At 34.6% G+C, this 72,089-nt stretch overlaps 3 protein-coding genes across 11 annotated transcripts in view; 1 reads left to right on the top strand and 2 right to left on the bottom strand.

Annotated features, from left to right (window-relative positions):
- Positions 1–5,086: 5,086 nt before the first annotated feature.
- Positions 5,087–5,744, bottom strand: LOC110656718 (uncharacterized). Its single transcript, XM_021813628.2, has 2 exons — positions 5,638–5,744; positions 5,087–5,489 (listed from the first exon to the last, which is right to left on the bottom strand). Exons 1-2 carry the CDS (start codon positions 5,742–5,744, stop codon positions 5,087–5,089), a joined length of 510 nt encoding a protein of 169 aa, XP_021669320.2.
- A 25,796-nt stretch (positions 5,745–31,540) lies between these two features.
- On the bottom strand, positions 31,541–48,609 carry LOC110669952 (uncharacterized). 9 transcript variants are annotated; one of them, XM_021831855.2, is made up of 9 exons: positions 47,572–48,609; positions 47,295–47,477; positions 45,860–46,400; positions 33,376–33,512; positions 33,135–33,270; positions 32,919–33,045; positions 32,304–32,597; positions 32,134–32,238; positions 31,541–32,027 (listed from the first exon to the last, which is right to left on the bottom strand). In XM_021831855.2, the coding sequence occupies exons 1-9, from the start codon at positions 48,233–48,235 to the stop codon at positions 31,845–31,847; spliced, it is 2,370 nt and encodes a 789-aa protein (XP_021687547.2). In that variant the 5' UTR covers positions 48,236–48,609; the 3' UTR covers positions 31,541–31,844. The 9 variants fall into 9 exon arrangements, with proteins under 9 accessions (XP_021687547.2, XP_021687569.2, XP_021687563.2 ...); XM_021831877.2 differs by having other exon boundaries at positions 33,135–33,512; positions 45,860–46,175; positions 47,572–48,608; XM_021831871.2 differs by having other exon boundaries at positions 33,135–33,512; positions 45,860–46,178; positions 47,572–48,608.
- Positions 48,610–63,994: 15,385 nt separating this feature from the next.
- The window catches only part of LOC110669947 (uncharacterized), a 9,651-nt gene continuing 1,556 nt past the window's right edge, over positions 63,995–72,089 (top strand). Inside the window, exons 1-4 of the mRNA XM_021831828.2 lie at positions 63,995–65,275; positions 65,379–65,444; positions 71,433–71,577; positions 71,664–71,882. Of these exons, the coding sequence (XP_021687520.2) occupies positions 64,119–65,275; positions 65,379–65,444; positions 71,433–71,577; positions 71,664–71,882 (1,587 nt within the window). The 5' untranslated portion in view covers positions 63,995–64,118. The remainder of the gene's footprint in view (positions 65,276–65,378; positions 65,445–71,432; positions 71,578–71,663; positions 71,883–72,089) is intronic.

Here is a 72,089-nt window from a genome sequence, read left to right on the forward strand (position 1 = left end):
AACATCTCATGCTTAACAATTATTTTTAAAAAAAATCTCTTAAATTAAATGTATCACATGCAAGTATTTAAAATTTCTTAAAATAATTGCCTCAATGGAGGGCCCATGATATAATTATTTTAATTATACCATTTCTAACTTAATCATTTGTTTAGAAGATTTAGTGGTCGACTTAATTACGATTATGGCCTCACTTTGCACATTATCCATTTGGTATGCATATATCATATGCTAGCATACATTCTCATACATCCCATGCATATATGGATAAAAAAATAATATGGTATGATCATGGACATTCTAAGGGATTCAATTCTGAGCCACCAAGAATTGAATCAGGACATTCCTAGGTGTATTTCATTCATTCATTTTATAAGAGTTGCTGAAGGAGTACATAACTAACACTTGATCTTGATTTCCTCCCACTGGTCCCACCAATGCTCTTGACCTCCTTGATCTTCTTGCAATCCAATTACATTGTAATCCTTGGCATACCAAGGCGAATTTACAAGAATATGGACTTTAAAGTCCTCAAATAAATGAAATTACAACCCAAATTATTACAACATTTATAATACATGCCACCAAAATAAAATTAATTATTTTACAACCCAAAGAAAAATAAAAGAAATAAATCCAATCACATTGGTCTTTTATTGTCCATAATCATCCATCATACATATTAAAATTTAACAATTAAATAAATATACATACTAAAAAATTAAATTGAATATCACATATTCAACAAAAAAAATTCAGATTTGAATCTCATTCGAACAAATTTTAGAAACTCTTTCCAAATTTAATACCCCAAAAACAATTTTCAAAAATTAATTGTGTGATTTAAAATTCCTAATTAAATAATTTAATTAGGTATGGGCCTAAGTATGGGCCTTAAAGTATATAACAATTGTACAATTAGGCCCAAAACCATGCGCCCCATCTTCACTCTCTTGATACCGCCACCATGGTGCACTCCAACATGTATACCGCCACACATATGGCACCCAAACATCTTTAGATCAATTCAAATTTAATCCAATCACACAATTAAAACTTACATTCAATCCTAATGGAAAATATAGTAGCTCTGATACCAATCGAAGGAGCGGAAGCATGGTTATTAGTTCATTGGAGTATTGAATTTAAAAATTTTCTTCTAGGGTTACATGCATCATGCCACATCTCTTATGTGCCTAATTAATTTCAATGCTCAATTACATATTAAAACACTTTTAATATGTATTAGGATCTATGTTTGCCATTTAAGATTATGAATTAACAAATTAATTTAACTAAACCTTAGTTTAAAATAGGAGTTTGAGCACTAACCTCTTTGATGCACTATAGATGCAATTGGCACCTTTAGAAAGTTTCTAGGACCCCAAGTGTTATCCCTCTAGCTTGTCCACACCAAGATCACCAATGGACAGCCCCCAAATCAGGTTCTCAAGTCTTGCCAACCAATTATAATTTGGGTTTTTGCCTTTGGAGAGGTTGTATGTGTGTATTGGACACTAGAAACAATTTCTAGCAATTTTAATTCAAACTTTGAATTGATGAGGAAAAATGAAGAGGAGAGGGGAGAGAGGTGTGCCGCCACCTTTAGATAAGAGAGCGTTATATTTTATTCTTCTTTCTTTTCCCTTTTATAATTAGGTCATTAAGTCACTTAAACCCTTTGCTACATGTCACCACTATATTGCATCTTATTTTTAATTGACTTAATCACATTAAGCCAAGTGTCAAAGCTAGACTTAATCTTGATTTTGATCACCTTGCATGATAGGAAGACAAATGGCAAACTTATATAATGCCATGTGTCACCATCTCATGGTGCCACATGTCACCATGTGAAATGATCAAATTACCCTTATGTTGTAATTTTGAGTTCTTAACCCAAAATCATTATTTCTCCTCTTCTAATCAATTTATATCAAATATAAATTAATTAATCTCTATTAATTAATTTCTCACAATTAAATTCATATTTAAACTCTTTAAATATAAATTTAACTTATACTATACATCTAATAACCTAGATTTGGTTTCAAGCTATGCTAGGGACTTTGCAATCTTATTGCAAACCAAACCTATTTAATTAATTAATTAAACTCTTTAATTAATCAATTAAATCACATTTTACTTGGTGATTATCTTGTGTATGTGTGTGACTCACTAGGCTCATCACTAATTGGCAATGAGATATGATATTAACTCTTAATATCATCAGAACTCTTTCTTACCATAAATGATTTCTCTAAATCATTTTAGGCATCTCATAAACCATGGTTGATAACTAGCATAGCGTGCCATAGCCACCCAATCAGTAACAAGGAATACATTAAATGAACTTATAATCATATGTTACCATGCACTAGAATCTCTTTGTTGCAAAATTCTAATTCAAGCTGAAGTCATGGTTAATGTCAAACCCCATTTGCTATGAACATTATATTCTCTTTTAATTCTAGTTCTTGATTAATTAGATTTTCTTGTCAGAAACTCTTTTCTGACTAAATCTGTTTGTCCTAGCCAGGAACTTGAAACATCAAGAATAATTAAATGAACATAGGATTTTATCCCTATTTACTTGGGGTAACAGATTTTATCTTGATCAACACCTATCTCCATATATAACTAGTAGGAGCCAACACATGCCCATATACCCATACACAGTACAAGCATGAAAGCAGTATCAAACTTAAACCATCTATATATAAGATAACTGTGTTATCTCGGGCCTAAAGATTATGTGCACTGATATGATATATGACAATGCATTGACAAGAGTAAACTCCATGTGCTTGTCATATGCGTCACTGGTTCGGCCTATTTATCATGTATAAGTGCCTATCATGTTTGTTAAATGGCATGAGACTCACAATTCCTTCTTATTTATATCTCATATAAATACCTTGGGAATAGACATGATTGCAATCTTTCTGGATAAGTCATGTCCTGTGTGAAGTATCCTTGATTGTGAACTAATTTATGATACTTTGTGCTAGAAATACTGTCACTCATATTCTTAACAACTTAAGAATAGAATTTCTAATAAAATATCAATGGACCTTTCTATTACACATAAATATATTATATAAACGGAAAAGTAAAATTACTTTTTATTAATAAAATATGTACAAGATACATACAAAATGATATGCTCTAGGATATACTACTAACACCAGAATATTCCATCTATGATAGAAATTCTGACGTAAGGAAATGGTGGGTGTTACATGTACTACTTACCATTATCAAACCTTAGAAATTGAATCTTGTAGCCACTTTGATTCTCCACCTTTGCTTTGAATCTCCAAAACACACTAGCTACTTTTGATTTAAATTTTAGAAAGAAAATCCAACACATTCTTGTTAGATCATCAATAAAGTAATGTAGTAAAAAGTACCATTTAAAGGAGTTCTTTATGGTCCAAATAGGTCTGTGTGAACCAATTGCAGTTTCTAAAATGCTCTCCAAGTGACTTTAGGAAATGTCAGCCAAGTTTGCTTGCCACATTGATAAGCTTGACAATTCTATAGCCGATCTCCAAGTGACGCTAGATCTTGTTCCAAATCCTTTCTCTACATGTATAACACTCCCTGATGATGAAAATGGCCAAGTCTCTTATGCCATACTTCTACAGTATTATCAATAATAGGAAAGGAAACTTACTTCTCCTCCATTGGATCTAAAAAGAAACATTTTCCCCTCATTCTAACTCCCAATAGATCTTACCCAGCTACATCCTTGATCAAACAAATTTTGTTTTCAAACAAGACTTTGTAGCCTTTCTCAATCAGCTGTCTAACACTAAGTAAATTTCGATCAATTTCAGGTACATAAAGCACATCAGTTATGATTTTTATACCTAAAAAGATATAAATAGCTATTGTGCCTTTTCCCTTGACAGTAATGTGATTTCCATTTCCAATTATGACCTTTTGATCTCATAATTCTCCAGTTCCTTGAAGAGCTCCCTATCATAAGTCATATGGTTTGTACATCCACTGTCAAGTAGCCAGGAATCTCTTGTGTTATTGGTAGCAAATTAGGATGCTACAAAAAGCTGCTCTTCATCCTTTAATTCTTTAGTTTGTGCCTCTGTTACTTGTTATTGAGTTTTCCCTTGCAAATCACAACTTCATGCCCCATTTGGTTGCATTTTTAGCACTTTGCATCTGGTATTCTCTAGCATTTTGAGTGATGATGAGAATGTTGACATGGAGGAAACTTACCTTTCTTATTGCCACCACTGTTGCTATTATTGTTTGCAATAGCTTCACCATTTGTAGCCATATTCTTTTTGCTCTTCTTTTTCTTATTTTTGCCAACATCCTAATGTTTAGCTTGTAAGGCCCCTTCAACAGCTCCTTCCTGTCTCATCAGCCTTCTTTGCTTAGCAGCTTGCAAAGCATTGAGCAATTTTGCTAAGGTAATCCTTGACAGGTCCTTAAAATTCTCGAAGGAAGATATTGAGGCTTTAAATCTTTCAGGGATAGAAACAAGAATTTTCTTAACTAATCTAGAATCAAAAAATTTAGTATCTAACAATCTTACTTTGTTCACAATGCTTAGAAGTTTGTCCACATACACTTTGTACCTAAAAAGCTTTAAATAGCTATTGTGCATTTTCCCTTGACAGTAATGTGATTTCCATTTCCAATTCTGACCTTTTGATCTCATAATTCTCCAGTTCCTTGAAAAGGCCCCTATCATAAGTCAAATGGTTTGTACATCCACTGTCAAGCAGCCAAGAATCTCTTGTGTTATTGGTAGCAAAGTAGGATGGTACAAAAAGCTATTTTTCACCCTCTAATTCTTCAGTTTGTGCCTCTGTTACTTACTATTGAGTTTTGCCCTTGCAAATCACAACTTCATGCCCCATTTGGTTGCATTTTGAGAGTTTTGCATCTGGTCTTCTATAGCATTTTGAGTGATGATGAGTTTTTCCTCATAATGTTGACATGGAGGAAACTTGCCTTTCTTACTGCTACCACTATTATTGTTATTTTTTGCAACAGCTTCACCATTTGTAGCCATATTCTTTTTGCTCTTCTTTTTCTTATTTTTTCCAAGATTCTAATGTTTAGCTTGTAAGGCCCCTTCAACAGCTCCTTCCTGTTTCATCAGCCATCTTTGCTTAGCAACTTGCAAAGCATTGAGCAATTCTGCTAAGGTAATCCTTGACAGGTCCTTAGAATTCTCTAAGGAAGATATTAAGGCTTTAAATCTTTCAGGGATAGAAACAAGAATTTTCTTAACTAATCTGGAATCAGAAAATTTAGTTCCTAACAATCTTACTTTGTTCACAATGCTCAGAAGTTTGTCCACATACTCTTTGATTGTTTCTGACTCCTTCATCCTTTGCATTTTAAACTCCCTTATTGAATTCAGCACTTGCATACCTCTGATCCTTTCATCTCCTTGGTATTCTTCTTTGAGATAGTCCCAAATTGCCTTTGTTGAACCTAAAGACATGATTCTGGTGAAGATTGTTGGTAAGATAGTTGCAAATAGACAAGCTTTTGCCTTTGATTTTCTTATCTTCCTGTCCTTGTAATTTTTAATTAGCCATTATAGGATTGTTGGGAAGAGCTGGCACTTCATAGTCTTCCTCCACAGCCTCTCACGGGTCCAAGGCATCCAAGTAAGTGTCCATTCTCATTGCCCAAAGCTGATCACTCTCCCCATTGAAGATTTGTGGAGCAACTACAAAAAAACTAGCATTAGCTTCCATTGCTTGATGGCTTTCTGTGAAAGGTTTAGGAAGTGTTTCGGTGCCTCTCGAATGATCTCACAAGTGCACATATAGGTCCCTTATGAAGGTTGTTATGATACCAATTGTAGCGATGAAAGCTGTTTTGATAATTTATAGGAATCAAAACAACTTGAAAAACAAAGGAAGATAGACTGCAAAAATTTGCAATTTTTTTTAATTGAAAGTGTTTAAATACAACTCAAACATAATTGAAATACATAGAAATATCTTGAAAATAAGATAAACATGATCATGAATAATAGAAACAGAAATTCACTCCTAATGACTAGTAACAGACTTCCTGAAAAATAGGAAAATAAGAACATTTCTTCAACAACACTTATAGCCTTCATAGAGCACTTCTAATCCTTTAAATGCATCACATTTAACAACTTAACAACTGAACAAGAGTTGTAGCCTCAATCCTTGCAATTAAGGCCACATCAGCAAACTTAATCAGCATCTTAAAATGCATTAGCAACCAATTTTGATGCACTTGATGCACACTACTAATAATTTCTTACATTATTCACTAATAAACCTATCAATTCAAGGGTTTCCAACCTTAAAATGGACCATATATAGTGAACACTTATTAGACATTCCACACATTGTGATCTATGAAAAAAAAAAATTATTCAAATTTAAGCACTCCCATTATTATAAAAATCAATCATAATAAAATTTTATTATAAATTATTTATTTATTTATAATAACAAAAGTTTATTATTATAAATAAAATTATTTAATAATATAAATAGTTAAAAAACTTTTATCAATATCCTAAAAATACTTATTAAGAAATTAAAAATCGAAATACTATGTGGTTAATAAACAAAATCCCATAAATTAATAATCCTCCACCATTGCAATGCTGTTTAGGGCTGGGCTCCACCACTACCTCTTGTGATCTGGTGTACTGCCATCCCACTGTCTAAAACCCTCTGTGTGTGGATGCACAACATGAAATGTTAATATAAAGTCATCTATAGCTTACGATAAAAGCTTCACTATTTAACTTTTCATGGACAAAAATATAACAATTCTTATCAACATTATAATTGTATTCCTTAATTCTATTTTCTAATCCTTTGAAATGACACCTCATTTTACTAGCAGGATTAACAAAATCTCAACGATGTAATATGCTTATCTACGAGGAATGGCAATAGATTGAGTATTTGCGAGTATTCGAGTCAATCAAAACTTAATAGAATGAATTTAGATAATATATATTTAGGTTTGAGATGAATTTGAGTTTGTGAAATATTACCTGAGACGAGATCAGATTTGAGGAATAATACTCGTGATGGGTTCGAATTTTACATGTTGGGTATTCATTATCTAAATCTATTTATATAAATAATTAGTTAAATATAAAATATAAATTTTAATATATTATATTTTATAAAATAAACAGAATTTAAATATTTTATAAAATTATTAAAATTTTAAAATATAAGTTGTTAAAAAATATTTTTTTAGATTATTAATTAAAATATATAAAATTAAATAGTTTGAGTATTTTTCGAGTAATAATAATTGGGTTTGCAATGAATTGAGTAGTTGACTACAAATTTTAATCGACAAATTTGAATATTGAGAAAATTAAATAGGTTCAAGTTTAAATAAGGTAATTTTCGCGGGTACCTACTTATTGTCATTTCTATTATCTATAATAAACCTATCAGCTAAGGGTTTAACCTATATTGTGTATGGAAAAAAAAAAACACTAAGGTAGACATCGTTACGATTCAATGTTAGACATAGGGCCTTGAGGATCGGAACAGAACTGAATTGAACCGAACCAGAACTGAAAAAGAACCATTGTTGTAGGAATTGAACCAAACAAAACTAAAGTTGTTTTACTGTTTTGGTTCGATTTTGGTTTTTCATCAAGAACCGAACCGAACCGAAGAATCAATTTTATACATATATATTTTTTATAAATTTTAGATATATTATATAATTTCAATAAAATTATATATATTATATTCAATTAAAATTGATATATATATAATTTAATTTGTTATTAATTATAAGTGTATATATGTAACCTAATGTTAAGTTTTATTATTTTTAATTATAAATATATTAAACTACTTTATAGTCATTAATTATCTTATAAAATCACCTTTTAATCATATAGTATACTTTCTTGTTAAAAATTATATAATTGAAAATATGTATGAGATAGTAAAATATATTTATTAAGATATACGTTATAAAGTGACTTAATTTACATATATATATATTGTTTTATAGAATTGAATTATAATCCATTTAGAATGTCAATGGTGCGATCCAAATAAAATATTTTTGTGAGATCTATGATGATAGTAGAGAGCATGTGCCAAAACAATATTTAAGAATCAGTATTAATAATTAAATTCACTGAGTATTACATTAGCTATTTTATTTTTAAATTGAAAAAGTTTTAATTATAATCTACAAAATTTTTATAAATATCTACTATATTAAAATTAAATTTATTTTTAATACTTATTATTGTGAATCAAAATGTAAATTAGTAAAAATTATACATTGTTTAACAAAATTTTAACTTTAAAGAGTTGAATAAAATATAATAAAGAATTTCTCTAAAGCCAAAAATTGCATAGTTTTGTGCTCTTGACTTAGGCTATATTAATCTTAACTCATATTATACTAATTGATTTGCTATTATTTTATAATTTGGAAGAAATATTATATAACTTATTATGTGTCGGATTGAGAGCTTACTGCCATACCAAAAATTTAAATTTTACCAGAGGTGCAACTTTAATCCCTTATAGCATAAGGATCCAAGCACCATGGATCGAAGGAATCTAGACAGAATACTGGCTTACTAAGCTATTCTTACTCAGTGTCAACAATCTACCCCCAACACCTAGCAGAGATTCAAACTCATGACATTGGCTCTAATACCAATTGTAGGATTGAGCGGTTACCACCGTGCAAAAAATTTAAGCTTTTAGCTGAGACATAACTCTAACCCCCTTATAGCATAATAACTCATAGCGAGATTTGAGCAGAATGTTGACCCATTGAGTTATCTCCATTGAATGCCAAAATTATAGATATTTGGTGTTATCTTGTATATTTATGTGAGAATTGTTAGTTTGATTTTGGTATTTTTCTTGAGTAAGTTATTATTATTCGATATTTTATTTTGATATTGGTATTATTATTTTAATATTAGTACTATTATTTTTATTGATATTTTGATGTTTAAAATATATAATTGTTTTTGTTTTTTTATAAGGAATATAATAATACTACAATTTTAAGTGTAGGAACCAAAAATAAAATCGAATTAGTGTCACACCTTACCCTTTTGTAAGGCATAACATAATCCCGTAGAATACCTAATGAACTACCGAACTTTTCCTACCGATAACTCATTAAGTATCCTACAAGGGATTTTAAAACAATTTTCTTACTTTAAACAAGTGATGGGCATTTACAAATAAGTATTTAAAATATATAATTAAGTTGAAAGCTAGTTGGAAAATTTAGCTCATTTTATTTTTCCGTAAATTTTATAAAAATTTTGACAGAATTTTGTCTGTATTTTGAGAAACCAGTTCTTCAAATACCTGTAAAAAACACTTCTAAAAAAATATTTTCTCAACAACTACTTCACTTTCACAATCAAACTCAATCAATTTCAACAATTCCACAATCATTTCAATCAATTTCTCAAGTTTAAAATCTAATAATCCTCAGAATACTAGCAATACATTTCATTTAAATTAAATAAAATAGTTCCACTCATATTTCATTAGAGATAAAACAATTTATATACATTCTTACAAAATTTACATCAAAAGAAATACAAACTAAACTTTATTACAAACTTCATACAAATTTTTGTACAAGCTGCTCAAGACCCATTTACATGTCCATACATTTATATGCAATACATACATTAAAAGAAATATTTACAATTAGGGTATAAATTATACCCGATAACTTCAAGCAGAATGATCTTTAATCCTTAGCAGCTCAGTCTGCTACTCTTCTAGTCTCTGTATCTGTGACAGCAATAAAAGCTATCGCTGAGTACTAGGACTCAGTGGTGCACAACATACTAAAACAATCTTTATGCAAAACTTAAATCACATTTATTCAAAATTTAAATTGAGAATGCGAGTTAAACACAAAACATAATTTATGAGGTTTTAATCCCAAACAATTTCATTTTGAAGTATCAAATCACATTTCATAAAACCCACAGTTAGATCATGCCATTCGAAACAAATAGAATCTCAATAGCCAAAGGCTAAAGAGAAATCACATCACAAGGCTAGCTAGCTCAAATATATGAATATCCATTCACATCCTCTTCTACTGGCACACCTCAATACTTCTACAGAGAAGGAATCAAAATTCGAAACTAATTACCCCCACTAGTCGTGCTAGTGAGGTGTTCAAATATATGGTCATGACACTGTGGTTTCAAAACTTATCTTAACAATTTGTTAAACATTGTCATTTCAAATATATACAATAACTTTCACAATTTAAATCAAACATCATAAGAATGCCATAATTCAATATTTCACATTATTCAGAACAGTATGCAGAAGATAATTATAAAAAGTATACGTTGTGCACAAACCTCAAACGAGTCGCCTCTTGGCCTCGACTCGGTTCCTCGGGTTCTTTCCCAGTATCATTTCCAACTGAAACACACAATTTTACAATGTTTCCGTGCTAGAACTTAACATAAACCCAAAATAAATTTAGCTTCACTTTTACCTAGCTCTAACGTGCTAAATTCGACGTTCTCGAAATTTTTGTGTTTTGGGTTACTATTCACTACACTATTCAAGTCAAATAGTTGACTTTCTAAGGCTTAATAGGTATGGGAACTCCAACTTCACCCACATACCACATTTTGGTCACTAAATTTGTTAGTTTTGGTCATTTTCTCAAAACTTAGGTCTTTTAGGCAAAATTGCCAATTTTCGATTTTGGAGTCCTAAGTTGCACTGTTTCATTGGTCCTTTTACTATTGGAATTTGGCAAAACTTTCTTCGTAGAAAATGTTCCCTATTGTCTTAAGTTTATTCTCCTTTTTGAATCACCCCAATTGGAGTTTTGTAGCTCAAGTTATAAGCAAATTACATTTACTGTTCATGCTGTAGAATTTGGTTCTGTAGATTTGTTGATCCAACTTCATTCAGTAATTTGATCAAGTCAAGTTCGTAATTTGGTCTAATTTTCCCCATATGAAATGTTCTACCATGTCTTAGGTTTCCATCGGTTCAAGAATCGCCTAAATCGGAGTTTTCTAGAGAGAGTTATAGCCATTGGAACTTTACTGTTCAAATGGCAAATCTGCAGTCTGCAGATTCAGTGACCCAACTTTGCTTAGTAATTTGATTGTGTTAATGGCATAATTTTGGTTGGTGTTCTTCATGAAAGTTTTAGGTCTATATCTCATCTAACCACTAAAAAAATTTCAGGTCATTTTGACCTGCCTAGCTCGAGTTATGACCAAATGAACAAACACTGTTCATTTGGTCAGTTTGTGCAGTGGCAGCCTGCGATTTCTCAACTTCAATCACTTTGTTCACTAGGTTTTAGTCACTTTTTGGGTAGGCTTCCTAAATGAAAATTGTGTCATTTAGTGCCTATTTTCATCCCCAATTGGTCCCATATCCATTGGATTTGTAAAATTTCATTTTTGGTCCCTCAAAGGAAATTTTGGTCATACTGTCAGCACATGACCTTATCCAATCCGAATTGGCTTTTAATTCCAACACTTCTAACACACCTCATTTGGTCACAAATGACCATTTTTCACTTCACATTAGGTCATAGATACCATTTACAAGTTTTTCACATTTTTGGTCTCTAACCCTAAGTGTCCCAAAACCCTAACTTACTAACTTGTTGCATTTAACTAATTCAAAACATTTAATCATGATCATTCAACACCAATAAGCTCACATACACTTTTAAATTCATCAAGTTCATGCATACACATCGTCAAACCCTAGTTGACTAAAATTTAGGTTTGGTCCTTCAATAATTTATTTCATTTCATTTTTCCACAATTTCTAGTGTAATTCAACTACTTAATTATGAATTTAAACATTATATTAAAAACTAACCACTAACCTCTTTTGTTGAATTTCTCCCTCTTCAAATCTTCTTTCTTTCCTCTTCTTTTTGTTGTCAAGATGCTTGTCAAAGTCCAAGAACAAAATTTACTTAAAGGAGTTAGGGATTTATAAAATAAAATCAAGCTTTTGAAAGCTTGAGATGGGTGTTAATGGTGGAAAGGAAATGAGAGAAATGAGAGAGAAATGGATGACGGGAATGGAGGAGAAGTAATTAATTTTTTTTTTCCTTTTCTTTTCTTTTAAGTATTTTGTCTTTAGGAAGACCATAAATTCCAATTTAATTAATTATATTAATTATGACTTTTGGCATCATGGATGATATCATGCATGATGTCATCTTCCTACACCTTTTTAACTTTTTCATTTTCTCTCTCTTTTTTTTTTCTATTAGTTCTTTAATTTAATTCTCGATTCCAAAATTTTTTTTTTTTCCGATTTTATTTGACAGTGAGGTCAGGAGTCAGCTCTCGTGGTTAATTGACCAAATTGCCCCTCGCCGGTTCAACCCGGTTTGCAAATAATCCAATATTTCTTTCGGCTCCCTGACCTAATTATTTGACTGGCTTAACAGTTTTTTTTTTCGTGATTTTCTCTTTTTCACTGTGTTCATAAGGGTCCTAAGGACCGCGGCGTCACATTTTACGGTTCGAAATTTAAGTTTAAAACGACTTCGCAGTCGTTCCCGAGAAGGTCACCCATCGCTGTGACTCTCGGCTCGTTTAACTTCTTATGTCCTATTTTTCTTGTTTATACTTAACTAATTGGACATTACTAATTATTTGTGTTTATGGTTTACCTAGTTGTCTTAAGTGTGGTTCTAATCCCCTTAGTTGTCCGGACCGACACCGATCACCGAAACAGTGAAATATACCAGGTTATACAAATGGGGTGTTACAATTAGAAATGAAACTGGAACAGAAAGTAGAACCGAAACTAAAACTGAATCGGAACTGAAAGTATTTAGAACCGAATCAAAACTAGAACCGAAATTTGATTTCTCTTTTGGTTCCAAAAATGAAAGAACCAAACTTCAGTTCTAGTTCTAGTTCTAGTTCTTACAAAGAATTGAACTGGAACCAAAATTGCATAACCCTAGTTAAACAACTTAGTGTCGATTTTAAGGGTTAGGGATATGGGATTGAATCAAAGTGTTCTCCTCGATTCCAATCCCAATTTTAGTTTTGATTTAGTTTTAATTCAATTCAATCCGGTTTGATTAACTCTAATAATTAAAAACTTTTAAGATTTTCAAAACGAAAAAAATTTCAATTTTGAGTCAAAACTAAACTGAACTAATCAAGATATATTTGATCTAGTTTCAATCTAGTTCAAGATGGTCCTAATCAAATCTGATTTTAATCAATTCAAACTCGATTCTACTCTAGATTTTTTATCAGTTTGATTCCTATTCAAACCTAGACCACGCCCATTCACCAGTAGATGCTTGGATCTAACATTAGAATAAAGAGAAACTTCTAACCAAAAAAATTATTGGTCAATTCAAGAATAGCAGATCCTTTTGCTTTTGGTATATTCAGAGTGCTCAATTGCAAGGTTTCTGCAGTAATCAAGGCCTTTATGGTCATAAGCATCAACTTTATACCTTTATGGTCATAAGCCATCAACTTTATCTATGATTTCAACTTCTCTTATGCATCACCATCAATGATGAGCTCCGCCAAAGTAGCACCCTAGGAAAAAAAGAATACACCTACCTTGTTGGTCATTTGGCCTAAAAACAAATCAGTAAACAACAATCCATTTGGGGATGACAAGAGGTCAAGCATTTGCGGGTACCGACCCAGTCGAACGGTATCATTAACAAGTGCTAATTTGCCAATGAAATCAAAAAGATGGACGCACCCTTCTTCTTCCTTCTTATAAACATCAGCCTCTCTCTCCCCAAACCACCAGTTGCAACTTATTTTTGGACTCTAGCATTCGCTCCACAATCATACATCACTATTTTTCTAGTAACTTTTTCTGGTATCAAAAAATCAATCATATTAACTTCCATTTGAATAACTTTATGTGTCCAAATAATCTCATGTTAAGCTTTTTGACAAAACTAGGCAAGAACTTTTTATTTAAGTCTAAATAAGTTCATTTTTTTCTAAAAATTAAAATATTATTTTTCTAATTTTAAATAACACAATATCAATTTTTCATATTTTTAAATATTAAAATTATTTGCAATTAATCAAAATTAAAAATTGAAGGTCCCTTCCATTTTTTGCAAAAGTTATAGCTCTTTAAGGCAATGACCATGGTCACTGCTGTTTTTCTCCTCACCACACAACTATAACAGCAGGGGCAACCAGCTGCCCAGCATGAGCATTCGACATGTGCGGGTGCGGGCATTCAATGACCCAACGTTGCCGTGGCTGGGCCTTCTGGTCAGCAAGAAGATGATTATGGAAGTATTCCAAAATCACAACATCAAAATGAAGGCTCGCCTGTGACCAAAGGTCACCGCCTGGCCTTGAATTAGTTGAACAGGAGGAATGAATTTGATCCTAAAGTATGATATTGGTTGTTGGATTTTGGGGTGGATTTTGTGTTGTGTTTCACAAATTTCTGAGTTTGTGATTTTTTATCTTTATTTTTCTTAATTTTTTATTTTAATTAATTATTTAAAATTATGAAAATATTTCCAATATCAAAATTAAAAAACTAATTTTTTTTTTTTCAAAAAAAGGCCTTATCATGAAAATTACAAGAGTAAATTTGAGCTTTATTCCAATTCTCACATATAGAAATATACAAAAGGCAAAAGTTTTCCTAGCAAATGCATACTCACAATTTGAAATCCTTTTCATTCCTCAAGTCAAGCACAATATCCACACCATCCTCACCAATTTATGTCTCGCTCCACCTAGGCATGGGCCTGATTTGGTCTCGACAATCAATGCTAGGACTCAGGATCAAACTAAGGGTTTCAATTCCAATTCCAGTTTCAATTCAATTTCTATTTGATTCAACCTAATTTCATCAAATTTGATGATTAAAATATTTTATAATTTTTTATTTTTTTTAAAAAGTAAAAAGTTTTATTTTTGAGTCAGAGACAAACCAAACTAAACAAAATCGATTTGATTCAAAACAGTTCTAGTTAGATACGAGTTTGACTAATTTCAAGCTGATTTCAATCCAAACTTGGTCCTCACCTATGTCTACCTCCACCTTACGAAAATTGGCAAAAACACAATAAGGCTGCGCAACTATTATATTTCCAATTCATAAAAGCAACAAATGATAGCTGCAATGTAAATGATTTTTTTTTTTTTTAATCATTGTTCAAGCCCACAATTTTCAACCAAACTCATTAATTCTAGCAATATTTTTTAAAAAATTGCAAATTCAATAAATATCAAATAATCTAATCCTCGATAACAAGCAACTTGACAAATAAAATCCAACTAAGAATAATTTAAATTTCCCCTTCTTATTAATTACAAACTCATTTCCAATTTTTTTGTTCTCCTTCATTCGTTATCACCAATACCCAAGTGAAGATGAAAAGGACACACCTGCAGGGAACCAACTCAAGTTTGTTACTATCATTGTCATGATCGTTGAGAAAGAGATGGTGGTGGCGGTGAGTCTTATTGGAAGTAGAGGCAAAGGAGTATTTGAGGTCAACGAATTAGTCAACTCAGAGGAAAATAAATTGTCATTCACAAGGGAAAGAAAGGGAGAGTGAGGAATTTGTAAAGAAAAGTGGAGAGAGAAAAGTTAAGGTAGCTTGACAGAGAGAGGAAGCGACTGGATTTAAGTCTCTTTGGGCAATGTGATTTATAAATTGTTTTGAAGCTTCTGGCCAACCGGTTAAAAGTAGGTTTACAAGATAGTATAGGTGAGAGGTAGAGTGCTTTTGTTCCGAGGAGGCTGATAACTGATAACGCTTTCATTGCTTTTGAGATCTTTCACTGTATGAAACAATGCCATCAAGGTAGTAAAGGGACTATGGCTCTAAAGCTATATATGGCTAAGGCATATGATTGGGTAGAGTGGGGTTTTCCGCGTTGTGTGATGAACCGGCGAGGTTTTGATGAGCATTGGATTTCACAGATTATGAGATGTGTTGCCTCGGCTACTTATTCAATCTTGATTAAAGTTGATCCTGTGGGTAATATTGTGCCCACAAGGGGCTTGAGGTAGGGTGATCCAGTCCCTATATTTGTTTCTTTTGTGTTCAGAGGGTTTGACTAGTTTGACTGATGAGGCTATACAGTTTAGTTACATTGTTCTTGTATCTGTAAGGGCTCTTATTATCTCCCATCTTACGTTTGCAGACAATTATATTCTATTTTTTTTAAGAGTAAACCTGAGGAGGCAAGTTGTATTTCTTCTATGGTATAGCGGTATGAGCAATTGTTTGGGCTGAAGGTGAATTTCTCTGAATAAAAAATATCTTTCAATTTCTAATATGCAGCAAGAGAGGAGACAATATCCGGTTGACTCTCTAGGGTTTCGGGCAACTAATAATGATGTGGTTTATTTGGGGTTGCAAGCTATGGTAGGGCGATCCAAGAAAACAGTCTATTTAGTGATAAAGTAGTGGGGTTTTGATACGATACAGTTTATGAGTTGTAATTCTGTTATAGATGTTGTTAGATTAGTTGCAAATCTGTTGTAAATGTTCAAGTAATTAGTAAGCTAGCTGGTAGTCAGTTACTGTAATCTCCATATAAGGAGCTGACTCTATTATAATCAATGTGTTAATTGGATGAAAACTCTCTTCTCTCTTGAATTCTTCTCTATTCTCCTATTCTTCTCACTAAAATTTCCTTTATTTCCTTCCCTTTCCTTTTTTTTTTTTAATCTGTATTAATGGTATCAGAGCCAAATTTGCATCAATGGTATCAGAGCTATCTATTATGACTCCCAGTTGTATTCATGCGGCCTGGTGACACCGGAATAGCAGTGTTCGCCCGAGGCTAGATTAAGCCAACGCAAAGCCAGTCTGTGTGGGCGTCTGAAGCGTGGTGGAATATTAAGATCCATTGCAAGAAAACTTGTGTCCCACATTGAAAGTATGAGATTTCAATGTCGAGATGGACTTTAACTCTCCAACCTCAATAGCTAATTTTTGGGGTGTTGTTCTTCTAAGTTCATATCAATATTGATGCAAAATTAATAGAAAAAGAAAGAGATGACAAAGAAGAGAAGAAATTTCAGAGTGAAGAATAGAATAATAGAGAAGAATCCAAGAGAAAAAAGAGTTTTCATCTAATGAACATGCACTAATTCTCCCCACTTAAAAACTTCCTTATCCTCAACGAAGAAAGTTTCTGCTAATTGAATCTAAATTGCTTTAAGTTGAAGAGAAAAGCAAAATTACAGATTGGCTTTGGGTCAGATTTATCACCAATCTCTTGCTCAAGACTCACTGCTACAAAACATAATCTCTTACAATCATTGTATCAACATTGGGCTCTAAATCTTTGACATTAGCAATAATATCAATATTGCAAATGCTCTTCCAAAAATCACTACCACAACTTGACTTCATTTTGCATTTGATCAAATCCAAATACCCAATTGAATGAAAAATAAAACCCTTGCTACAATTTGGCTTCATCTTGCATTTGATCAATTCCAAATACCCAATTGAATCTTGATTTGACACTAGTTTCATCTTGCACTTGATCTTCTCTAAGAATGCCTTGTGAGATTTAGCCTTCATCACATCAGAATCTTGGTTATTAAAACCAATTGCAAACTCAAATGTACTCTCATCTATAATCCCAGCACTCAATCTAGAATCATATAAAAATTCTCTAGAGATGTTCACACGAAGCCTATCATTTTCAACTCTTGATTCGGTAATTATTCACTCACCAAGCGCATTTGAAGCAAGTACTGCATAACCATCCTTGATTTGAGGCTGGATATGGAGGCAAAGGTTTAGGTGCACAAATATCCTCAGCCAGATATTCTTCAACTTGTCTAGAAGAAAATGTAACCGATTCCTAATGCTCTTCCATAAATTTTTCCTCATCAATTTCTTTTATTTCATCATAACTTTCTTAAAATTTTTTATTTCTCTTCACAAGACCGGGAGAAGTCCTCATAAACAGCAACATTTTCCCCATTTTCTTCATTGAATTCAAAGCTCCAATGACTTCCTCATCTTCTAAATCATTTATAATGGTGACCAACATTGGCTCTTTGTCACAAATGTGATCTAATGTGTACATTTCTTCACACCAAAGACAAAGACTTTTGTCAGTAGTTACCTAGAATTAAGGGTTTCTACTGACTATAGAGAGTTTAGAAGAATATAAACAGGAATGAGGAAGAAGAGAGAGAGAGAGAGAGAGAGAGAGAGAGAGAGAGATAGGGACGAGAATTAGAATAAGAGAGAGAAGAAATTTAGAGAGAAAGAAGTCTGAGATTTTATTGATTTCAGAATGAATCTCAATTACATGAATGACAGCTATTTATAGTATTACTTGATAACTGTCATTGACTAATTTCAACAGCTATAACAACTTCTCAACAAACTAACAATTTTTTCCCTCCAAAATAACTACTCTTCTTTTCTATTTCTAAACTTTCTCCTCCTATACGTGACAATTTCCCTCCCTTTAGAACCTTCTTGACCCCAAGAAGGTTTAAATGATGGAAACTGAGCTTGCAAAAATGACTGGTCCTCCCAAGTTGCATCTTCTTCACTAAAATGCAGCCATTTAACTAAGCCCTGCAAAATTGGAATCCCATTCCTTTCAATAGTTCTAATATGCAACAGCCTCTTTGGATGCACTTCCCAAGTATGATCTTCTTGTAAAGCTGGAAGGTCCAAGATTGGAGTGATATTGTCCCTTACCTTCCTTTTCAACAAGGAAACATGAAAAACTAGATGAACAGTAGAGGAAGTAGGTAATTGCAGTTTATAAGCCACTGTACCCACTTTAGCGACTATCTGAAATGGCCTAAAATACCTTGTTGATAACTTGAGTGACCTTCTAACTGCAATAGAAACTTGTCTGTAGGGCTGCAACCTCAAATATACCCAATCTCCAACCTGGAACTCTTTTTCTGCTCTTTTCTTATCTGCTTGCTGTTTCATTCTATGCTGGGCCTTAGTTAAATTCTCTCGTATAATTTCTGTCATATGCTGTCTCTCCTGAAGTAAATTAGTAACAGCTTGGACAGGAGTGGAATCAAGAAGGGGAAAATGAATTCCAGGAGGGTGATAGCCATATAAAGCTTCAAAGGGACTCATCTTGAGGTTGCTATGGTGAGTACTGTTATACCACCACTCAGCTAATGGTAACCATTTGCTCCAAGCAGCAGGCAAATAATGTGTCATACACCTCAAATAACATTCTAAACATTGATTTAACCTCTCAGTTTGCCCATCAGATTGAGGATGATAGGCAGTAGTGTAATGCAATGAAGTCCCATACAACTTGAATAACTCTTTCCAAAAGAGACTTGTGAAAACTTTGTCCCTATCGGATACAATGGAAAGAGGCAGTCCATGAAGCTTGTAAATGTGACTGAGAAACACTTTAGCAATAGAAGCAGTAGTGTATGGATGAGAGACAGCCAAGAAATGCCCATACTTAGTCATTCTACACACAATTACCAAAATAACATCCTTGCCTTCAGACCTAGGCAATTGCGCAATAAAATTCATTGAAATATGTTGCCAGGCTTGTGTGGGGATTGGTAGAGGCTGCAATAAACCACCAGGCAGGCTATGGTCACTTTTACACCTGGCACACACATCACACTTCTTAACCCATTGGATCACATCCTGCATAAGCCCTGGCCAGAAAAAATGTCTTTTCAGCCTCAAGTAAGTAGGGTGAATACCAGAATGTCCTCCCATAGGAGAGTCATGATAGATGGCCAGCAATTTCTGTCTAAGTGAAGTAGCAGGGCCCACAAACAGCCTGCCTTTAAAGTACAATATCCCTTTTTTGCATTCATAACCAGGATGAGAGCTATTATCAATAGCTAATTGAGCCAATAATTGCCCAATTTAACTGTCCCCTTCATAACTGGCTATCAATTCATTTATCCAAGCAGGCTGGATGACTGTAATGACAGTATAAGTAGATTCTTGCTCTGCTTCCCTCAATGGTATCCTAGAAAGAGCATCAGCCACTTTATTCTCCACCCCTCTTCTATACAAGATCTTGTAATCCAACCCTAATAATTTGGAAATGCCTTTTTGCTGCAAGTTAGTATGTAGCCTCTGTTCCAAGAGGAATTTTATAGACTCGTGATCTGTTTTGATATAAAATTGCCCTTGCTTCAAATAGTGTCTCCACTTGGTAACAGCAAATATAATAGCCAATAATTCCTTCTCATAGACAGATAAACCCTTATTTCTTGGTCCCAATGCCTTTGAAATGAAAGCAATTGGATGTCCCTGTTGTTGCAGTATTGCCCCCATACCAAAACTGCTAGCATCTGTTTCTACAATGAATGGCTCTGTAAAATCAGGAAGTGCAAGGACTGGAGCTTGAGACATTATAATTTTAAGGTGATCAAAAGCACCTTGAGCTGCTGAATTCCACTGAAATGAATATTTTTTTAACAATTCAGTCAGTGGTTTGCTAATAGAGCCATAGTGATGGATAAATTTCCTATAATAACTAGTGAGGCCAAGAAAACTTCTCAATTCTTTAACATTCTGTGGCACTGGCCAAGTCACCATAGCTTTGATTTTATTAGGATCAGTAGCCACTCCCTTTCCAGATATGACATGCCCCAAATACTCAACTTGTTTTTGAGCAAAAGCACACTTAGACATCTTAGCATACAACCTTTACTGCCTTAGGACTTGAAATACTGCCTCCAAATGCTTGACATGAGTAGAATTGTCTGGGCTATAGACAAGTATATCATCAAAGAAAACCAAAACAAATTTCCTTAGAAAAGGATGAAAAATATGTGTTATGGAAAGTCAATCATTATATTATTTCTGTGTATATTCTGTATTCTGTATTCCTATTTAGGATTTCTTATTTAGGATTTCTTCCTAATTAGTATAACACAATTATAGGAATCAATTGTATATAAATACCCATGTACAGATTAATTGAAATCAATGAGAATCATCTCTTTCTACATCTCTTTCTACATGGTATCGAGCGGGCCATCTAGGGTGACTATTTGTTCTCACCACCCACCAGAGAGACCTTGGCCGGCCGTGCGTTTCGATTCCGATCAACATTGCAGCGTCGCCTCAATCCCCTCATTCCAACATTGTGTCTTTGTTCGATCCAAGACACCATTAAAGGACTTCGAGGTTTGGCTCTCGGATCCTATTTCGGTATTTACTTGATTTGTGATTTTGGATTATTTTGTTGTCACAAGACTTTGGATTAGCGTTTGGTTAGTTTCTTTGTCTCAACAAATGGCGGACAATAAGAATGTTATTTACGATGTGATTAGATGATGACTAAGATCACGGAACACAAACTTAATGGTTCAAATTACAGGTGGAGTAAGGCTGTTAGGGTCTATTTGCGTAGCATTGATAAGGATGATCACCTTACTAAAGATCCACCTCGATGATACACAACAAACTTGGCTAAGGGAGGACGCTCGGTTGTTTTTGCGGCTTGAACTCGATTCACGGTGAGGTAATTAGTTTAATTAATCACGTGAATTTGTTAAAGAATTGATGGATTACTTAGATTTTACGTATTCGGTAAAGGGAATATCTCCGTATTTATGATGTTTGTAAGGCATTCTACCGTCTTGAGAAAGAAAATAAGTCTCTCACGGCTTATTTTATGGATTTTAAGCGGGTATATGAGGAACTTAATGTATTGTTGCCTTTTAGTTACGATGTGAAAGTTCTGAGCCCAACGGGAGCAATGGTGTTATGAGTTTTCTTCGGCCTTCCTTCGAGTATGAGGCGCTAAATCTCGATTCTTTCGATTCGAGATTTCCTCTTTGCATGAAACATTCACACGGGTCCTTCGTGCAGAGTACCCAATCTTCACACTGCCAAGAGTGCTCTTATTAGCCGTAATCCAAATGGACAACAGGTAATAGAAGAGGAAGTAGAGGAGGAATTATAGACAAAGTAATCAGCGTAATGGAGAGGCTAGTTCTAATCGGGACTCAAGAGGAGTCATTTGTTATTATTGTCATGAGCACAGCCATACAAAATATAATTGTCCGCAACTTCGGAAGAAAAATCGCGATCACAGATGGCAAATATGGCGTGAGAGGATTCTACGGTATCTTCCTCTGAGAAAAGCTGTTTTGGTATCTGCAGAGGATTTTGCACGATTTTCCCGATGTCAGGCATCTCTAAAGCCTACGGTTCCCTATCAACTGCGATCACGAGTCGTAAATCCACTACATGCCTTGTGTCTTCCTCATCCAAATGGGTTATTGATTACGGTGCAGCAGATCACATGACAGTAATTCTAGTCTTCTATCCGCTTGGTCTAATCCCACTTCCTCTCTTGTTACTTTGGTGATGGTTCTACTTCTTGTGTCATGGGTTGCAGGCTGAATCCGACCGTCAATTTCTTTGTCATCTGCTTTGTGTCTACCAAATTTCTCTTTTAATCTACTTTACATTAGTAAACTTACTCGTACCTTAAATTGTTCTATTTCCTTTTTTCCGATCGGTGTTTGTTTGAGGATCTTACGACGGCATTATTGGTAGAGGACGTGAGTCGGTGGTCTCTACATTCTCGAAAATCATGTACCGCGATCGCTTGTTTGCTCGATCGTAACACCTCTTGAAGCTCATTGTAGATTGGGTCATCCTTCTTTGTCTATCATGAAGAAGTTGTGTCCTCGATTTGATCTTTATCGAGACTAGAATGTGAGTCGTGTCGGTTGCAAAACATCATCGTTTGCCTTACGTGTCTAGAGTCAATAAACGGGCTTCATCCCTTTTGAGTTAGTTCATTCGATGTTTGGGGTCCTTGTTCTGTTACTTCTAAAACTGGATTTCGTTATTTTGTTACTTTTGTTGATGATTACTCTCGTGTTACCTGGTTATATTTAATGAAGAATCGTTCTGAGTTGTTTTCTATCTTTTGTGCCTTTTGTAATGAAATCAAAACTCAATTTAATATTTCTGTGCGCATATTAAGAAGTGACAATGCTAAAGAATATTTTTCAGCACAATTTCAGTCTTACATGACACAAAATGGCATTCTTCATCAGTCTTCCTGTGTGGATACCCCATCCCAAAATGGCGTGGCCGAAAGAAAAAATCGGCATCTTCTTGAGGTAACTCGTGCTCTTCTTTTTCAGATGAAAGTTCCTAAACACTTTTGGGCGGATGCAGTTTCTACGGCATGTTTTTTGATCAATCGTATGCCGTCTTCTGTCCTTAATGGGGATATTCCTTATACTGCTTTGTTCCCTACAAAATCTTTGTTTCCTGTTGAACCCCGTATTTTTGGTTGTACTTGTTTTGTACGTGATGTTCGTCCGCAGGTTACTAAATTGGATCCAAAGTCTCTCAAATGTGTCTTCCTTGGGTACTCCCGGATTCAAAAAGGATACCGCTGTTTCTCTCCTACTCTTAATCGTTATCTTGTTTCTGCAGATGTCACATTTTTTGAGTCAACTCCATTTTTTTCTCAATCATCTGTGTATGAGAGTCAGGGGGAGGAGGATGATATCTTAATATATACTGCCCAATCAATGTCTAGTCCTCTCTCACAGCCTGTTTCTTCTGTCTCTAGACCTACTCGGCCTCCCGTTGTTCATGTTTATTCCAGGAGATTGGAGATTACTGACTCAGATCCTCCACCAGCTACTTCGTTGGGAGATCCTGTACCTCATACTGATCATGATTCTGATCTAGATTTACCCATTGCTCTTCGTAAAGGTAAACGTTCATGTACTTACCCTATCTCTTCTTTTGTTTCTTATAATCAATTGTCTTCTTGTTCTCGGTGTTTTGTTACTTCTTTAGACTCTGTTCCTATCCCTAATACTGTTGGTGAGGCCTTTGTCTCATCTGGTGGTGTCTTTGCTATGAAAGAAGAAATGGAGGCTTTAGATGCTAATGGTACATGGGAGCTATTGCCTTTGCCTTGGTAAGAAAGCTATTGGTTGCAAATGGGTATTCTGATGAGGTAAATCGATGGTTACGTGGCTAGGTTAAAAGCACGCCTTGTAGCAAAAGGATATGCTCGGACATATGGGGTTGATTACTCGACACTTTTTCTCCTGTAGCTAAACTTACTTACATTCGCTTGTTTATCTCTTTAGCACTACATATGATTGGCCCCTGCACCAATTGAATATCAAGAATGATATACTTCATGGTGAACTTCAGGAGGAGGTTAATATGGAGCAACCACATGGCTTTTTTGCTCAGGTGGAGTTGGGTAAAGTTTGTAGGCTACGTAAGTCACTTTATGGCTTGAAACAAAGTCCTAGGGCATGGTTTGGGAGATTCAGTGAAACAGTACAGGAATTTGGTATGCAAAAGAGTAAGTGTGATCACTCGGTATTTTATAAGCAACTGAGGTGGTCTAATTCTCTGGTAGTCTATGTGGATGACATTATCATCACCGGGAGTGACTCTGCGGTATTTCATCTCTTAAAACCTTCCTCCAAACCAGTTTGGACCAAAGACTTGGGATTATTCAAGTATTTTTTGGGTTTTGAAGTTATGAGTAGTAAGAAGGGTTTTTTATTGTCTCAAAGAAATTATTTGATCTTTCTATTGAAAGAGACAGGATAATTAGGTGCTAAGCCTTGTAGTGCACCAATGACTCCAAATTTACAACCGTTAGCAGGGGATAGTGAGTTGTTTGAAGATCCGAGAGATACAGAGATTGGTAGGAAAATTGAACTACCTTCTTGTCACTCGTCCCGACATTGCTTATGCCGTTAGTGTGGTAAGTCGGTTTATGTCTTCCCCAACTGTTTCTCATTGGGAAGCCTTGGGACAAATCTTGTGCTATCTGAAGGAGCTCCAAGAAGAGGTTTGTTATATGGTAATCATGGGCATTTGAATGTTGAATGTTTTCGATGCCGACTGGCTGGATCTAAGGTTGATAGGAGGTCAACTCTGGATATTGCGTTTTGTTGGAGGAAATTTAGTGTCTTGGAAAAGCAAGAAGAAGCGAGTGTAGTTTCTCGATCTAGTCTTTGAATCCGAATCTGAGCCATGGCACAATCAGTATGTAAGGTAATGTGGATATTTCAATTACTAGATGAGACAGGTTTTAAGACCCCCCCAGCCTGCGAAATTGTAGTGTGATAATCAAGCTGCTCTCCATATTGCTTCTAATCCGGTATTTCATGAGCGGACCAAACATATTGAGATTGATTGTCACTTTGTTCGTGAAAAGATTCAACAACAGATCATCTCAACAGGACATCAAAACTGGAGAGCAGTTAGGAGATATTTTCACAAAAGCTCTGAATGGAGCTAGGATTGACTACATTTGTAACAAGTTGGGCATGATTAACATCTATGCTCCAACTTGAGGGGGAGTGTTATGGAAAGTCAATCATTATATTATTTCTGTGTATATTCTGTATTCTGTATTCCTATTTAGGATTTCTTATTTAGGATTTCTTCCTAATTAGTATAACACAATTATAGAAATCAATTGTATATAAATACCCATGTACAGATTAATTGAAATCAATGAGAATCATCTCTTTCTACATCTCTTTCTACAATATGATTCATGAGAGCTTGGAAGGTTGCTGGTGCATTTGTAAGACCAAATGGCACAACATTGAACTCAAAATGGCCATGATGTGTCCTAAAGGCAGTCTTGGGAATATCAGCAGGCTCCATTCTGATTTGATGGTAACCCGCTCTCAAATCTATTTTAGAAAACACAGCAGCCCCATGTAACTCATCAAGTAAGTCATTAATCATAGGTATTGGAAACTTTTCCTTGATTGTGAGATCATTTAACTTCCTATAATCAACACAAAACCTCCAAGTACCATCCTTTTTCTTAACCAACAACACAGGTGAAGAATATGAACTAGTACTAGGCTGAATAACATCATTGGCCAACATTTCAGATACCAACTTCTCTATTTCTGCCTTTTGGAAATGTGGATACCTATAAGGTCTCACACTAATAGGTTGTGTATTTGGCTGCAATGGTATGGAGTGATTATGGTTTCTAAAAGGAGGCAATGTCTTAGGCTCCTCAAACAGATCTTTATAGTCATCAAGTAATCTTTGAATTTCATTATAATCTGTAGAAAAATTACCTGAAATTGCAGCTGTCATAGAAAAGAGCTCAGGTAACTCAGAATGCTCTGCTGGTTGTGGTTGCATTAGTGGCACTTCAATATAAAATTGAGGGCTTTGGAAATCCTTCCCCTTCCTCTGCCACATCTTATTAATGTCTTCACATTGCCACATCTTACAAGTAACAACTTTATCATTGATCCCATAAAATGTGATATCCTTCCCATTCTTCTTGAAAGTGACTTTAGAGTTTACAAAGTCAAATAAAATTGGACTAATAGTCCTTATCCAGTCTACTCCCAATATAATATCAAAACTCCCAAGCTCCAACAATTTGAGATCAAACACAAATCTATGCTTTCCCACCTTCCAAGGAAATTCAAAACAAGTGCAATTTGAAATTAATTTTCTGCCATCAGCTACAAAAATAGGTACTGCAGAAGTTTGGACTATAGGTAGCTTTAATTCCCTAGCCACTCTAGCATTAATATGGCTATGGCTGCTACCACTATCAATTAAAATTAGCAGCTCTCTATTCAAATACTGACCTTTCACCTTAATAGTTTCAATCCCCAACTTCCCTTCAATGGCATTAAGGGAAAGTGTCATCTCCTCCTCCATACTTCCTAACACATCTTCCCATTGCTGAACTTCAATGTTGCCTTTCCTTTCAATCTCCTCATTTCCTTGCTCAATCCATTCCTCCCTACTTGAATCACTCCCACATAAAGCCATAACAGTCTTTTGCTTGCACACATGCCCTGGAAAGTATTTTTCTCCACATCTATAACAAGGTTTGGGCTGTCTCACATTTTTTTGGTTGTTAGGTTTTCTGGATATAGGTGTTTTAGAGGCTTGAGAATTGGCTGCATTGCTAGAAGTGACAGACTGAGATTGTCTTGGATTAAAGACTGTGAAATTAGGTTTAGCTTTATTGTTTGGGGGTTTTGTCAATTGAGGACAATTCTGATGTAATTGAGAGGTTCTAAAGGAAGGGTTATAAGTTGAAGTTTGAGGTCTGAAATTACCAGCATAGGATCTTGAGGGATAAGTGGACTTCTTGTTGCTTTCTAGTAACTGTTCTTGAAATTTTGCAATCTCAAATGCATGAGAAAGGGATGCAGGCCTAACAATCCTTACCATAGGACGGATTTCATCCCTTAATCCTCCTATGAAGGCTGACAGAAAATATTCCTCTTCAAGATAAGGCATAACCTTCTCCATCTTTATCCTCATCTCCTCAAATTTATCTTGATACTCCATTACATTCCCAATCTGCCTTGTCTTTATAAATTCCTCCACAACATCTTCCATTCCTTCTTCCCCAAATCTAGCACATAATGCCCTCTGAAATTCATCCCACAGCATTTCACTTTTCCCTTTACTCCAATTCTGACACCAAGAATCTCCCTTATCAATCAAGAAGAGACTAGCAATTCCCACCCGTTGCTCCTTAGGAACCTTGTAATTCTCAAAATACTTTTCACACTTTCTAAGCCAAACCCTAGGCTCACTGCCATCACAGGTCACCAACTCAATCTTGGGCAAAATTCTTGTATTATCATCAGTGTTTACTGCAAAGGATGTACTGAATTGATCCTTAGCAGTTTTCTTGGGAGGATTTGGCAGGATCCCCTTACTTCCCTGTCCTTCATGTTCACTATTCACCTCAACTTCCTTATTCCTTTCATTAAAGAATCCACACATCATTTTTTTCATCTCATCCATTATTTTTTTCCCATATCATCTAATATCTGCTCCATTTTTTCCATTTTCAGATCCAGCTTCCTCTTGACAGTTTCTTGCCAATTGCGCTCCTTTTCCTCCAGCTCTTCCATTCTGACAATTTCTTGATTCACCACTTGACTTCTAGGCATCTCGTGACACCCCTGATACTGATCTGGATCAAAGCCCTTCACAGGAACCTGGCTCTGATACCAATTTGTCAGTAGTTACCTAGAATTAAGGGTTTCTACTGACTACAGAGAGTTTAGAAGAATATAGATAGGAATGAGGAAGAAGAGAGAGAGAGAGAGAGAGAGAGAGAGATAGGGACGAGAATTAGAATAAGAGAGAGAAGAAATTTAGAGAGAAAGAAGTCAGAGATTTTATTGATTTCAGAATGAATCTCAATTACATGAATGACAACTATTTATAGTAATACTTGATAACTGTCATTGACTAATTTCAACAGCTATAACAACTTCTCAACAAACTAACAATTTTTTTCCCTCCAAAATAACTACTCTTCTTTTCTATTTCTAAACTTTCTCCTCCTATACGTGACAACTTTGTTCCCTCCTTTCATTTAATTCTGAGAGTATTTATGATTGAGAGATGAATATCAGTTTTTGATTGCCAAAGATCAGCCTAGCCTTCATCAATCTTTCCTCCTTGAATTGGAAATCCCAATTGACCTCCACTGTTCCCATTCTCAAAAATCTGAACTTTTGTTTCTTCTTTAAATGAGTTATCAGAAATTTCTATTTTCTTTTCCCATCTTTCGATAATTTCAAGCATACTCTGAATAATCTTTTCTAGTTCCATGGTCTACTGTTGGTACTTTTACAAAAACCAAAGAAAATGAAGAAAGAAAATAGAAAAGAAAACAAGAAAATATTGAAGAAGTGTCAAGAATAGAGAAGAATTTCAAGAAATTGAAACCCTTTCAAGAAACAGGTTTCTTAAATACTGGAAAGGAGAAATTAAAGAACAGAGTGGAACCGGAAAGCAACTTAAGAAGGACGAATTTGATTCAAGATTTCAAGAAAGGAAGAAGAATTTGAGAAGAATTAGGGAGATATTGGGAATAAATTGGGTAGAATCAGAAGAGAAAGGAAGAACAGTAAGAATGAGAATAGAAGAGAAAGGAAAAGAAGATCAGAACTTGTAATTCCACCATGGCCGAGAATCAACTAGCTTTGATGCCATTGATGCAGATTTAATAGAAAAAGAAAGAGAAGAAAAGAAGACAGGAAATTTCAGAGAGAAGAATAGAAGACTAGAGAAGAATCCAAGAGAAAAGAGAGAAGAGAGTTTTCATTTAATCACCACACACTAATTACAATACACTAATTACAATAGAGTCAGCTCTTTATTTGGAGATTACTGTAACTGACTGCCAACTAGCTCACTAATTATTTGAACATTTACAACAGATTTGTAACTAATCTAACAACACTTTTAACAGAATTACAACTCATAAATTGTATCGTATCAGGTTTGGACCAGGTTGTAAGGATAAAAGTGTAAGTTTCTGTCTCATGCAGGTAAAGACTTGCTTATAAAGACTCTGGCTCGAGCGATTCCTACATATATGATGCAGTGTTTCTAGCTGTCTGTGGGTCTATGTGTTGAGTTACGTTTAATTATTAACCAGTTTTCATGGGGCTGCAAGAACATGGAGAGAAGGATGCATCTCTATAGATGGGATAAATTATGTAGACTGGAGGAAGGAGGGTTTGGGTTTAGAGACTTTCATTGTTTTAATCTGGCTTTGTTAGCTAAGCAGGGTGGCGAATTATTAAATCCCCACTTCTCTCCTCAGTTGGTTGCATAAGTCGGTGGTATTTTCCCCAAGGTAATTTTCTTGATGCCCCAGTCGGTGAACTAGATGAAGCATCTGTGCTGGTAGGGAAGTGTTGAGTAAGAGCTTGAGATGGAGGCTTGGGAATGGGGACAAAATCTCTGTTCGGTCAGATAGGCGGATTTTAGAACCATCTACTTTCAGACTAATCACTATTGCTAGGATTCTGCATTTGGATGCTGAGGTATCTAATTTAATTGGTAATGATTTGAATGTATGGAAGTGGGATTTGTTGGCGCAAGTTTTTCTTGCCATTAGATGTGGAGCGCATTTGGTCCATCCCTTTGGGTTTGATTGATTGAGAGGATGCTTTGATTTGGCATTTGGATAGAAGTGGGAATATATGGTTAAGAGCTGGTACTGGGTTGCTCTGGATATGCTTCAGCCAGTTGATGCGCCATCTACATATGCTTCTCCAGTTAATAAGGTCTGGTGGGGTACTTAGCGCTTACCTGTGATGCCGAAAGTCAGGAATTTCCCATGGAGAGTTACCCTTGATATGTTACCTACGAGATATGTGTTAGTCCAAATGAATTCCATCTATTAAACAGTCATGCCTTTTCTGTTCCTAGCCTGAGACACCTATTCATCTTTTCGGGACTGTTAGTAGACTAGACCAATTGTCTTCTGTTGCTCCTTCGCCCTGTGTTTCTTTGTGCAATGGATTGCATACCATTTGGATAAGTTGTCTAGAGATGAGTTGGTCATGCTCTCTATGATGTGCTATTGTATATAGTATGCTAGAAATAAATTTTGTTTTGAGAATGAAGGGTGGGACTCTAGGAGGGTGGTAGGACGGGTGGTTGCAATGACACGAGTATAATGCAATTGTTTCTAGTGATGTTGCTGTTGGTAGGGTGCGTCCCAACAGTTTGGGTATGTCTAGATGGTCCCCTCACCCCCACGGCGAAGTTGGATGTTGATGCTGGAATATTGGGTGATGGGAAGATTAGTTTTTGGGTTCTTTTTAAAAATGATAAAGAGGAGGTTGTTTGTGCTCCAAAGTGTGTCATTGTTACATGGCCCAGAGGTGGGCTGAAGCTTATTCTTTGGCATATGAACTGCAACTGGCTTCAGATTTGTGTTTTGTCTATTATTGCCGAGTCTAATTGTTAGGATAATATCTGTAAGCTGCCGAGTGGAGAGAATTTGGAGAATGCTTTGGGAATGGCCTTGGCTAACTGCTGGTATTTTGGTGGTCAGTTATCTTCTTATGTTTGGTCTTTCATTCCAGGGGATGGTAATAGGTGCACACGCTTTAACAAGTATTGTATAGGTGATGTCTCTGAATTTGCTTGGATTGAGGAAGCACCTGATAATGTTGCCTCTTTACTATTGTTTGATGTTCCTTCTTGATCTGTTTAATGAAATTCTTTTATTTTATATATATATATAATTGTTAATGGCACAGTCCAAAAAAGGGAAAATTAAGCCAAAAATAAAAGTTAAATGGCCTAATCACTTGAAAAAAAAAAAGTTCAGCAACTAAATTTATGTTGCTAATTTAAAGAAATTTATTGCTAATCCAATTTAACAACGAAAATCTTCTGATACTATTTTACGCGTTTCTAATTTAATTAGCAATCGACTTTTTTAATGCGTTGCTAATTAGTAATGAAAATTCCATTACTAATTAGCAAAAAAATCAATGGAATTATTTCTGTTGCTAATTAGCAATGGATTCTATTCCATTTTTAATTCAATATATATATAATTGATTTCCATTGTTAATTCGTTGATAATTTTCTCCACGAAATAAAAAATATTTATTCTTAACCATTTATTCCTGTACTTTCACATATAAGTTATGTAGCTAACAATATGTTAAAATAACTATTATATGCTCCAAAAATATCTAGTTGCTCATATAAATAAAATAAAAATATAATATTCTTAAAATATAATGATGAATATGAAAAGTTTAAACCAAACATCAGTAATGAACAAACAAGCAAATAAACCTAATCTAAATGTCATCATAGCATAGGCCACCATGATGAAAAGAGGGAGGATCTGGATCAGCAGCTGAAGATTGAGAGGTCTGGGTGAACTCGCTCCTGCATCTCTTTCATTTGCACATGCATCATCTGTTGCTCCTGCAGTCGTTGCTGGTCTCTCTCCTCCAATATAGCAATACTCCACCGTCACTGCTGAAACTCGTCCTCCAATGATCCATCTAGATGCAGGATGATTCAGCTTTAGATGCATGATATGATTGAGGGTAGAATGCAGAAGCTTGGGAGCCCACTCCATACACTCTTTGCTTTTTCACCCCTCCCACGGCCTTATAGTATAACTGTGTCTCGTCCAATTCCTTCTGTGGCTGAGACATCTCCTCTTTAAGTGTCAAATAGCGATCCTAAATTTAAACATAAGGATCAAATACTAATCTCAAAGGCACCATCATTCTCAGTAGGCAACTAATATAATTCGGAAACATCTAAAATAAATGATTGTTCACTTACATAAATGGCCTGAGACCGTGCGTCAATGAACTCAGAGGTGCCCTTCCTAGTATGAGTCTCCTTGAAGAGCTCATGTGGAAGAGGCTCTCTTCCTAGCTTTGATCTCTAAAAAAGACATCAACTTGAATAAGTATACATTTTATTCGTGTCTATATATATATATTGCTTACCATTCTTTCATTATGTCGTGTGTGGGAAATAGATCCCCCTGTATGGCGTGAAATGCCTGAGCCTGGACCACCTGTCTCGCTGCGACGATTGGCTGAAAACTGCTCACAGCGGGTCTTGAACTCAGGGGTGCTCCACGCCTCATTCCATTTGTTCCATGTAGCATCTGATAAATGTATGGACCTTTCTTTTCCTTTCCTTATTTTATGCATGAGGGCGCGATAGCGCTCGGCAGCCTTACGCTGCCAGGCTGTCTTCACTAGGGTCGACACAACCTCATCCCACATGAAGCATTTCTGCAATATTACGAAAATAAACATATCAATTTATTTAGAAAATGAAAATGAACTCGTACATATAATAAAAACAATCAGTATGTCAATTTCAGCAACATTTTGACATAAACATAAATTAACCCGCCTCAACATGAGGCATTCAAATCACTCTCAAAAAAACTTGAAATGTTTACATTTTAGCAACTCCTCCCCCCCACACACACACCAAAAAACCACAATCAACAAACATCATCCACATTAAATATCGATCTAGAATTCATTCATTCTAATTTCAAAGTTCTATTATCCAAGGCTATTTCAATTGATTAGTTATATTATTACCTGAAATTCTTGCCAATAGAAATCCTTTGTCTCCTTGGAGACGTTTTTCCAGCAGTAGCCATCCTCGTCTAGCTTCTCCCTGAATATGGAAGTGATCTTCCTAGCACAGACATCAGATGGATGCAATCTGTAAACAAACAAAACCAACAGATTTTTGTAAGCGGTTAGATCAAATAAATCAAACAATTTAATTTAATTATTATTATTAATACTTACTTGTTACCATCGAGTGTAATGTGTGGTCTGTCATTTGATCCAAAAATGGACCTTGCATCTACAGATGCAGCAGGAGCAGAGGATAACCGTCCAGCAGGAGCAGCAGATGATGAAGCAACAGATCCCATAGCAACAGCTGTAGCATCAGCAGCATCATGGGAAGAACTAATGTCTATTGCTGGAGGGAAGCATAATGTGGATGGTGATAATGCAAAGTGCTCTGCAGCAGTACATGGCTCACCTTGAGAGCCTGCATCAACTTCAGTGGAAGGTGCAGTGTCAGAATCAGAGGCGATCTCTCGGCCATAACCTCTTCCATGCTCTGAATGGCCTCTACCAAATGTAGACCCTTGGGAACTACCAAATCCCCTAATCCTGCTTCAAAAAATAATGAAATTTAGTTATAAAAACCTAATTTACATGCAATTTGTTACCTAGCAGAGTTTCCAGGACCCAAACCTGCAAAATAAGAATAAAGAGAAGTGAAGAACAACAGAGGAAGGATATCGAGAAAGAAGGGAAGAGGAAGGGAGAGAGAAAGAAGTAGAGAGAGAAAGAAAAATAGAGAGAGAAGTGCTTTGTATTATTCAATTCTTGGCTGATGCTCATTAGTTACAATGATCCCTATTTACAATATTTTACTCCTATACATTATCACAGCTCCTACCCTCTTCATTATCATAACATTCCCCACTTCTTAAGATCATTCTTGCCTCAAGAACGAATGTGAAAAGGTTCCATGAATAAAAGAAAAAAATCTTCTGTATAAGCATCTTGAATGCTAAGGTGACAGCTGCACTTGAATGCTAAAACTCGATTGGCAGAAAGCATTTTATCTGGACTAGATTTCCCTCTAAAGTGGAAAGCATGCTGAAAATGTTCTGCACATATTGTCTTATAATCAGCCATAGTACATTCTCCTGTAATGAATACTAGTAAGGAGAATAAGGTTTGTAACTGTATGTGGAAGGAGTAAAATAGTGAGGGTGGTGTGTGGTAGTTGAGTAGTTGTAAAGATATTACAGCTTTTTAGGAGAAGTCAAAACAGTTACAGTAGTTAGGAGTGTATAAATAGAGTATATATGTATTAGAATAGACTATTCCAAGAATCAATAAACAAGAATACTTTTCTCTCATCTTTGAATATTCTCTTCTCTTCTCTTCTCATCTCATCCAATCTATTTCTTTTCTCATCCAATCTATCTGTTTTCTCACCTATTTCTCTCTCTTTCTCTCCCTATTCCTCTATTTCACTAAGTGTGCAGGCTGTTATGTAACAATTTGGTATCAGAGCCTTGATCTGAGTTAGGTTTGTTTCCAATATTTTCTGTTGGAGTCACAACTCTGGGCAGATTCATGAGAGTGTTGCAAACTTCCAGAATTCCAAGTTTTTCTCTGCTCCTCTCTTTCTCTCTTCTTTCCCTCTATTCCTTCTTTTCTTCTTCCTCTCTCCCTGAAATTTCTTCCCTTTCTCACCTCAATTTCTTCTTCTTTTTTCTTTCTTTCTTGAAATTCTTGAATCAAATTCTTTCTTCTTCTGTCACTTTCTAATTCTTTCTTTTATTCCCTTCTTTAATTTCTTATTTCCAGCATTTCAAGAAACCTGTTTCTTGAAATGCTTGAAAATTTTCTTCCTCTCCCTTGTTCTTCTCTCTTGCGAGCTGCCTTATTCTCTTTTCCCATCTATCAAATTCTTCTCAATTTCCCTATTTTCAATTTCTTCCCTGTTAGGGTTTCAAAATCAAGACCTGTTTTGTCAAATTCAAGAAACATCTGAAATTTTAAAAAAAAAAAATCTTTCTTTTCTCTCAATCTTTCTTCCTTCTCTACTGTAGAAAGAGATGATTCTCATTGATTTCAATTAATCTGTACATGGGTATATATATACAATTGATTCCTATAATTGTGTTCTACTAATTAGGAAGAAATCATAAATAAGAAATCCTAAATAGGAATACAGAATACAGAATATACAGAGAAATAATATAGTGATTGATTTTCCATAACACTCCCCCTCAAGTTGGAGCATAGATGTTAATCATACCCAACTTGTTACAAATGTAGTCAATCCTAGCTCCATTTAGAGCTTTTGTGAAAATATCTCCTAACTGCTCTCTAGTTTTGATGTGTCCTGTTGAGATGATCTGTTGTTGAATCTTTTCACGAATAAAATGACAATCAATCTCAATATGTTTGGTCCGCTCATGAAACACCGGATTAGAAGCAATATAAAGAGCAGCTTGATTATCACACCACAATTTTGCAGGCAGGGAGGTCTTAAAACCTGTCTCATCTAGAAATTGAAGTATCCACATTACCTCACATACTGATTGTGCCATGGCTCTGTACTCGGATTCAGCACTAGATCGAGAAACTACACTCTGCTTCTTGCTTCTCCAAGACACTAAATTTCCTCCAATAAAAACGCAATATACAGTAGTTGACCTTCTGTCAACCTTAGATCCAGCCCAGTCGGCATCTGAAAAACATTCAATATTCAAATGCCCATGATTACCATATAGCAAACCTCTTCCTGGAGCGCCCTTCAGATAACATAAGATTTGTTCCAAGGCTTCCCAATGAGCAACAGTTGGGGAAGACATAAACTGACTTACCACACTAACGGCATAAGCAATGTCAGGACGAGTGACTGTAAGGTAGTTCAATTTTCCTACCAATCTCCTGTATCTCTCGGATCTTCAAACAACTCACTATCCCTGCTACAGCTTGTAAAGTTGGAGTCATTGAGTGCGCTACAAGGCTTAGCACCTAATTTTCTGTCTCTCAAATAGATCGAGGACATATTTTCTTTGAGACAAGAAAATACCCTTCTTACTTCTCATAACCCGATACCCAATAAATACTTTAACAATCCCAAGTCTTTGGTCTGAAACTGAGTTTGGAGGAAGGTTTTAAGAGATGAAATACCTGCAGAGTCACTCCCAGTGATGACAATGTCATCCACATAGACTACCAAGAGAATTAGACCAGCCTCAGATTGCCTATAAAATACTGAGTGATCACACTTACTCTTTTGCATACCAAATTCCTGTACTGCTTCACTGAATCTCCCAAACCATGCCCTAGGACTTTGTTTCAAGCCATAAAGAGACTTCCGAAGCCTACAAACTTTACCCAACTCCCCCTGAGCAACAAACCCAGGTGGTTGCTCCATATACACCTCCTCATGAAGATCACCATGAAGGAAAGCATTCTTGATATCCAATTGATGCAGGGCTAATCATATGTAGTCGCTAAAGAGATAAATCGTGAATAGAAGTAAGTTTAGCTACAGGAGAAAAAGTATCGAGTAATCAACCCCATATGTCCGAGCATATCCTTTTGCTACAAGGCGTGCTTTTAACCTAGCCACGTAACCATCGAGATTTACCTCATCAGAATACCCATTTGCAACCAATACCTTTCTTACCGGTGGGCAAAGGCAATAGTTCCCATGTACCATTAGCATCTAAAGCCTCCATTTCCTCTTTCATAGCATCACACCGGGGATGAGACAAAGGCCTCACCAATGATTATTAGGGATAGGAACAGAGTCTAAAGAAGTAACAAAACACCGAGAACAAGAAGACAATTGATTATAAGAAACAAAAGAAGAGATAGGGTAAGTACATGAACGTTTACCTTTACGAAGAGCAATGGGTAAGTCTAGATCAGAATCATGATCAGTATGAGGTACAGGATCTCCCAACGAAGTAGCTGGTGGAGGATTTGAGTCAGGAATCTCCAATCTCCTAGAATAAACATGAACAACGGGAGGTCGAGTAGGTCTAGAGACAGAAGGAACAGGCTGTGGGAGAGGACTAGACATTGGTTGGACAGTATATATTAAGAGATCATCCTCCTCCCCCTGACTATCATACACAGATGATGGAGGAAAAAATGGAGTGGACTCAAAAAATGTGACATCTGCAGAAACAAGATAACGATTAAGAGTAGGAGAGAAACAACGGTACCCTTTTTGGAGCCGAGAGTACCCAAGGAAGACACATTTGAGAGATTTTGGATCCAATTTAGTAACCTGTGGACGAACATCACGCACAAAACATGTACAACCAAAAATACGGGGTTCAATAGGGAACAAAGATTTTGTAGGAAACAAAGCAATAAGGAATATCCCCATTAAGGATGTAAGACGGCATACGATTGATCAAAAATCTTACCGTAGAATCTTCATCCGCCCAAAAGTGTTTAGGTACTTTCATCTGAAAAAGAAGAGCACGAGTTACCTCAAGAAGATGCCGATTTTTTCTTTCGGCCACACCATTTTGGGATGGGATATCCACACAGGAAGACTGATGAAGAATGCCATTTTGTGTCATATAAGACTGAAATTGTGCTGAAAAATATTCTTTGGCGTTGTCACTTCTTAATATGCGCACATAAATATTAAATTGAGTTTTGATTTCATTACAAAAGGCACAAAAGATAGAAAACAACTCAGAATGATTCTTTATTAAATATAACCATGTAGCACGAGAGTAATCATCAACAAAAGTAACAAAATAACGAAATCCAGTTTTAGAAGTAATAGAACAAGGACCCCAAACATCAAAATGAACTAACTCAAAAGGGGATGAAACCCGTTTATTGACTCTAGACACAGAAGGCAAATGATGATGTTTTGCAAATTGACACGACTCACATTCTAATACTGATAAAGACTGAAACTGAGTACACGACTTTTTCATGGTAGACAAAGAAGGATGACCCAATCTACAATGAGCTTCAAGAGGTGTTAAGGTACTGGAGCAAACAAGTGACCGCGGTACATTATTTTTCAGAATGTAGAGACCATCTGACTCACGTCCTCTGCCAATAATCTGCTTCGTCGTAAGATCCTGAAACAAACACTGGTCAGGAAAAAAGGAAACAGAACAATTTAAGGTACGAGTAAGTTTACTAACAGAAAGTAGATTAAAAGAGAATTTTGGTAGACACAAAAGTAAGACAAAGAAATTGATGAAGTCGGGTTCGCAGCCGAACCCATGACACAAGAAGTAGAACCATCGGCTAAAGTAATGTTGTTGAAGTGAGATTAGACCAAAAGCGATAGAAGACTAGAATTACTGTCATGTGATGCCGCACGTAATCAATAACCCATTTGGATGAGGAAGACACAAGGCATGTAGTGGATTTACGACTCGATCGCAGCGATGTGGAACCGGTAGGCTTTAGAGATGCACGACATCGGGAAAATTGTGCAAAATCATCTGCAGATATCAAAATAGTTTTCTCGGAGGAAGATATCAGAGAATTCTCTCACGCCATATTTGCCATCTGTGATCGCTGATTTTTCTTACGAAGTTGCGACAATTATATTTTGTATGGCCGGGCTCGTGGCAATAATAACAAATGACTCCTCTTGAGTCTGATTAGAACTAGCCTCTCCATTACGCTGATTACTTACATTGCTGTAATTCCTCCTCTACTTCCTCTTCTATTACCTGTTGTCCATTTGGATTACGGCTAATAAGAGCACTCTTGGCAGTTGTGAAGATTGAGTACTCTGCACGAAGGACCCGTGTGAACGTTTCATGCAAAGAGGAAATCTCGAATCGAGAGAATCGAGATTTAGCGCCTCATACTACGAAGGAAGGCACGCAAGAAAACTCATAACACCTTGCTCCGTTGGGCTCTTTGAACTTTCACATCGTGACTAAAAGGCAACAATACATTAAGTTCCTCATATACCCGTTTAAAATCCATAAAATAAGCCGTGAGAGACTTATCCTCTTTCTCGACGGTAGAATGCCTTACAAACATCATAAATACGGAGATATTCCCTTTACGAATCTGTAAAATCTAAGTAATCTATCAATTCCTTAACAAATTCCACGGTGATTAATTAAACTAATTACCTCACTATGAATCGAGTTCCGAAGCTGCAAAAACAACCGAGCATCCTCCCTTAGCCAAGTTTGTCGTGTATCATCAGTGGGTGGATCTTTAGTAAGGTAATCATCCTTATCAATGCTACGCAAATAGACCTTAACAGTCTTACTCCACTCCAGGTAATTCGAATCATTAAGTTTGTGTTCCGTGATCTTAGTCATCACCGGAATCACATCAGAAATAACATTCTTATTGTCTGCCATTTGTTGAGACAAAGAAAACTAACCGAAACGCTAATCCAAAGTGCTTATAGCAGCAAAATAATCCAAAATCACAAATCAAGCAAATACCGAAATAGGATCTGAGAGCCAAACCTCAGAAGTCCTTTAATGGTGTACTGGATCAGGCAATAGCACACAGTGGTGGAATGAGGGGGTTGAGACGATGCCGGCGATGTTGATCGGGGTTGAAACGGCCGATCGGCGGCCAAGGTTTCTCCTGAGCTGGGTAGTGAGAACAAATAGTCACCCTAGATTGATGACCTGCTCTGATACCATGTAGAAAGAGATGATTCTCATTGATTTCAATTAATCTGTACATGGGTATATATATACAATTGATTCCTATAATTGTGTTCTACTAATTAGGAAGAAATCATAAATAAGAAATCCTAAATAAGAATACAGAATACAGAATATACAGAGAAATAATATAGTGATTGACTTTCCATAACATCTACAAAATATTTTCTTTCTATTTCTGTAATTTCTTCTCAATTCTTCTTTTCACAATTTTTCTTCTTCCTTTCTCTGTGATTTTCTTCCAATTCCAGTATCGATTCCTTATCCCTGCTCAGATCTGATTTCTTTTACTATTTTCCTCAAATTTTCTTTCTCAAATTTTCTTGGAAGTAAAATACAATCAGAGCATCAAACAATGGGAGTACAATCTTGGGAACAAAAGAATCTTAAGAGAATACTAGAGATTTTTGAAGGACGAGTAACAGAACGATTAGAGGAGTTATTGTATTAAAAATGTAAAAAATTAGATAAGTTGTTAGAAGAGCAAATAGAAAGGAGGGAAAAATTGTTTCAAGAGGTACAATCCAAAAGTCAATTTCAAGATTTGGAGCTGAGATCCCAAATTCCAGGGGGTTTTACGGAAAATGGAAAGAAAACAGAAAATGTTGCAGCCTTTACTAATGAAGATGCATTGGAATTTTGTCTTGCTCAAGGAGGGGAAACATTACAACATCTGGAGCAGGATTTTCTTCCGCAAATGTCTAGTATAAATGAGGTTTTTGGGGAGGAGAATGATGAAAATATAGAAGACAACAATCATGGAACTGAAGTGTATTGGGGTGATGACAAGGAATTGGGAAAGACCAAGGAGAGTGCTGCTAAGAAGGAAATTGTCCTTCTTGATGATAAGATTCATGGGGATGGAGATGTGAAGAAGTCGATTCAAAAGGAGGAGCAAAAATTTCAAATTCTTGAAGATTCCATTCAGCAGAGTTTTGAGAATGATATTAATGGTGCAAATAATGAGAATACTCAGGGTTTTGAGAATGATAACATTACTAAAGCCTCCAGTAAAGTGCGTATGAGGCAACTAGACTATTCAATGGCGAGAATAGGAGCTGAATATGAAGTGGAATTCCTTTGCTCAATAAAAGAAAGGATGATTTTGCCTCAGTTAGGAATGGAAGAAGTGTTGGAAGCCACACAATCTAGAGTCCAAAAACCTGAAATTTCTGGGAGCACTGGGAATGGATGGAGTTTACTAGTTCAAGAGAACCATGATTGTGAGTTTTACTATTGTGAGTTCTTAATGTCCATAGAGGATAAATGGGAGATATCAAGAAGGCTGAAGAAGAAGCAATTAATTTTGAAGAACATTGCATCTGTAATTCTTAAACAAGATGTATTAGAAAGAAGGAGAAGACAAAGAAAGAAAGATTACTATGACGAAGGAAACGGATTGACATTTTGATGCTGGTTTATTGTGCCCCCACCACCCACCTCATTCTTGAGGACAAGAATGATTTCAAGGAGTAGGGAATGTAATGAATACTAGTAAGGAGAATAAGGTTTATAACTGTATGTGGAAGGAGTAAAATAGTGAGGGTGGTGTGTGGTAGTTGAGTAGTTGTAAAGATGTTACAGCTTTTTAGGAGAAGTCAAAGCGATTCTGAGTTAGGAGTGTATAAATAGAGTATATTTGTATTAGAATAGACTATTCCAAGAATCAATAAACAAGAATACTTTTCTCTCATCTTTGAATATTCTCTTCTCTTCTCTTCTCATCTCATCCAATCTATTTCTTTTCTCATACAATCTATCTGTTTTCTCACCTATTTCTCTCTCTTTCTCTCCCTATTCGTCTATTTCACTAAGTGTGCAGACTGTTATGTAACATCTCTCTCTAATGACAGAATCTTAATTTTCATTTTATTTCTTTGCCAATTCTCATACTCATCCGCTTCGAGACCCAACTCCAAATCATAACCATGAAACCCAAAAGCAACCTCTTCAGCAACCCCAATTACCTTTGACTCATCTAGCTTATGCCATGTGGTTGGAAAGGCCCGCACGTAGCAAAAGTAACGCCAAGACATGTAGCAAAGGTAATGCCCACGAGTGGTTAAAAATCCATTATCATAGTTGCATAAAGATGAGACTTCAAATGTGTCTGACTGTCATTTCTCCCTTGACTGCCATTGGTGTAGGGTTTCAACTCCAATTCTAATGGAAACTCTATATGCTTGCCAATCTTCTCAATAAATGATGATCCCCTTGTCTTGAATCTCTTCAAATGCAATGTAGCAATTGTAGGAGCCTGGTCTATCATAAATTGTTGCTCCTTAGACAGTTCCTCCTTACAATTGTCACCTCCAAACTTTGTTCCAAAATCAGCAATTTGGTCCACCTTGGTGAGAGATTCTAGAGCATCTTGAATAGTTACCACATCCTCAATTTCCACACTCAAGTCAATCAGAAATTCATGTTTATTAGAACAGTGACCACAGTTGCAATATAGCAATGATCCATAAATACATGCTCCGTCCAATACTCTACAGAAATCTGTTTTTATTGCCAGAGAACTGTTTTTCCAGCTTGGCCTACAATGGTCTTTCCTCGAATCGGCAATCCCAATCCACCTCCATTGTTCCAATTCTCAAAACCTGGATTATTCTCATCATTTGCATCATTTATATCATCTTCAAAACTTTGCTGGATTGAATCTTCAGGTTGAAATTCCTAAATAATCTCCTTTGAATCTTCAGGTTGAAATTCTTGAACAATCTCCTCTCCATCACTAATAATATCAATCTCTTTAACATCAAAATCCCTTGTCTCTCTGTTTTGAATCAGCAATCCCATTTTACTGCCCTTATTCCAAGAATTCTCAATTACATGGTAGTTGGTATCTACATCTTGAATTGGCTTCTGAAACGTTTCCCATCTCCGATCCCATTTTTCTGGAAACTCATTTTGTCTTTTAATGTTTCTCTACAAATGTTCAATCATACCCAAAATGATTTGCTGTCGCCATGGTTCTATTTCCACGGCCTGATAGTAAAAGGGGATTACTACAAAAACAGAAGGGAAAGATTTATTTCCAAGAAAATTGAGTAAAAGAATTGAAAATGAGAGGATTTGAAACACAGAAGAGATTTAAGAAAGAAACCCTAATTTCAGAGTTCTTAGGAAAAGAGAGAAATTAAGGAAAAGAGAAAGAAGATATCGCAGAGAATTAGAGAAGGAAGAAAGAAATATAAAGAGAGAAATATGGATTTCAAGAAAGAAATAAAAAAAGGATGGAAGAAGAAGAGAATTTCAAGAAAGAAGGAGAACGAGAAAGAAGAAGAAAGAATGAGAAATAAGGAAGGAAGAACAAGGAAACAGAAGAAGAAGAATGAAGAAGAAGAAAAAGAAATAGAAAAAGAAAGAAAACTGGAATTTGGGAAGTTAGCCCTTGATTTGGACTTATTTGCAGCTCCTACAATTCATTTGGAAGCAAAGCTCATCCTAGAACAAAACTCCGATACCAAATTGTTATGTTGCAGAGTTTCCAAGACCCAAACCTTTAGCATAAGAATAAAGAGAAGGGAAGAACAACAGAGGAAGGATATCGAGAAAGCAGGAAAGAGGAAGGGAGAGAGAAAGAAGTAGAGAGATGAAGAAAAAATAGAGAGAGAAGTGTTTTATATTATTCAATTTTTTGCTGTTAATATTTTACTCCTATACATTATCACAGCTCCTATTCTCTTCATTATCATAACACACTAATTGATTCCTATCTACATCTAATATTTGGTTTAGGGTTATTGACAACATTCATTTGTACAAATACCTTTATTTGCTATTAATATCACCGTCTCATCTTCATCATTTGATTCCAATTCAAGTTAAGGCTCATCTTCAACCTCAACTTCCACATCATCATTTTCTATTAGCGACCAACTTGGATCATTCAGATACTCATGTTCATCATTTGCATTAATGTGTATTGAATGGACTTCCATTTCACCATACTGAAAATTCATAGCTTTGAGTGCAAATCACTGAGTAATGACAATCACACAAGATTAAACAATATTAAAGTTCACAACTTCAAGTGCAAATCATTGAAAGAGGCAAAGAGAGTGAGAAGTTGAGACAATGAATGGTGCTCAACAGAGATTGAGACAGGAAGAGTGATGGAGAAGAGATATATAGATAGTGAGGACATGCAACGGTGACATAAGAAGAGCTCAAGTGATAGTGAGAGAATACATGCAAAAGGGGAATTAGGGATTGCGGTTTGTAATTGACATTACCAACAAATTAGCAAATTGTATTTAATTTTGTTGCTAAATGAAAACGTAGTGTTCCCCCCACAATTTAGCAACAGACATGGAATTCATTGCTAAATTAGCAACAGATATTCATGTTCATTACTGAAGAAGGGGAAAAAAAAAAGCAGCATTTACCCCTCAAAAATTTAGCTACCGACTTCAATATCTGTTGTTAAATTAGCAATATATTTTAAATCCATTTCTAAATTAGTAACGGATTAACAATTTGTGGCTGAATTAGCAACGAATTTTTAATCCATGACTAATTTCAGTCATTAATACACTTCTAATCCGTTTCATAAATTTGCACCATTTTTTGTGGTGCAATATAGCAATGGAAACTTTTTCATTACTAATCTCTTACCAATTTTACTGATCATATCTGGCTTCTATTTCATTCCCAAATCATTGCTAATTAGCAATGGATTAGATTAGTTGCTAATTTTCATTACTAAACTGTGCATTTCTACTCATCAAGCAACTAAAACATATCTCTAAGAATTAGGATTGAGCCAAATGCAGTTATAACTAAAAAATAGAATCAAACTGAATCGACTCAATTTGATTTTTCTATCTAATTAGTCCAATTTTGATTATCATTTTAAGAAAATTTCAAAATTTTAGTTCAGTTAGTTCAATCAAAATATCAAACTAACCAAACCTACATAATACTACGTTATTTTGCTTGTATACAAAGCCCTCAACTAGATCTCAACAAAAGACACTTCTTTTTCTCACTAGTCACACTCACATTCTCCTCTCTCACTATCACAATGTAACCATTTGTCTTTACTCTCACAATCACAGAAACCTCAAGTAGAGATTGTGATCATCACCCACAACAAGATCTTGAGGAATGGATTTTATTTTTCTTTTCATTTTTGGTTTCCCTCTTTCTCTCTCTCTCCACAGACCCATTTTCCTTTTAAGTCTCACTATTTCCTCTACTTGCGAATCTCATCATCATTGTTGATTATACCCCTCGTAACCTGGCATGCAGTGTCACAGTCAGCCCCTGCGCTCGACTTCTTCTGCAACCTCACCTCCTCGCCCCCAACCTCACCTCCTCGTCCCCTTTGCCATTTGATTTTTGGACAATTAGCATGTGTTTAATACAATTCTTCATCTGAATTTAATTTCAGTTGGGTTGTGGTTTTTTTCTAATTTGTCTTTGAATTTGATTTTTCTTAGTTGAATTGATTTAGGTTTTTCAAAATTTTGATTTTATTTGATTTTTCTTGAAGATTAACAGATTGCATATTGGGATTTTTCTTGAAGTTTAATTGCATGTTATTGGCTTGCTGCTGTGGTTGTTTAGCATTTGATTGGATTTGTTGTTTGACTATACAAATGTTATTGTTATTTGGCTGTAATTGCGGATATTTTGATTGCATTTGCATATTCAAAACTTAAGAGAACTAGTGCCCTCCCAAATCAAGAATCAAACCAAATCGAAATAGTCAATTCAGTTTCTTATCTAAATTGGTTTTGGTTTGATTCTCATATTTTCCTACTTCAATTATTTGGTTTTTTCGTTTCAGTTTAATTCAAAACCGAACCAACCGATTGTACAATCCTACTAAGAACCAATAGTTTTTGGAAAGCCAGATCATTGCTTGCTGCGAATCAAAGAGCACTATTTGTAAATGAAACTTAAGAACTCAACAAAACATCTCCAATACAACTTGGAAATAATAAATCTTTTCCTTTTCGAGTGAATAATAAATTCTTTAATTGTGAAACCCTAACCCAAAACCAAGAAAAAGGGGGAAAGAAGACTAAGGCTAACTCTGTTCAAATCTACTTCATTTCTATATTTTGGTGTATTATCAGTTGTCACTTAGAAAATTAAACTGCATCCTTGCATTGTCATTTCCACAAGGATTGATGAACAAATTGTCTAGAGAAATTGTTTTATAACAAAAAAATATGCTCACAGGAACAAATAATTCTCATGGTAAAGATCACAATTAATGGCAATACCAAATAAAGGAGGGGGGAAAAACTAGACAAAATGAGAGTTTAGTCATACCTGGTTACAGCTAACTTGTCAAAACCTCGATTTTGAGAAGCTGAAGTGCCATCTTTCTCAAATGTAGTAACCATGTCTGAGTCAAGCTCCCACCCTTTATGAGCTCCATTTGCTTGCCCTCCTTGCCAATTCTTATTCATTGTAGAAAAATCCACTGAGAAATCCCATTCATCTTCTGAGCTGGAGGAACTTAAACTGTCAGACCCATCTTGAGATTTATTATCTGACGCCATTTTCTCTTCACATTGTAGCAAAACAGCTGGCTTTGATGGAATAAATTCTCTTGCACTGTTATTAGTTCCAAAAGACAAGCTTGCTGCTGAATAATTCATGGCAGGAGAAATATTAAGCATATGGATAATCTTTTGAGTTTTAGTCATCTTAAGTTTATCAGTTGTACAATTATCATCAACATCTTGATTATTATCATTCCCTCCTTCAATGACACTTGAAGCCCTTTTTCTTTTGAGCGCTCCAGTCCCATGCCGAGCAACTGTTTGCCCTGAATGTGCATGGCCCACATGTGTTGTGATAGCCATCTCTTTTGTACCCAAAATTTCACACGGAGAAGAGTCATCATCACTATCCATCATCAGATAGACATAATTAAATTGATTTATCTACATGTCAATTCACTTACTGCATATTATTGTTAAAACGCCTCTCAAGAAAACACAGTTCTGACTCTCCTGGCTCTCACTAGAAACCCATTCTATCTGGGAAATTTCCTACTCATTTACCTAAAAATACTTTATTAGAAACTTTCTCATTTATCTTCACCTAATCTTTATCAAATTACTGATTAACAGTTGTAACCTTCCCGCTTCTCACCTGAAAACTATCATAGATCAAAAATGACCAAAACATTCTCATAGCATAAGGAAATATATGCCGATCCATAAAATATTTATAATATCATCTTCTTGTAGAAGGAAGCAAAATTCTTCCCTATCAAAAATTTTTAAAAAAAAATGAATGAATTCTTATACCCTTTGGCTTTTATTTGCTAATTCTAAATGAAGAGTATCACTGGCTACAAAGCCGATGATGAACCAATTATCAAGTATCTTCTTTATATTGATCATCTTTGACCATCACTTACCAATGAGTCCTTTCCTTCCTTGATAATAACCTTTCTAACAGAAATCTTGCATTAAATCAGCATACTTAAACAGTATGCAACCATCAATTAAAAGAAATAATCCATTTAGGTGACTTATATAAATCCTAATCAATATATAGTGACTCTGATATACCAGTTCCATTCTTATCTTGCTTACCGCAATATCCAGGACCTTTCTGCTCCAAATCAACAAGATGTTCACTTGTACACCCACCATTTGTTCTACCTTCAACCTATTCATTTTTGCTCATTATCTTTTTTTTCTGTCACTCCACATAACAAGCAAATACAAATTAAAGAATTCAGCAATACCTGCAGTATCCATATCACCATCCCCATGCTCTATTGAGTTACAATTAAGACATGCATTTGTCTCCAAAAGCACATTTTCATCGCAATCAATCACATGCACCTCATTTTGGACAAGCTTTTCACTTGTCTTCCCAACATTTAATCTACTCTCAACTTCCCTAATTGTTGTTCTTTTCTTCTCCTCTGTCATTCCAAAGCAACATTATCTTTAAATTGAAAGAAATCTATTATGTTAACAAATAATAATGCAAATAAAGAAACAAGAATTCTTAAGCACCTGTTATTTTCAAATCTCTATCTCCATCCTCCGGTACGAGACAATTAGGGCTGTCACCTACCCTGTAATGCGCATTTTCAATCTTGTCCAATCCAATCTTCATAGTATTAAGTTTTTCACCACTTTTCTCATTTTCAATAATAACCTTCCCTCCCAAAAACTCCCTAGAAACCCTAGCATTTGTGTAATCCAATGGCTCCACACTCTTCAACAGTTCATCAAATATCCTCTTATAAATTTCTGCCTCTGTCTCAGCTTTCAACTTAGCACTTTCTAATTCAATGTTTTTTCTTGTAAGCTCAATTATAGTTTGTTTATGTACTACATCAGCTTGTAATCTCTCATTTAAATCATTTAGCTCTTGGCTAAGTCGAGAATTCAACTCCCTTAACTCAATACACTCTCTCGAGCAACTCTCTAGCTCATTCTCGATCCTTATTTTCTCTAGTCTTTCCAGTTCCAACAACCCATTTTGTTTCTCGAGCTGCTCATCTTTCGCCTTCACTTTAATTTCGCATTTCAATTTCTGCTGGCGGAGACCCAAGACTGTCTCAACGTCAGAAAATTGCGATCTTCGAAATGCCGATTTCAATGATGATATCAACTCCGATACCGAGGAACTGGAAATGTCAATATTGCCATCAAAGACATTGTCGACAGCCATTTTTCCCCAGAAAACCAAAAATTAATTCAAAAATTAACAAGCCCAGATCACATTTTCCACTTTGAGCAGAGGGTTGTCATGATTAGGGCATATGAGAAGAAACTGCAGATAATATGAAGAGGGGAGAAGCAGGTTTTTCGTGGATTGAAGAATTTGGTCTTCTTTCACAGTAAGAAAGAATCTGTGGCACAAGCTGCTTTTTTTTTTTCTCTCCAGCAGAAAGCTGTGAGGCGTGTTTGGTTCAAGAGGATGCGAAAACGGTAGCGCAGAATTATTTTGGGGCCTTCTGAGCGGAGTATGGATGGATAGGAGTAGAGACCTGAAACTGAAGCGATGGCGCGTTAACTGGCTCCGTTTTGTTCGCAACAGACTATGCTATGCCACGTTGCATGATCTAATGGTGTATTTGCTCCCTTCTTTATACTCTCAGGTTTTTCCAAGTGATTTGATAAAGCAAATCAATTTTGAATCTCTTTAATTTATAATTTTAATATATAAATAATTTTAATTTATATATTTTTCAATTTTAATATATGAAAATTAAATAATATTTTAAATTTTTTTATAAATTATTTGAAATTTTATTTTTTATTAATTAAAAATTATTTTATATTTTTTATTAATTTTTTATTTTTTAAATTTTTTAATGAAAATTTTGTACTAAAAATATAATAATATAATAAAATATTTATTAAAAATATAAAATCATTTAAAATTAATTCAATCATGTGACTATTTTTATCATTTTAAATACTTACTAATACTAATATTATTGTAACATTAATGATGGGAAAAAATAAAAATATAGTAAAAAAATAAAATTACATATATTTATTATATAATATTATAAGTATATATGATAAATATATGTTAATATATTATAACTTACTTTATAGTAATGATTATTTACTATAATATTAAGAGAGTAATTATAAATAATTTATAACTTATATATACATAATTAAAGAGTTAATAATTTAATTATAATTTAAAATAATTAATTAATTAATTAAATTAAATAAATTTTAATATATAACTAATATTAACTTATATATTTTTAAATTTTAATATATAAAAATTAAATAATGTCTCAAATTTTTTTATTAATTATTTTAAATTTATTTTTTATTAATTAAATATTATTTCATATTTTTTATTAATTTTTTAATTACTCAAACCAGTTAATGAAGATTTTATAATAAAAAATATAGTAATATAATAAAAATATTAATTAAAAATATAAAATTATTTGAAGTCAATTCAATCATATAATTATTTTTATTATTTTAAAAATTATTATTTTATTATATATTCTTAATATATTAAAATATAATATATTTAATATTATTTTTATTTTCTAATATTAATATCATTGGGAATAATACCACATGTTAGCTCTTGAGGAATACCTTATATATATATATATATATATATATATATATTCTTATTTATATTTTTAAAAAATAAATATATTTATTCGAAATTAATCTTAAATTAATATAATTACACATGCAGTGCATGGGAAGTTTATATTTTTATATTATAATTAAAAGAAAATTAATTAAAATTAAAATATAAAATGATAGAATTTATTATAAAATTAAAAATTAAATAAATTTTAAAAAATTAAGATGACTGTGAATAAGTTTTAACTATAATCAATTTTATAAGAGTTTTCTATTTGTCCTTTCAGCATTCTCTCTGATGGGAAAAAAAAAATCCAAACATTGAACTAAAAGTAAACAATTGATTTTTTTTTTTTTTTTGCATTTTACTTAAAATTTTATTTCTCCATTTACAGAGAAATCAAGAAGCTTTTAAATTTTAAAAAAAATTGTAAAATATTAACATCTTCTACTTTGTTAAAAAAAATAAAAAAAATAATAATAAATAAAAAAACCATGTTTAGAAAGGTAAATGGAAGTGGTGGCGGCAAAGAATAGGATAAAGGAAAAATATTTCGTCTAAAAGACAATGCTTCCAGTGGTAAAAAAAATTATCAAAAAAAAATTCTAAAATTTTTTAAGGTATTTATAATTGCAGCTAAAATTTTAAATTTTGAGTATTATAATTGAATCTTAGTGTGTATATGAACGAATCTTAATTAGTTGTGACAATTGTATTTAAAAGAATTAAATTGAACTTAAAAAAGTTAATTGTTGTTTTTTATATTAACTAATCTTTGAACGGGTTTCATTCTCTTTATGAGTGTTTGGAAAATTATTTTTTTCATTCTCATCCCCACAAGCTAGAGAATTGATTTCCACAATTAAGAAAATCATTATTCTCTTTTCTAATTAAGAAATCAAAATACAGGAATGACAATTGATATTTTTTTTAAAATGCTAAATACTCAATTTCACTCATGTAGTTATTTGCAACCAATTTGACAATTAATTTTTCATTGCTAAATTTAAAAAAAATATATAATAAATAAAAATCTTATAAATAAATTATTTTAGAAATTAGTAAAATAATAATTTACTGAAGAAAAATTAGTACTAAAAATAAATATAAAAATATTATCAAAAGCAAATTAATAATAAAAATAATTACCAATTAAAATAATAAAAATTAAATATAAAAATATATTTATAAGACAAATTAGTAAAAAAGTTGACATATATATTGTAACAAAAAATTAATTGGTACTAAAAATTAGTACTACAAATAAATTAGAAAATGAAGAAAAAAAATAAGAAAGAAAAATACGATAAAAAAAGATGAAAAAGAAAAAGATGATAAAGAAGAAAATAGATAATAAAAAAAAGATAACAAAGAAAAAAAAATAAGAATGAAAAAGATGATGAAAAAGAAAAAGAAAAAAGAAAAAAAGATGATAAAGAAGAAAAATGAAAAAGAAAAAATTAATAAAAAAGAAAATAGACGAAAAATAAAAAGATAATAAAGAAGAAAAGTGAGAAAAAAAAAAGATAATGAGGAAGAAAATTAATGAGAAAGAAAAAGAAAATGAAAAAGAAAAAATAACAAAGAAGAAAATATGTGAGGAAAAAAATTGTTGGAAAAGAAAAATTAAAAAAATAGATAAGAAATAAAAAGAAGATAAAAAAAAAGAAAGAAAAAAGATAAAAAAAATGAGAAATAAAAATATGAAGAATAAAAATAAGAAAAAAAAGATTGTGATAAAGAAAATATATAAAAAAAAGATAATAAAAAAATAGATAAAAAATAAAAAAGAAGATGAAGAGTAAAAAAATGAAAAAGAAAAAAATAATTATGAAAAAAAAATAAAAAAGAAAAAGACGATAAAAAATAGATTATAAAGTAAAAGATGTTAATAAAATATATGAAAATGAAAAAAAAAAAGAAAAAAATGGGAAAGAAGAAAAGAAAGAAAGGAAAAAAAATGAAGAAAGAAAATGAGTAGTATAGAAGAAAAATAAGTAGTGATTTATATAAGTGAATTAGTAAATGATTTAATTGGTTGTTAATGTCGTAAGGGTTTTTGCAGTCGCATAGACGAGTTCTCATCGAAGTAGGAAAAGTGAGGAGTCGCCACTCTAATTTCAAGGGAAATTAAAGAAAAACATTTATAAAAGTAAATTAAGAAAGAAACGATTTCGAAAACAAAGATTCTAGGTTCGGGGTTCGTATACGGGTGGGGAAGGTGTTAGGCACCCCACCTCGTCCCTCAACGAGGGTAAGCAGATTTAACATTGTGCTCTTCATAAATTAAAATTGGTAATTAGGGGGTTGACGATGTTAATCCTTTGTATGGATAAAAGGAAAATTTGATATTCCACTATTCAGAGCTACCCAAGAACATGAGTACATGAGATGACCCTTAGTGAGTAGGCATCGTGTAGCAGATTTTTGTTTAGGGGTTACTTTGTATATTGAAGTTGTGATATTTTAATTTGGATTTTAGTTAAGAGAATTCGGATAAGAAATTTCTCCCGATCTCTTGATGTATTTTGTTAAGAGTTTGAGCGGGAGATTTCGAATAAGAACTCTCCTCCGATCTCCACATATTTTATTAAGATTTTTAGCTGAGAATCGGGTAAGAACTCTCCCCCGATCTCTTAAAGTATTCTGTTTAAAATTTGAGTGAAGGATCTCGGATAAGAACTCTCTTTCGATTTTCACGTATTTTTAAGATTTTGATTGACAATCGAGTAAGAACTCTCTCCCGATCTCTTAAAGCATTCTGTTAAAATTTTAAGTGAAGGATATCGGATAAGGACTCTCCTCCGATCTCCATATATTTTTATGATATTTGGTTGAGAATCGGGTAAGAACTCTCCCCCGACCTCTTAACGTGTTATGTTTTTTTTAAAAAAAATTAAACTGAGCTCGGGTAAGGATTCTCCCCCAAACTCCTAATGTGTTTGCGTTAAAAATTAAATTGAGTTCGGGTAAGAACTCTCCCCTGAACTCTTAATATATTCATTAGAATGGAGTTTTGTAAGAACTCGGGACTAAGGAGTCAGGTAAAGGGTCTTTCTAGACCCCCCCTTGTATGGGAATAGAGTACCGAAGACACAGGAAGTCCGGGTAAAGCTTTTCGTAGCCTACGGGACCTTATAACTAGATAGTGGACGAAAGACCGAACTCTTTGCTGATCTTACGCCTAATCATTTTATTAGAACTCTTCGATTAGCGATATCCGATCTCTTTTTGTCGCTAGTTCGGGATCTGATCTCATCTTAATTCCCGATCTATCGTATTTTCGCCTAGTTTCGTTCTGAGGCCCGATCTCATAACTTATTTATTTGACCTATTCTTATTTCTTATCTATTCGACCTTTTGCTACGCCTATCTTTTGTCACTTTTCATTCATTCAGGCTCGAAGCTCTCATGTTAAGATACTTCTACCTATATCTTTTAGATTATCTACAAGTCGTCCACGACCTGAACGTCTATTCTCGAAGGAAATGAAAACTAAGAGGTGATAAATAGAGTTTACAAATGAATAGAAAAAGAAGACCCGGGAAATAACTATTAGCCTAAATAATCTACTTTTGAGATTTTAGTGCAACTGAATATAAAAGAAATTTTAAGAATAAAAACGGAGAAAATAAAGCACGAGTGTTCGACAAAATGACAGTCTAGACACTTACCTGTGGGAAGTTGAGGAGACAGATGAGCTAACTCCGGTGTCTACAAATCTTGTAGAGGTGAAAGTTGACGGCAAAAGAACTCGAACTTGCCCGACGTAATGGGAATAGATCGAAACCAAGTTGAGCTTAGAGAGTAATGTGCTGATAATAGAGCGATGAGAATGGAACTGAACAGAGTAATGAACAGGCACTGAAAATGAAAATCTCAGGGTTCAAAACTCCCTTTTTGTGAAAATACTTAAGAAAACTGGTTTCTAAAGTTTCTCAATACTATGAAAGCTCAAAATGGTAAGTAGCAAGACTGAATCAAATTTCAGAGTCTTTCCACTATAATCACCACCTCTCCTTTTTGCCTGTCCCTTCTACAGTATTGCATGTAGGTATTTATAGGGAATGGGTGCCCATAATGAAGGGTCAGGATCTCACCAGGGGACACGGAGGGTTTAGATTTAAAAGAACATAATCTGATGTCTCAGAATTAAAGAGAATCAAAATGAAGAGTCGGGATTTCGTTCAGAATATCCGTCCTTTCTTCTCTTAATCCAACGGCTTAGGGTCTTGCCTTACAAGATGGATCCGAAGGCTGGGAATAAAAAGCGCTGAAATTATCGTCTGCTTTTTGATCCAAGGGCTCTGAGTCCACCCTTACAATTATGATCATCGGTGGAGATCGAGATATACAGGACTGCCATAACTGTTTTGGTGTCTGTCAGCTAGGTGGGCGTTTCTGCTGATGAGGCATGTGGTGAGGATTTGATCACGCCTGCAATGCTTTAACTAACTTTGCCCTGATGATGAAGAGAGTTAATTGAAAGTTATTTAATCTCTCAGCGCTTTTCGATCTCTATTTTCTTCCGATCTCCCTATTATGACCCTCTTCTTTTTCGATCTCTCTCGTATCGAGTCTCCCCTCATTTCCCGATCTCTCCCATTCTAGATTTTTCCTCTTTTTCGGACTTGCCTTGGTCAAAGCAATTAATTCTTCAGTTACCGATGCATCCTCTTCAGTTTCTGTATGCAATAAATGCCCAGGCCCTATATATATGCACCTACGGGAAATTCCCTTCACACTTCAATTTTCCTCCTTTAGTTTTTCAATGCTCCATTCCTCCAATTCTAGTTTCTCTGGTAATAATTATGATTATGGTGGCTGCTTTTGATCTTTTTCCAACTGTTTTCTTCCCCCTTCGCCTGAAAATTTATGACTTCGGTGATCGGAGAACCATGAGGACATTATCTGATGACAGTGAGAGAACCGGACTAATTTACCTATTAAGATCGAAAGTGATGATCGTATCGATCTCGAACTGGCCTACCGGTATAATCGGTGGACCAATCTTGGGCAAGAGGACTGTTAATTTCAATCTTAATGTCGGTAACCACCTCTTGAAGTTCATTTGGCTCCCATCCACATCGGGCATCTCGATTGCAGCTTGGTTCTAGTTGATGACATCGGCAATGACTCCGCTCAATATCATGAGAGTCATAGTTACCCCATCTGAGCTGCACATCTATCTAATATTTGTGGTCGACTTTCTGATCAAACACATCTTTTGATTCAGCCACAAGACTAGGCTTTGACATAGGCCTGCTTTTTGAACCTCGGAGTAGCTTTAAGCTAGGTAGGATGCAGTGCTGATCTTTAGAGATCGCCCAAATGATATAATCCGATCTTTAGAGATCGTGCTAATGATGTAATCTGATCTTTTAAGATCACCCAAATGATGTAATCTGATCTTTTGGAATGAAATGAAATTTTGTTTTAATGTGTCTTATTATTACATTAGTTATTTTCTGATCTCTGATATGTGTATCCGATCTGATCTCTAAATGAATCGCCATTAGCCAATCTGTGGTTTTGGAAGTTCGCTCAATCCAATGACCCTGACTAACCGATCTCATTTATTCGATTTTATTATATTTCTGGAACCTTCTTCCGATGTGTCAAGGAAGAGGCCGATTCCACTAACCGATGCGTCGCTTGGGACTTTGTGAGCATTTAATGCTCAGACGGGTATAAAAAAGGGAGAGGTGAGTCAGTTGTCTCCTTATGTCATTTTCAGAGCTTCTCTAGCAATCTCAACATTTTCTCTCGTTTTCTCAAGTTTTCAGGCACCGATCAAACTCCAGTAAGGGTTTTGATTTCTTTTCTTGGTTAATTTCTTTTGTTTTTCTGAAAATGAGCGGTACCGAGGGTCAGAGAGATGCAAGCCCGCCTTCCATCCATATTTCGTGAACCTCGAAAGAAGGCGATGCGACTGGGCCAAGAGGACGTCCCAACACAGCCATTGTTCTGGTTACTAGTCTGGGCACCAGACCGAGGCAAGGAGTGTCTTTGAGAAGAGAAAACCTACCAGTTGATGAGTTGCCTTCGGTTTTGAGAGAAATCGATCTCCAATCTATAAACCAAGAGTATAATCTGCGGATCGACTCTTTTGAGCTAATCAAATGCCATGGTGATCTTCGGGCCGATCACTTCTTTGATGAAGGCGATCTTATCATGGTATACGAAGAGTAGCTGAAGGCGGGACTCCATTTTCCTTTGGATAAATTTTACAAAGTCGTCCTAAAGTTTCACCATGTCTCGGTAGCTCAAGTGCATCCGAACTCCTAGCAGACTTTAGTAGCCTTCTGGGGTCTCTGCCGAGCTAAGAAACTGGAGCCCATGGCTAAAGTCTTTGCCGAGCTACATAAGCTTGCCCGAAGGAAGGATGACGAGTTTTGGTTCTTTCAGGCAAAGCCGAACTGCGAGCTCTTCACCGATCTCCCTTCTTCGCTGAAAAACTGGAAGAACTAGTTCTTTATATTGAGGAGCAAAATTCTGAATGGCTTTGAGGGTATCCCACAGAGTTGGCAACACCTGGTCGCTTCGATTCTGAAGAAGATCACCTTAAATAAGAAAGAAGACACCATAGTGAAAGAGTTAAAGTCCCAGGCGTTTACCCATAAATTCTCGTGCTTAGATGCGGCTATGGCCGAACTAAAGTGGTGGATGATGTGGCTGATCACTGATGAAGACTACGAGCTTTAGCTCTCTGACCTCGATCCTAGTACAATCCATATCTCTAGCCTCTAAATCTTAGCGAACTCACTGACTTCTTCTCTGTGCAGGTATAGTTAGTGGCAACGCTTCTAAGGAGAGCCGCAAGAGAAAGAGGGAGGTCTCCAAAAAGGTGCCGGCGATGAAGGAGACCATTGTTACTGCTACTCAGACTCCTCAGCGAGAACTGGTAGAGGCACCGAGCTCCCCTCCCCGACCTCAGGAGCAGCTGATCCCAGAAGTAGAGGTCGTCATTCCTCCTCCTTAGCAGATCTAACTTTTGCCTCCCCTGCCTCCTCCGATCCCTTCCAATATGGAAGGGGAGTCTTCTGGTCCTACTGTTAAGACGCTTTCTCGAGGCGCTCAACTCCTGATCCAATCACTATAAAGGAATCATTCTACCCAAGGGAACCCCGGCTTAGGCAAAGTTATAGGCCCCTCTATCTGCTTCCAAGAAGATCAGAACAGATTGGCAGAGGAGAGCATCGATGATATTCTAACTCAGACAATGAGCTTGGGTTTGGAGGCTATTGCCAATCAACATGTAATCCGAGAGAAAGCCCATGCCTTAAGGAGGGAGATTCTTAAGGCGGTCCAGGATGCCTCAGCTGCACAAGCTCAACTCTCCTTTGCCATTGACTACATCGCCAGAATGAAAGATCGGATGAAGCATTTTGAAGAAAGGATAGCAGAGGTGGAGTGGGAACTTGAAGACTCCCGGGCTAGTCGATCTGCTGATCTCGCTCATTTTTCTGAGGAGCTTTAGGCGAAGGAGGAGGAGCTCCAGGCCAAGGAGGAAAGCACATCGAAAGAGGCTGGGGCATATGTGAACGCCCATAATGATCTCCTAGACGAGCTGAGGAAGCGTTATCCTGAGGAGGACTTCTCCTGGGTGAACCAGCTCATTCCAGAGGCCGAAGAGGAGAGTGACGAGGAGCCGGAGAGAGAGAGAGAGAGGAAGGGGCGGATGATGTACCTGGGAAGCAGGCTGGAGGTGATTCACCTGCTGAATGACTTGTATATATTTTACTTTGAAATGAATAGAAATCCTTTTTGTTCAATTTCTTGATGAGATGGGAAAGCGTCCAAATTGTATGAGTATTTAATTGTTTGAACGTATTTGAACATTAAACTTGAAAGCGATTATTAATCAGAGTATAAGAGATCGGAAAAATATTACACGTAAGCATAAGATCGGACTAAGCCATGACCAAATACCGGGTAAAACTTTAGAACATTAGAATTGCAAAGACTTGACATTGACTTGAACTCTTAAGATCGGAATCGTCATCAGATCGGATAGCAACCTTAACTTTGTTTTAAGGAAAATCTGGGGTCTTCAAACGAGAAGCCCGATCACCTCATTAGTCGAATGAAGTTCTACAATATTTGTACAGAGGGATCTGGGAGCATCAGTAGGCAAGACTAGATGGTTCAGAGACCCAATATTAATTCGAACCTATCTGATAAGAGATCAGAAAACAATTAACTAAGTGTGGGATCGGTTTATTCCACGGTCGAGCAATCGGTGAGTTCGGAAAAGTCATTTGTGATCGAAGGATATCGGTTGAGAGCGGATAATAAAGTCGATTTTAAAGTCTATTGACTTCAAAGGTCGGCCAAAATATGGTGTCTACAGCTAATTTTATTTAAAAATATATGGGAATTTTCAGAGAAAATTTTGCAACCTATTCAATTTTCGGTTGTAAAATCGATTGCTAAAAACGGTCAATTTTATTCATTTTCAAAAATCAATTATTGTCAGCAATTAATTCACAAATCAATTATAAAAAAAAAAAAGAAAATGGGACGCAAATTTTTAGAGAGAAGATTTTGCATTCAAAATTGATTTAATTTTTCAGTTCAAATGAATTAAAACAGTGCACACTTACCCTCACTATTAAAAATAAAAAAATAAAAAAATTAATAATTATAATAATATAGATATTCATCTAATTAATTAATAGATAGCTCAATAGAAGCAAATTGTAGGAAACAAAAATTATAAAATAATTATATATGCAAATAATAAATTAAATTTAGTTTAATTGCCATTATTATTTTCTTATTAGTATAATTTTCTTATAAAATAAAAAATAATTATTTGAAATTGTACTTTTAGTTAGTTTTTAAAAATAATGTTTACAATTGGCCCAATTTAACAAAATTTTATTGACCTAACTTGACCTTGAATATTGGTTGATAAATTATGGTGACATTAAAATTGTAAAAAAATATTATACGAAGGATATTAAACTATACACGTAAAGGAAGATGCAATATACAGAATTTATTAATCCTTAAATCGTAAATTCACGTGATATAAAAATATTTATGATATTATTAATTTATTCTAATATTTAATTTATCTACCTAACTAATATGGGCCATATTCTAAAGATATTAGCCCCATAATGTATTATTATAGCCCATCTTAATAAAAATAATTTCTTAATTTATATATGGGCCAATTAATATGGGACTAATATCTTTATTTAATAAATATTGAGTTAGACAAAGATACTAGCCTCATATTAAATTAATAATATCAAAATTATTAACAACAAAAGAAATTTTTGTTAATAAGATATATTTTTTTTGGTCAATGTATCTTTATTTACTTAACTAAAAGAATCATTGTTAGCACAATATTCTAGCCATATTATACCATTGGATTTTTTGAGCCAATATATCTTTATTTATGTAATCAAAAGAATAATTATTAGAACAATATTCTAGCCATATTAGACTAATGGATACTATTTTTTTTAATTAGAATGGATATGTTCTTTACATTAGGCCAATATACTCATCATATCATATTTTAGCTCAACTTTTAAAATAATCTTTTCCATTTAATATTGAACTTTGAAACCAATATAAGAGAACCAAGGAGAAAGCTCTGTTGCGTGAGCTTTGAATGCCAATCCATGGTGTCTTACCGACTAGCACTTGACATCATCGAGTTCCCCATGTCCAGATCTCCTTTTCTTGACCTAAACCTCCATGAACGGCTGTGAGTAGAGCTTGATTGGAGAATACGGGTCCACAACTTTTTGACCACTTTTTTGAAGATCTGCGACTATCGTTGAACTCGAAGTGATGAAACCTTCGAGATGGGAATAACCCCACTTTGATCGGACACCATTTGGAAAAAGTGATCATCAAACGATCTAAATTGCTTGGTGCAATAGGATCAGCGATAACTTACTGGCACTTAGAATCGAGTTTTTGGGTTAGTCCGGGTGTTCAGCGGGCTGTCTCGAAAGGTGATCGTATTTATAGTCATTCCTAGTGTTTTTTAGATATTCTGAATGCATTTCAAATAGCGAATTTCTCAAAAGTAATCTTGAACTCAAGTTATGTGATTTTTTTCTTAGGATTACGCTAGCTAATTAAGTTATAAAATATTTCTACTATATTAAAAATTATTGAAATAAGTTGTATAGACTTTAAAATGATGTGAATGATCCCTAGGAATATTTTTAAAATTTTTGGAAAGTATTTGATAATTAATTGGACAGTAGTGAAATATAGGGACCTGAACTAGATATAGAGAATTAGACCTAGATTAAGTTTCTTATAGGCTCTGGATTGTAACACCCCGAACCTCCAAGTTATGAATAGTATCATTTTTGGTCCGTGACTAGTACTATTCAAAGACACCTTGAGGACCAAAAATAAATAGAAAATTAATTGCGATAAACACAATAAAAATTCAAGTGACCCAAAAATATAAGGACTCACCGAGTATAGTGTAAAAGAGGGATTATGACCCGATAAGGGGCATTTTGATCAATTCACTTTAAGAGTTGATTTTTGACCAAAATATCAATTTAATTAAATGAAAATAAAATATTGAATTATGAAGAAATATTGAGGGAAAAATTAGAGTAAAAGTGGAAAGAAAATAAAAGAAGCAAAAATCTAGAATTTAAATTCCATTTTTGACCTAATTAAAGTTAATGACTTATGGGCTTTTGACAATTAAACTTAATTATTTAATTAAAAAGGAATAAATAAGTATAAAAGAAGACAAGTCTCCTTCTTTTCCTTCTTCCATGCCACCACCCATCTTCCCTCTCCCTCTCTTTTCTTTTCTCTTCTTCTCCAATCTTCTTCCACAATCGTTTTCCCTTCCAAGTCTTGATTCACTTCAATTCCCTTCATAAATTCCATAGCTCACTAAAAGAAACCATCAAAGAGATCTTTGATTGAGAGATTAAAAATAAGAAGAGCAAGATTTGGAAGAGATTGGAAGTGGGAAGTGAGGTAAGCTTTCTCTTTCATGCTTGATTAACCAAATATGCTTTGAATCAAGTTTGGGTGTGATGAATTTACATGAGAAAGCATGAAATTTCATAAGAAAATGAAAGAAAACATGTATGGAATTTAAACTAGGGTTTTGGCCAAATTGGAGAAAAGTTAGGGTTTGATGTCTTCGAATGAAATTTATGATGAGATTAAGCTTAGTTGAAGTAGTATACATGATTGGGGCAAAGAAATTGCATGAAATGTGTATAAATTTAATTATGAGAGATTAGGGTTCATGGGAAAATTGGAGTTTTGGTGCTAGAGAGTGAAATTGGTGTGTATAGTATTAAATTATGGTCATTTGAGGTTTATTTAGTTTGAATTGACATTGGGTTGATGAATGGAGGTAATGAAATAGTAGGATTAAGGAAAATTACAAACTTTGGTGTTTGAAATCGTGGGATTTGTGCTAGGAAGTATCATTGATGTGTCAATGCTAAATGTGAATTGAGGTTGGTTAGTGGGAATAATTGAAGAAATGAAAAATTTGAACCTAGGTAGAATTTGCACACTGAGTTCAGTGTGTTTGACAGCCCATAAATTTAGATATACAACTCCAATTGGTGTGAAACTAATTGAAAATAAAACTTAAGACATAGGGCTAGAATTTTTGTGAAGATACCCTGCCTCGAAAATGACCTTAAGCTATCTGAAATGAGCCTTGAACGTAGAGATAAAATTCTGGAACCTGCAGAATTTGACATATTAACAGTAAACTTTGCATGGCCATAACTCTCTCTAGAAAACTCCAATTTAGGTGATTCTTGAACCGATAGAAACCTAAGACATAGTAAAACATTTCATATGAAGAACTTGAGGCCAAATTGTGGACTTAACTCAATCAAATTGCTGAGCAAAGTTGAATCACTGAATCTGTAGAACTGTAGATTTACCATATGAACAGTAAATTTTGCATGGCCATAACTCTCTCTAGAAAACTCTAAGCGATTCTTGAACCGATGGAAACCTAGGACATAGTAGAACATTTCGTATGAAAAACATTAGACCAAATTATGAACTTAACTTGATCAAATTGCTGAACGAAGTTGGATCGATAAATCTGCGGAATCGAATGCAGAATAAGCGATGGACGTGAGCAAGAATCGTATTTTGGTCATAACTTGAGTTACACAGCTCCGAATTAGGCGATTTAAAAGGGAAAATAAAGTTAATACCTAAATGAATAATTTTCATGATGAACACCTCACCAAATTATGATCGAAACTAGGTAAAAATTGGGTTCAAAGATTGGGGCACCAAGCAGTCCCAAAACCAAAATATTCTAAAATTTTCAAAGCCAACTTGGGATGCATTAGACATGCATGTAATGAGTTCTTGACAGCAATTGAGATTGGTATTGTTTGTGGGTATTTACGTTAGGTATACCCTTATGATTCCTTTGCATGTATTTTGTACCATATATGTATGGATGTACGGACATTGAGCAGTTTGTATTAAAAAGTACTGCATTGCTATCACATTTTGAGTTTGTAACTATTTCGTATTTTACTTTGAGACTTATGAAAATGTAATTTTTGTAATATTTAGTCTATCATTATTTCCAATGAATGTTTACATGGAATTTTAACTATTCTCATACAGTTTTCCGCAAAAGAATTGATAAGATAAAAAGCTATGGTTTGTTTTAAAATTCTTTGTAGCATAACTAATGGGTTATCGGTAGGTGGAGTTCGGTAATTCATTAGGTATGCTACGGGAACATGTCGTGCCTTACAAGGGATAAGGTGTGACATGGATGGGCATTGCAGACAATCGTGGGCCTAAGGCCTTGAGTGTTACTTTTTGATAAGTTTTTTTGCATGGGATTAGGTCCAGTTATAAGGAATATTCTATCAAAATTTCGATAAGAACTTGGGAATAATTCTTGTTTCTTTAGTTTAAATTAATTAATTATTTTGTCAGTAAATTAATAGATGTTAGTGTGTCTGTATAGGTATTCGGTGCTAGCCATTCTTCTTTCTTCCAGTCGGACCACCTGTAGTCGAGTCAATCAGTTTGTGAGTTAGACGTTGATTATTTTTATATTTTCAATATTATTTGTATATTTGGCATGCTCATATATTTTTTCTATAAATATTTATTCATTTATACATATAATTAGTTAAAATATATTAAGAGCATTTCCTATTATTGCATATTTATTTGTTGTAATTACTTGTATTTGCTGCATTGAGTATAATTTGGAGCTATGTGTGTTATGTATGATATATGATGGATATGATAAATGATATTTAATGAACTAAATGTGTTAGATATTAGAGTTGATCTAGACTCTCTATATTGTTATACTATATTGGGTTGAGTTGGACTTCCCAAATTTGAGATATAATATTTTATATTATTTTATTTTTATGTGATGATCTTGATTTTGGGTCAAATTATGAGTTAATGAATGATAAGACTTATTATGATTTTCGAAAACTTTAAGCTAACCCAACACCCAATGCCGGTTTTGTCCGTGAAATCGGATCATAACAATAAAAACTAATAAAAATAAAACATGAACTAATTAGTAATAAATCTAAAATATTATTTTATTTTTATATAGTAAAATTAAAAAATATATAAATTAAAATTATTATTATTTTTTTGAAAAATAATTAAAATTATTATTAATCATGAAGCAATTCCCTAATTTATTTATACAACTGTCTTTAATTAATTTATATTAAAATTGACCTTTTATTGCATACGGATTAAAGTAATAAATAATAGATTGAATTACTTAAAAAAAGTAGAGTGGATGAATAAAAAGATTATTTAAAAATTTTTTTTTCTCAATCTTAATATATTAAAATTCATTATTTAGGTTTTATTTGTGAATTTTATTTAGAGAATATTTTTTAAATAGTATTACATTATTTAATTTTTTTAAATTTATTATATTTAAATATATTAAAATCATTTTAAAATTAATTTTAAATTAAAATTATTATTAATTATGTATAAAAGTACCTATAATTTTTTAATTTATTAACTTGGATTAATTTGAGATTAAAACTTAACTTTTATTGTATATGAATTAGAGTAATAAATAATAGATTGAACTCCTATTAAAAAAAAGTAGGGTGGGATGAATATAAAGATATATTTTTTTTAAAGTTTTCTCAATCTTAATATATTAAAATTCATTATTAAGATTTCATTTGTAAAAATTTTTTAAAAGAATATTTTTTTAAATACTATTACATTATTTAATTATTTTCAAATTTTTGTATTTAAAAATATTAAATTAATTTTAAAACAGGTGACTGTCCCTTAAAAAAAAAAAAAGACGGTGCGTTTTGAAGGAGTTTCCACTTGCATCCCTCTCCGACGCAACGGAGGAAAACTCGGTCGTTTTACCATCTCTTTCCCACTACAAAGCCCCCTTCTCTCAGTTTCTAAATAACCTATCTTCCGATCACCGGCGTCGGCGAAAGCTAACATGTCTTCAGCGAAGGATGCCGATCCTTCCCTGGGTTACCTGACCCGCAAAGATACCGAGGTGAAGCTTCCTCGGCCAACCCGGGTGAAAAACAAAACACCGGCCCCGATTCAGATCACCGCCGAGCAGATATTGCGCGAGGCACGAGAACGTCAGGAAGCTGAAATCCGTCCTCCCAAGCAGAAGATCACAGACTCAACCGAGCTCGCTGATTATCGACTTCGCAAAAGAAAAGAGTTTGAAGACCTAATCAGACGAGTTCGATGGAATATTAGTGTATGGATTAAGTACGCGCAGTGGGAGGAGTCACAAAAGGATTTCAATCGAGCACGTTCAGTTTGGGAACGGGCACTTGAGGTTGATTACCGGAACCACACGCTATGGCTCAAATACGCGGAGGTGGAGATGAAGAATAAGTTCATCAATCATGCCAGGAATGTTTGGGACCGTGCCGTCACGCTCTTGCCTCGTGTGGATCAGCTATGGTACAAGTACATTCACATGGAGGAGATGCTTGGGAATGTGGCTGGTGCTAGGCAGATTTTTGAGAGATGGATGAGTTGGATGCCTGACCAGCAAGGATGGCTTTCTTATATCAAATTTGAGCTGAGGTACAATGAAATTGAACGTGCAAGAGGGATTTTTGAACGTTTTGTACAGTGTCATCCTAAGGTCAGTGCGTGGATTCGATATGCCAAGTTTGAGATGAAGAATGGGGAAGTTGCGAGGGCTAGGAATGTGTATGAAAGGGCGGTTGAGAAATTGGCTGATGATGAGGAGGCGGAGCAGTTGTTTGTGGCTTTTGCAGAGTTTGAGGAGAGGTGCAAGGAGACAGAGCGTGCTCGGTGTATCTACAAGTTTGCATTGGACCATATACCCAAAGGGAGGGCTGAGGATTTATATAGGAAGTTTGTGTCGTTTGAGAAGCAGTATGGGGATAAAGAAGGAATTGAAGATGCAATTGTTGGGAAGAGGAGGTTTCAGTATGAGGATGAAGTGAGGAAGAATCCACTGAATTATGATTCTTGGTTTGATTATATCAGGTTGGAGGAGACCGTGGGGAGTAAGGAGAGGATTAGGGAGGTTTATGAGCGTGCAATTGCAAATGTGCCACCTGCTGAGGAGAAGAGATATTGGCAGAGATACATATATTTGTGGTAAGTTTTGAGTTGGATTTGGGATTTTAACATGCACCTGTAGTTAATTACTAAAGGTTTATTTGGTTAAATGTTGATTGTTTCATTATTTTATGCAATTTAGGATAAATTATGCTCTCTATGAAGAACTTGATGCTGAAGATATGGAGAGAACACGGGATGTATACAGGTAGGCGTACTTTACTGATTTGAATGAATGGGTTAACTTTCTAGTTTTTGTGGCTGCAGCTATTGAAATATTGCCTTTTACTTCAAATATTTAGTCTTTCCGCTACAGAAATAATTTCACTATTTCCTAGGTCCAATATTCCATTTTTTAGCATGTATCTAGTTTCTATTTCACATGCTAGAAATTATAACGTTGTGTAATTAGAATGATTGTTTACCTAGTTTAACAATCATATATACTCTGCCATTGCTTTGTTTTAACTTCTAATTTCCATACTTTCTTTGTTACATTAACAGTTGTTTTAATAATGAGACATTGGATGCATAATGTGTTCTGGATGCAATTGACTGTTAAAGTCCTTATGGATAGCTGTTATAGTTCTGTTGGGGGCCCATACATTATGAGAGCTTCTCTGGTAAGTGAGGGCATCACAGTTGGTTGACAAGTTATGGATTTTTCACATCAATAGTTCAGATACCCGTTATCATCTAATATTTGGAAGCTTTAAGGTTTTTAACTTGTTAATTTGTTTAGAAGCATAGTTAGGCAGAATAATTTTAAAAATTTTATATCCTTAGTCATGACTTATGAGATGTTATTTGTCACATTTCATGACAAGTGGTCAAATGTGGACCATTACTCATTTAGCAAGGGTGATGATGCATTATCTTATATCATTTGAATATGTATTGGCTAATAGTGGATGAACTCCCTCATGATTAACAGTTCAGTGGTATGGTGTCTGGAGTATCGACCATTCAGCATGATATATCTTGGAATGTTTGTGAGTGACTTATGGGAAGGAGCAAATTATGCTGCCAACATAGATAGCTTATTCTTGGGAAAGATTGATGTTTTCGTGATACTGGGGGTATTGTGGATGGATGCCACGTGGATTAGTGTTAGAGGATATTTGGATTGGCGTAGGTGTAAGGAGATGGTATGTGGGCAATATTGACATATCTGACCGGTATCTAAACAGTATAACTGGCTGGGTATTATCTGCAAGACAAAGGAAGGTTAGAAGGCCAATGGGGTGTCTCCCCCATTGGTACTCCGATGCTTAAGTTAGTAGATGTCTTACGAAAGGTAAGCGATGAAAATGAATAAGATAGTTAGGGTTCAATTGAATTATTCGAAGAGGTGAGACCTTATATACTAACCTTTGACTCAATAAGGGAGTGCCAAATATTGTGTTAGGGTTACTAGTGTAGTTGTAGTGTTCAGGTTTTGTGGTGTGATGCTCAAGGTTTGTCTTTAATGAGGTATTTTATCTCACATGTTATCGTGTCAGTAATGTTGTATTTGTGATAGCGTGGTTCAATAACTATCCAACCATTTAATGTGCTTATCTCATAAGCAATAAATGACTTTTCCTCTTTCAGTGGGAGTGTTTTACCCACCGAACGTGGCTTAGCAAGACAAATCTCCAATACCGACTGGTATCCCTCTTGAAGCGCTCGTAGTTTTCTTGCCTGATTGGTCAGCTTGTATAACGTCCCACCGTTCGTCCGATTTGTAGTTTCAGTACACAGATCTAGAAGTCGAATATTTTTAAGTGTACCAGATATCAAGAAAATTTATTGTTGTGCTTTACAGCAGTTGTCTAATTGGCATAGCAGGTTTTATCATGATGTGTTGGAGGTGAGGCTTGGATAAATTTTTTTTTGGGTAAATTTCACTTGTTGTCCTTGAACTTAGGTTGCTATAACAACTCAATTTTTAAATTTTAATTTGTAATGAAAAACTCCTCTAACATTAATTTAGTGAACATAAAAATTCTTATGACCTATAATAACTGGTTTCTCGGTTATAACACATCAAAATGTGATGCAGCATGAAACTCAAATAGAATACACACTCACAATACTCAAAAGTATTGGAGAGAAAGCAGTAACTCTGCTGAAATTTTATTCAACTAAAACTAAACTGAATTAAATGTAATTAAGTGGTATTTATAGAGTCTAGACCCTTAAGCTAACTACAAAAATATAAATCCTAAGTAAGTAAGAAATCTGATTATACTCAAAATAAGAATCCTAATAGAATAGGAAGAAATAATATAAAACCTAAATAAAAGAAGATGAAATAAATCCTAACTAGAATAGAAAAACACATTAAAATCCTAAATAGAATAGGAAATTATCTAAGTCCTGGATGGAATGGAAACTAAAATAAAAAACCTAATAAGAATAGGAATCATTAAAATTGAATAGGAAAAATTAAAAATACAAATACAGGTTTCGCATGAACATGCTTCGCATCATACTCCTCCACTTGAAAAAAACTCGTCCTCGAGTTAGAACAGCTTGCGAACAGCCAAAATTTTGCACTGTCATCTTCTATATCATTTTTCCCCACTTGGAATAAACTTTTCCTCAGACTTTAAAATGTTGAAGAATTATGAACTTTGTAGGAGAGCACACCATATTGCTTTCTTAGTCAATGTCAACAATGGTGAATTATGCAAAATTGAAGTGAGCAACTTCGCATTGTTCTTTGGATCTACAAAAATACCTAGACAAAAAAAATCAATTGTAATTAAGGAATTAGATAAATTTTCAATCTCCAATATTGGCTCTAGGGATTGTTCTTCCTCAATTTCCATTGAAGTCTCCAAGACTTGATCATTTTCATTCCCTAGGACACGTTTCTTAAGCTCTTCATCTTCAGTACTCAGAGAAATTGCTTGCTTTCACACGAACATGATTCGCATTAAAACTGAATAGGAAAAATTAAAATAAAAATGTAGCTTTCATATGAACATGCTCTGCTTAAAATGACTTAATTGCCCCTAAAAAAAAAAGAGAAATTGACTTAAATATTCCTAAATAACCAACTCTTTTCCTCGCTCTTTTCTATCTATATATATCTTTCTTCACACACTCTCTCTCTCTCTCTCTCTCTCTCTCTCTCTCTCGATCTCTCTCAATCTCTCACACTCTCACCCTAACACACACTCTCTCTTTGTTTCTCTTTGTTACTCTCTCTTTCACTCTCTCTCATGTTTCTCAATTTAGTCGGCCCTACAAGAACATGTCAGATTAAAAACAATCCAAATCCAATCCAAAGAAATACAAACAATTGACAAGCCAAATCCAAAGTTCCTGTCACTTTCAAAAAGAACTCATTTGTCAAAGCTCTTCCTTGACCTTCAACAATGGTGGAATCACCAAATCAGCAATGGAGGAATCAATCCAAAGTTCCATTCACTTTCAGAAAGAACCATTTGTACAGAGCTTCACTCCTAATTTTCTCCTCCTACAATTTTCTCATTACAGGGATAGATTTAGTGATCGATGCTCTGCCAAATAAAGCATCATCCTCATCTTGATAAAAAAGGTTGAAAAAAAAGATGTCAATTAACAGTTTGTCCCAACCAAGTAATTTCAATGCTAATATTTTGTATGATCCTCACAGCCAATTATGAAATTAGAAATTCCAGTGTAGAATATGTACTAAAATGAATGTCATTTCAAGAAAGATTAATGCCTTAATGAAAGGTAAAACCTTGTTCAAGCATTAAATCATGCTTTTTTTAAGAAACAATGATGAGTGTGAATATTTTTCTAACCAGTTGTATTTTTTACTCGCAAGTAAACAATTTAGATTAAGAATAGGTAAATAGAAATGAAGATCTGATAACAACATGAAAAATGAAGAGTTCCAATATTAAACAGAAAGAAGGAGGAGGAGGCGGCATGGCACCCTGGGGGGAGGGATGTGGAAATAATCTTGGAAGGCCTCTATCCCATGTAGCACAGTTGTAGATCTCAATTCAAGTACCCCATATTAGGTGCAAAAGAGTTGTTACCCACCTTAACATTCTTATATTACCCCGAGAACTGTGGATGAGCTCCAAATATCACACCATAAAGATCTTGCTGCAAGGATAATGAACTAGATGCTGATCCAAAAATTGATTCACCATCAAATCAGTGCTAGCATCCTTTCAATTCCAAATAGTCAAGAAATGAATGAAGAAGGAAGAGAGGAGACTAATTGGGTTTGGGTTTGGAGTGATATGCAAGAAGGAAGAGTGAAAGTGAGAAAGAGAAACGAAAGCTATTGAAATGAAGTGGGTTGGTCAGTGGTCTTGAGGGCTCAATGATTGATAAGAAACACATAAAGAATGAGAGCAGACTTTAGAAAATTTGTTGGAGTATTTAGGAGATGGTGACTGAAGATTCTCACCGAAGCTTCCATGGCAGAAAATGTAATGTGAAGTGATGAGATTGGCTTGAGTGGGGAAGAGGGGATCAGGTTGGGAGAGAGGAGGGTGGGTGGGGAAGAAAGAGTGATGGGAGATTATGTGTAGGGATCATGGTTTCAAATCACGGTTGTGATCGTGTTCGCGGGTAACGAAAACAGGCCTATAACGGCCATAATGTAACGATAACGGCTTGGTGCTTCGCAGATTTTTTTGAAAAATTTGCAAAATTTGTAAAATGATTATATATTGGTAGATGCAAGTAAAACTAAGATGCACAACTATATAGTAAGCATAAATACATCAAATAAAAACATTAAATCTATCATTTTTATACATCATTAGCTTTAAACAATTTATAGGCTAAAATAATTATGTAAATAGTACAGAACTAGAATCTATAATACTAGATAGAGGCATATATTAACTTGACAACAAATCTAGCATCAACATTAATTTTTTTCAACAAATATGTAAAACAACAAAGAAAACAAAAAAAAGCACATAATGAAAATAAATTGTATAAAATAGCAACTAACTCATTTCTTTTAATCTTTTTTCAATTAGCTTTGGGAATAGAGTAGTATAGTTAGCCAAGATTCTTAGAAAGCAATGAAAGGAGAGATGTTGTATGAAGAAAGGAGGAAACTTTGAGTGTAAATTTGAGAGAAATTGAAGCCAAACAGTAGCTACTAAAGTGCTGCGCGTGGAGACAAGAAAAAGGGCATCAAAACACTGTGCACATGTGAAAAAATGGGAGAGAAATCTTTAAAGTAATGGCCGTTACCGTTATTTAATGGTAGGTGACGGCCGTTACACCTGCAAGTATCTGTTTGCCTGTAAATAATGGCCTCATGCATAACTGTCCCCCTTCAAAACCTGTAAATAACAGCCATTACGTTATGTAATGGCCATTATTTGAAACCATGGCAGGGATTTTATTTGAGGGTAAAAGAATATAAATATTTAAATTTCTGTTACGGCTGTAAGATAACCGGTAAGCTATTTATCATAGGTCATGAGGGCTTTATGTTTACAAAATTAATTTTGGAGTAGTGTTTCTTTTCTTTTTTTGGGGTTCCAGATTGAAGTTTAGGGATTGCCTGTTACAGAGCCCCAAGTTTAGCAATGATGGGTGAATTTTATCCCATATTTGGAGTCAGATTTGGTTTTTTAGGTGTCTTCCCATTTAGTCAGGCTTTCGCATTTTTCCTATTTAGTGCTGTCAAGAAATTGGTTAATACAATTTGAATGGACCCTGTAGAAGCACACATGCACACAATCAGGTAAGGCAAAATTAAGGTTGCTATTAATGGATGAGTCTATGCTCTAGAGGAAGTCTTTCCTGCTGTATTTTATGTATTTTCTAGTGCTTCACCTACATTGATTAAGCACTTCATCCATCTATGAGGAAAATTGAAAAGAAAGGAGAATCAAAATGTTGATTAAAGTTTCCACATTTTTTACATGTCATGGTTATTAGGAAATTTGGGTGATTTTAATGGAGTCTTTTAGATGCAGAAGAGCTATAACATGGCAACTTAAAAGAAACTGAACTCTTTTGTTCCTATCTTTTGTGTAGTACACTTTTGTTGGTTAGAATTCGATGTGATTTTCTTATTCGGGGGCTTCATTCTTCTCTTTTTTATGCATGCAATGTTCACCAACAGATATACTTGTAAAACTCTTTTTTTTTTCTTCCTTTTTTTTTTTAATCCATGGATAAATAAGTTCCATAGACATTGAAGAGTTTTCTAACTCATTTTGGATATTTTTAGGGAATGCATAAACCTAATTCCTCACAAGAAGTTTTCATTTGCAAAGATATGGCTTTTAGCTGCACAATTTGAAATTCGACAGTTGAATCTCACAGGTGCTCGACAAATTTTAGGCAATGCCATTGGCAAAGCTCCCAAAGATAAGGTAAATTTTAGGTTTCTGTTATAGTATTGATTAATTAAATTACAATGTATAGTTCTGTCCTCACTCTTAGGCTCGACAATAAACAGATTTTTAAGAAATATATTGAGATAGAGCTGCAACTTGGTAATATTGATCGCTGCCGAAAGCTTTATGAGAAATACTTAGAGTGGTCACCTGAAAATTGTTATGCTTGGAGCAAATACGCAGAACTGGAGAGATCTCTGTCTGAAACTGAACGGGCACGATCAATTTTTGAGCTTGCAATAGCACAGCCAGCCTTGGACATGCCAGAGTTGTTGTGGAAGGTAATAATATATGATTCCTAATCTTAACTAAAGGCTAAAGCTCAAGCATCTACAAACAGTTTTTATTTTTTATTTTTATCAATTTCCCTAAGTTCACTTTCAATGTTGAACCAAGATTTACTATACATTTTAAGTGCTTCTTTGGCTTATCCTAATATTTATTACTTTAAGTTTCTGTTGTGTTTATGGTTCTTGATTCTGAATAGT

This window comes from Hevea brasiliensis, chromosome 9 (assembly GCF_030052815.1).
Source record: "Hevea brasiliensis isolate MT/VB/25A 57/8 chromosome 9, ASM3005281v1, whole genome shotgun sequence".
NCBI lineage: Eukaryota > Viridiplantae > Streptophyta > Magnoliopsida > Malpighiales > Euphorbiaceae > Hevea > Hevea brasiliensis.

What these genes read in the sequence shown, in the direction of transcription:
- LOC110656718 (XM_021813628.2), bottom strand. Translation starts at nt 5,744, where the DNA reads ATGGAAGCTAATGCTAGTTTTTTTGTAGTTGCTCCACAAATCTTCAAT. An exon ending in TACTTGGATGCCTTGGACCC is followed by an intron (nt 5,490 to 5,637) that starts GTGAGAGGCTGT and finishes AATCTTCACCAG; the next exon opens with AATCATGTCTTTAGGTTCAA.
- LOC110669952 (XM_021831838.2), bottom strand. Translation starts at nt 48,235, where the DNA reads ATGGCTGTCGACAATGTCTTTGATGGCAATATTGACATTTCCAGTTCC. An exon ending in TAGAGATTTGAAAATAACAG is followed by an intron (nt 47,478 to 47,571) that starts GTGCTTAAGAAT and finishes TTGGAATGACAG; the next exon opens with AGGAGAAGAAAAGAACAACA. An exon ending in TGGTGATATGGATACTGCAG is followed by an intron (nt 46,401 to 47,294) that starts GTATTGCTGAAT and finishes TGGGTACAAAAG; the next exon opens with AGATGGCTATCACAACACAT.